At 39.5% G+C, this 60,948-nt stretch overlaps 1 protein-coding gene across 1 annotated transcript; it reads left to right on the top strand.

Moving 5' to 3' along the window:
• Positions 1 to 18,528: 18,528 nt before the first annotated feature.
• mlip (muscular LMNA-interacting protein) lies at positions 18,529 to 25,280 on the top strand (the record flags this gene model as incomplete). Its single annotated transcript, XM_062431012.1, has 9 exons — positions 18,529 to 18,627; positions 19,208 to 20,770; positions 21,521 to 21,592; positions 22,034 to 22,108; positions 22,195 to 22,278; positions 22,419 to 22,469; positions 23,923 to 23,967; positions 25,001 to 25,063; positions 25,194 to 25,280. Coding segments are annotated over exons 1-9 (2,139 nt in total), but the record flags the coding sequence as incomplete, so codon positions are not given.
• Between the last annotated feature and the right edge of the window lie 35,668 nt (positions 25,281 to 60,948).

The following is a 60,948-nucleotide window of genomic DNA, read 5'->3' as shown; positions in this document are numbered from 1 at the left end:
CATGAATGCTAGGGAGCTAGAGAGGTATTCCTCCTGCATTCCAGGGGAAGTTGGGACACATGGCATTCGACTGGATGTTCAGGACCTGAGTTGTAGAGGCGGCTGCTCAGAATTGTGTCCAGAAGGTCATAGGTGCCTGTCAGGGCAGTAACTCTAGAACCTGCTGGTGGACACCAGTGATGAAGGAAGCTGTCAAACTGAAGACGGAGGTCTTTTGGATCTGGCTGGCCCAGGGGTCTCCTGCAGCAGCAGATGGGTACCGAAGCATCAAAACTGCTGCAGCTTAGGTGGTTGCTGAAGCATAAATCTGGGTGTGGGAGGAGTTTTGGAGAAGTTCTGCCAAAACCGTCATGTGACTCAGGAAGGGGAAGCAGAGCACCAGACACACCTGGTGGATATCTACACTTTATTTAATGCACACAAGTTGATAATGGAGATGAACAAGTGAAACTGTAAGCAAATAAATACACCCTCACTCAGTTCAATATAACTGGGGTTTTATCATTACAGCCTTTATTAGTTTGGTATGAAAATTAGTTTATGGTGGCTTAAGTTAGTTTATTTAAGATTTCACCAACATGACTGAGTCATTCTTTTTGACTATAACTTTTATTTGATTGACCTTTTCAATAAACTTTGCTCCTAAACAATCATTGTCCAATTATAGAAATACAAACTTTTTGTTTGCCTTTCTGACCAAAACCAAAAGTTGGAATTGACAGCATGTCTGGCTAATTAGCTTACTACATGATAGCTTATGTGTGGAAACCTTAGATAGAAATTGCTAATCATAAGCTAATTCACATAACTGAGTCAGTCTGTTGTCTTTATGATTTTTTTTACTACTTTCACACTATACTATTCCATAGCATTTACCATTCATTAACCCTTGTTACAATGGTCACTGCTTGGAAAAAGTTTTTTACTTAAATTATCTGGCATCAAATCAAGTTTGTTTCATTCAATCAATTTTTGTCCCAACTAGTCTTTCATTAAATTAAAATCCATCTCTTCTTCTTGTGGAACATCACAGTTTGCAAACACTGGAGAAAAGCTGCGAGAAAACAACTTTTTTTAAAGATATCATTAAATTAGCTATTTGTTTGATCCAAATCATTAGTTCTATTTGATGCTGTAGAAGACTCACATGTTCAAGTATGTTTATCTGCATCTCTGGAAACATTTTGTGCAACAAGTTGTTAGTTTAAAGCCACTTTTCCCAAACTTGTATTTAATGAGTTTCTTCCTGTGGGAGGATTTCTGCTGATATCTGACAAATAACTCATTACATAATGATAATACTGCACATTTGAACTCTGGTGGATCAAACCAAACAAATAATAATCATGGCTATTCTTCATTAATCCATGTATTGCCATAATGTAGCTCTGCTGGTGTTCACTAATGGGATGATACCAACATACATTTAGTGTTGCTTGAGGCTAAAAGGTAATCTTGTGCCATGAAATGGCATGCCAGAAATCAAAGCAAATATGTATATCAGCCATTTCCACATACTGTGGATATTAATCATTAAACAGGATTATATGACAAACATTTAATGGCTAAAGGCTATAATTTAGGACTCCTACAAGGCGGCTTAAATAAATAATTGTGATACTAATTTACATATTTACATGCCAGGCACTTTTAGGATGAAACACTCTCAATAAATTAAAATAAAGAACAATATTCTTACAAGAGAAGCAGGTGGTGCTGTTGGAGTTTAGTTTGTCTTATTGTTAATTTCTCTGTGTGCCGCTGCCACAGACAGGCAGGGGGAGGGTGACAGCAGGGTGGAAATTGACAAGAACAGCTGTGACAGGAATGAAGAATGTACTTAAAGGATTAGCATCCACTCCAGAGGTACGCTTTCACTCTCCGATAGGGTACAGTGACGTTGATGCAGCAAACAAGCAAATAAATGAATTTGTTTCAAGCCTGATAACTCATTATCTGGCACATGCTGAGATGCCACTGTCATCAATCTACAAGCTGGCAGGCTAAATGAAAATCTGACATTATTAATACACGTTTAAAAATAGTGTTATCTATCTTCTGCATTGGATATAATTCAAAATCTTTTTAAATCTGAGTTTTCTAATGCTGCCTAACACACAAAGCACTTAGTTCTGCAGTTGCAGGTTGACTGCTATGCTGTCAGGACCAAAGAGAGAGATGCCTTTATTCTGTTTTCCATTTTCTTCCATTAAAACAGCCTCAACATACAATTAAGCTCTTCACAGCAGACTTCTGTGAACAAAATGCGTTCATGAATGTTTAATATGATGACCCTAGTAAGGTTTTTTTCACAGCCTCCAGCAGGGAAACACAAATGTTTGACGAAATTTTTGTTCTCCATGGCAGCGCTTTCTTTTTTTTATTGTCCAAGCAATGTAATTATTTCCAGCTCTCTGTCTCTGATCTGAGCTCTGTCAGCATAGTAATTTGTCATGTTTTCTGCATGATGTCTGTCAAACATGACAGGCCCATGCTCGGGAAGCATAAACAACAACACAGAGCCATCTATGGAGTTAAAAGAATTGAGCATTTATTTGGGTTGCTGCAGAAAAAAAGGGGATGAAATTGAAGAATAAATTAAACAATTCTTTGCAGGGATACACACACAGCCATGTTGCCAGCAGTGCATAGTGTGAACATCGTTACTGGTGCCCTGTAGGCTGACTGCTGTCTGCAAGCTATTTGTGGCTATTATGTGTCTATAAAAGGAAGTCTGCATGGGGATACACACATCAACAGTAATACACATTGAACTTGAATGAGACAGACTGAAAAGTTTAATCAACACATGAAGTCTGGAGAGAAGTTCCCTGAAGGTTGGAAAATGAGCAAAACTTCCAGATGAAGAGGCATTTGAAGCAGAAATGGAGAGTTTGAATAAGAGTCTGGGGAAGGTAAGAGGGTTTGGAAATAGAAGTGACTTCTTTTCTTTTTTTTGGGAAAATGTGTACCAGATGGAGAGGCTCTTGTCGGTTATTTGCTGTGAGGCTGGAGTAGTATCACTGACCTGCCTTTACTTCTTCCTTTCTGACTTAAGATTCTGGTGTGAGAAAAAGATTTTACACCAAAGCTAAATCCTAGAGGAAAATGAAACTAGCTAAATCCATCAACAGTATTGTACCACCCATAGCCACCTTCCAGGCTGACACAAAAAAGCACTGAATATACTCAGACACAGCTACTGCATACTTCATGTCGCACCAAGATGAATACCAAACTGATACGGGTTGAATATAAATGTACAGAAAAGACTACAATTTACGAGATTTATATAAATATTTTATAAAAAGTGCATGTATTTAAGTACATCACAAGTCTAATTTAATTGCACTGGTATTTCCCCTGAAGATGTGTTCCCCTGAAGATGACAGATGCATTGATTGGAATATATGCATTTTTTTGGGTTTGTTTTTACCTTAGTATATGAGACTCATGGCATTTGTTTATAATCTACAGAGATAACCCAATGTGCTCTGTAGCTGTTTTCCTATCAGGGCAGCTGGCAGTAGGCTATATTTGCACGCCCTATCTACTCTGGAGGGAGGGGCTGTGTTTGTCTGTAATTAAACTCTTTACTTAGTGGCACACCCAACTGTTTATGCTTTTACTGTGGCACAATGTGAACCGCTAAGAATTTAACATGTGAGGATCTGAGGATTTCAATAATTTTGTTCTCAGGAAGAGCTAATGTGCTTAGTATGAATCTGCTTATGAATAAATATGTGAATAATTGATGTAGAACTTGCTGCCTTAAATTAAAACTTTTTGTACAGACTGCTGCTACAAATGAAGCATATAAGAACACAAGAAATTGAGCTAGATAACTGCAAATTGCGTAACATTTTTTAGATATAAGAACAAGACATATAATTTGCTGTAATGCATTTGTTTCCTCAAAGCATATTATTCACTTTCTGGTTGGTCACTGTTTATGAGTGTCTCTTTAAAGATCACCGTGTTGGGTGGTCTGCTTCAGGAAATGATTTAGTGCTGCTTGTATTCGGTCTTTGGGACATGTCCGACATGCCAAAAGAAATAACTGTGTGAGTAAGAGCATGCACACAGTGAGGTGACATGTGGCACAAAAAACCAATGCTGGTGGAAATGTGATCTATGGGGACGGTGTGACCTTGGCAGCACTCTCTGCATTTAAACATTCAAGAGGTAGGAAATGCTCACTTTAACCTTTCACAGTGTAAACTTACTCTGCTATGACTACAGAGGACATGAAAACAAGGAGGTTACATGGGTACACAAATATATAAACAAGTTTATAACATGGCACTTTATTATTACCACTGCATTTGTTGTCTTTTTATGCAGCTGATTATAGATAGGCTGGTGTCTCTCAGATGAATATTTGGGCCCTAAAAAGTATAACTGAACCTCAACAAGTAGGTGTCATGTCACAGAGTACATAGGTGACATTTTTTAAAGGATGGATTTACAACTTTTCAAGTTTTAAAAACAGTCAGGTACCTAAAGTGATGGGGTCCAAAATCCACAACCTTCCTGCTGCACAACAGTTATAAAAAGTATTTAACAGTTTATTTCTGTTTCTGTTTAGTGCTAAATTCCTTCTTTAAAAAAAAAAAACACTGTCAGCTAAGACACAAAGAGGGTGTTTTATACGAAAAAAGGCTCTAACTGTGGAAGATATCAACTTAATTTGACTTAATTTGACTTAATTTGACTAAGATGGTCGAAGGCAAATTATATTTTACGATTATCTTTTAAGCACATTTTTGCTCAAAAAGAACTGTGGATTTTATCTCCAATCACTTACATTGCAAGCAGAGAAGATCTTTTAATGGACAGTATAAACAAGCGGAATGATTACAATGGTCAAAACCTAGTCCAGGGGTCATATGGGCTCCTGACTATTGTTTTGAGGCAGATCTGAGAAACTGTGAGCCTATTCTTTAAGGGATGAAATCTGGATGAATGAGTCTATTGCATATTTCTCTGTTTAACCCTTGGTGTAGGAACCAGGAACGCCACGGAAAAAAGTCAGATAAGAGCTAAACTTGAATGTGAGATGTCTGTCCTCTGTTGTGTGTCTCTAATTTGTATTTGCTGGTTTTCAAACATGCGGACATGTTGATGTTGGAAGCCTGAATGATTTCCCTCCCTGTGTATTCTATATTTTCATGCTGACTGCCCTCTGGACTGACATGAAACACCTTTCCTGTACACGGTTGTACATGCATCAGTCAGAGGAACCCTGACTTTTATCTTATCTATATATCATCTATAATAAAAAAAAAAGACTGCAGCACAGTTATGAGTGTGCAGCTTTCCGCTCCTGTCTTTGATGTCTACCTGCAAGCCAGCACCTTGTTACAACAGTGTTTTTTCTTCTGCTATCCTGCAGATAACACCTCAATATCATGCTACTTTTTTATTACATATTCATGAATTGTTTCCTATCAGTTATGTAGCTGGTGCCTGCAATATATCTGAACAGAACCACACAACAATATTTAAAACACAAAATACACCATGCTAAAATGTGTGTGCCAGCGTGGACCACCACAAAGGAAATCATGCAGAAATGCTCTTTCCTCAGATGAACTTCCGTACGTGAGTAGATGCCAATATAACTCATGGATTGAACTTAAGTCATCTTCAAGTGCAGTCAATTTGGAAGACCAGCATGGGGTGATCTTACAAGATGCACAAAATGAAGAAAAAAAACGCTTTGAAAACCTCTTTGAGATAGTCCCAGCAATATGTCATTCAAATACTGGTATATTTTGAGATGATCTTCTGAGAAGTCTTGATAATGTAAACATCTCAGTAATCATTTTGTTTTGGAGTTGCCTTTTATCTACTTCCCATATTCAACCTGCCACACACTGTTACTATAACTGGGCTGGCTGGTTGAACTTGTGTCTTTGCTGAAATTGTGAGATGAAAGGTGAAGCAGAACCTAATATGCTAATTCTCCGACTGTGTCTACATCAATGTGTAGAGGAAGTGTGATCCATTTTTAATAGAACCTCAACTATCTACTACAATAACCTCCTCTAATTAGTGAAAAAGACAATTCGGTGCCCTTACCTTCCAGTTTGCATTTTGCAGACGACCCAACAACACTGTGGCGAGAAGAAGTGTGATTAGTAAGCAGCACAAGTGCTTTTGATTGGTTTGTGCTTTTATTACTGCAGTGGGAATAAACAGAAAATGTTTTCACACATCCAGACCATGAAATGCTGTTGAACCCAAACTGTGTCACCACCTTAACAAATTGAAGCCCTTGTGTTGTTCACATTTATGGATAACCTATAGAGAGGCTTAACACGTTTGTCTGAAGAGATGCAATATTTTTGCAACTTAATGTGAGCATGGTTGGAAACATACTGCAGCTCCCCTCAAATGTGAAAAATGTTGCTGTCGTTGTTACATGAGATGGAAGCTTTTACTCACCACAATTTGCACCTCTTTGCACATTTTTAGCATGGATGACCTTGGTGAGAATCCACCCATTATCACTGATAGTGTGAATGCTTTGCTGTAGTCACTGAGCTGTACAGGCTGGGACAAAGCTGAGTGAGTTAGGCAGAGCTGGATGTACTGCATCTGTACTCTCTAGCACAGCAAAGAGCTTTCTCATTATGAACCTGTAGGGACTGTTTCATTCTGTCAGCGCTGAAGTGGAGAAAGCCCCTAACCAATCCATTTTACAGAGGACACAAAGGGGCTGGCTTATTTACTAAGATCCAAAACAAAGGGTATTAAATTGTGTGTGCAGTGCAACAGATTGCAAGTTTAATTTACTAAGAATTACTAAATTCTACTAAGAATAACTGCTCAAATGACAACAGGTGCAGACAGCAGTATTTAAATGAGGGTTTTACGTGTCTTATTGGAGAGTTTGGACAAACAGAAAACCTGCAAGCGCACAATGAAATTTGATCCCATGGAATTAGAGGTTCTAGTGGAAGAGGTTAACAAACATATTGAGTTCACATGGGTGGAAAAAAATCAATTCCCTGCGTATTCTGTCATTGTGCCTCCGTCTCCTCCTCTTCACAGTGACAGCAGTCATCTGTGCACAGTGCACAGCCAGTTAATACCTGTACTTCAAAGGTATTATTTATAGACGCAGTTACCGTCACCAAATTTACCTTTACCATTACCGATTTTTGTAAACACAATGCAATGCTAAATAACATAGCCTACTTGCATTTTCTCCTCCCTGAATTTTTTAGACTGGGGTTAAAACGCCCATATTGCATATTCATTATGGCAAATGTACTGAATGGACAGCACTTATTAACGTGCACATTTGAAAGACGCAAACCTCAATGCACTGCTTTAGTAGATCAGCTTGCACATTTTTTGCAGGTGATGTCAAGTTTGCACACATTTTTACACATGCAAACCTTTATTAAGTCAGGCCCAAAATGTCTGGCAAAAACAGTACTAATTATGAATAACTGGGATAAAATGTTTGATGGGAACAGTTTAGATTATACATTGTATGTTTAGGTAATAATGCAATAAGCTCCCAGGCATACACTATGTTGTATTTTGTATACATGCCAGCCGTTTCAATTAGTTACCCTGTTATGGGTTGTGATCATTGGAAATTGGTAAAAGCCAGCCATGAAGCAAACAAAACTATAAAAGCCTTTCTGTGAAGCTGTTATTCTACACTAACAGAAGTATCCAGATTCAAACAGTGGGATAGCAAAGTCCTTGCTGTGTCCCCTCTGCAAGAGCTGTTGCATTGATAACATACTGTAATACCCACCGCCTCACTGGCCTTGCTTACTCTGGCATTAACATGCGTGTCAGGTGATCCGATCACAAATGGACAGTCACTACACATTGTTGTTAACACCTGTCTCTATTTTGTGTCTTGAGCTGACCACTTGTGTCCAGATTTCGTTGCTGCCTACATCACCTCTGCTAAAATGTTAAAGGGCCCTGCACACACTTATTATGTCAGACAAGCACCATATTTGTTTTTAGTATGAGCTAAAGAGCTAATCAGCTAAGAGCAAATTAAAATTGTATAAAGACTAATATACATGTATGCCAGCCATGTACAACTGTTGTCATGCTTTTACCAAAACAACTGCCACATCCTGCATTGATGATGTATTTTCCTGTTAATGTCCTTGCTTAGGATGCATCAGGATGCATTAGCATTTACACTACAAAAGATATGTGGTCAAATGCATCCCAGACCACCTCAGCAAGAGTTGAGTGATCTGATCACAATGCGTCTTGGTGGTTGTTTACACTTGTATTCAGCAATGTCCCACTTATGATCGGATCACCTGAGATGCATGTTAATGCCAGGTGTAAAAAGGCAAGGCAAGGCAAGGCAAGGCAGTTTTATTTACATAGCGCATTTCATACACAGTGGCAACTCAATGTGCTTTACATAAAACAAACATTTAACAGAAAAAAACAGAAATAAAAATACAACCCAATCATAGTAAACACGTACATACCCCCCCCCCCCCCCCCACACACACACACACTAATAATAAAAACAAAGTACAGAAACATAGAAAGAGAGAGAAATAAAATACTATAATAGAGCATTAAGATTGCAGCATAAAATAATGATTTGCTTTAAAATCATTAAAAGGACAGAGTGCAAATGAAAGATTAAAATTTAAAGTGCTTTGAAAGAGCTCAATCATAAGCACAGGAGAAGAGAAGTGTTTTTAACCTGGATTTAAAAATATTCACAGTTGGGGCTGATTTCAGTTCTGCTGGTAGTTTGTTCCAGTTGTGTGCAGCATAACAGCTAAAAGCTGCTTCACCATGTTTAGTCTGAACTCTGGGCTCCACTATCTGACCTGAGTCAGTAGATCTCAGAGCTCTACTGGGTTTATATTCTACTAACATGTCATTCATGTATTCTGGACCTAAACCATTCAGTGATTTGTAGACCAGTAGCAGAACTTTAAAATCTATTCTATAGCTGACTGGGAGCCAGTGTAAAGACTTTAGAACTGGAGTAATGTGCTCTGATCTCTTTGTTCTGGTCAAAACTCGGGCTGCAGCGTTCTGAATGAGCTGCAGTTGTTTAATGCTTTTTTGTGGGAGTCCAGTCAGAAGATCGTTACAGTAGTCGAGTCTACTGGAGATGAAAGCATGAATCAACTTCTCCTGGTCTGTTTGAGACATAAAACCCTTCACTCTGGATATGTTCTTAAGCTGATAGAAGGCTGTTTTGGTGATTAATTTGATATGACTGCTGAAGGTCAGATCTGAGTCTATCAGCACGCCAAGGTTTCGGACTTGGTCGCTAGTTTTTAGAGAGAGTGACTCGAGATGTTTACTGATAGCAATCCTCTTCTCTTTATTGCCAAAAACAATTACCTCAGTTTTGTCCTGATTTAATTGAAGGAAATTTTGGTTCATTCAATTTGTTACTTGCTCTAAACAGTGACACAATGACTGTATTGGACTGTAGTCATCCGGGGACAGTGCTAGGTATATCTGCGTGTCATCTGCATAACTGTGATAGTCTACATTAGAGTTCTGCAGAATTTGACCCAAAGGCAGCATATATAGACTGAACAGAAGGGGTCCAAGAACTGACCCCTGAGGAACTCCATATGTCATAGCCACTCGATCGGATTCATAACTTCCAATGGTCACAAAATAACTCCGCTCCTCCGAGTAGGACCTGAACCATTCTAGGACTGTTCCGCTGAGTCCTGCCCAAGTTTCCAACCTGTTCAACAGTATACTGTGATCCACAGTGTCAAACGCAGCACTGAGATCCAACAGGACCAGAACTGACACCTTGCCTGAGTCAGTGTTTAACCTTATGTCATTTAACACTCTAATAAGAGCTGTTTCTGTAATGTGGTGAGGTCGGAAGCCTGATTGAAATTTGTCAAAAAGGCCACTGGAGTTCAAGAAATTGCTGAGTTGATTAAAAACCACTTTCTCAATGATCTTGGCTATAAAAGGAAGTTTTGAGATAGGTCTGTAGTTGGTTAACATGGAAGCATCCAGCGTTCTCTTTTTTAAGAGCGGCTTAATGGCAGCTACTTTTAGGGGTTTAGGAAATGTGCCTGATTGAAGTGAGCTATTTATTATTTGTCGCAAATCTGTTTGGACAGAGTTCACAATAGTTTTAAAAAAGTCTGATGGCATTGTGTCAAGACAGCATGTTGATGGTTTTAGATGCTGAACTGTTTCCTCTATGGTTTTTTGGTCAACTGTTTTAAATTCTGACATCGCAGTTTAGTTATTCCTGGGAGGTCTTAGGGATTGCGTCTTTTTATTGTTTTGTTGATTTGTGTTGATATTTAACCTTATGGACTGTATTTTTTCACTGAAAAAGCAAGCAAATTCATTGCATTTATCTGTGGAAAGGAGTTCTGGAGCTATCTGTTTAGGGGGGTTTGTAAGCTTATCAACCATAGCAAACAGAGTGCGAGTGTTGTTGATGTTCTTATTAATAATTTCAGAAAAGTGTCGCTGTCTAGCTTTGAGTAACTCATAGTTAAAATGACAAAGACTTTGTTTGTAGAGGTCAAGGTGAATTTGAAGTTTACTTTTTCTCCACTTACGCTCTGCTTTTCTGCATTCTGTTTTCAAAGCCTTTACCATCATATTGTTCCTCCACGGTGTTTTCTTTCTGATCAAGGTCGTCTTAGTTTTAGTTTTAATAGGTGCAACAGCATCCATGACATTTGAGATTTTCCAGTTAAAATTATCCAGGAGTTCATCTACTGACTCTGCACTCACAGTTGGTGACATAGCTATAGCCTCCATAAACTTTGCACTGGTATTCTCATTTATGTACCTTCTCCTAACAGGGCCTTTATCTATAACATATTCATGGCCTACTGTAGAAGTTGTGGCAAACAATCCAAAGTTACTTATCAAAGAAGGACATCTTTCAGCAATCATTCCAGCAGTACCATTACTGAATCCATGCTATTTAATGGTTGGTAGCCCAAAGCAGTGTAATCAGAAAATTAAATTTGCACATTGTGGTCCTAATCTTCTAATACGCGGATTTTTTAAACATTCCCCTGCACTGTTTAGCTGTGTGATGACACCCAAGTTTTGCCAGATGCTGAGAACATTTTTCATACCCCTTCTCATTTATTACAAATTCCAGCTCCTCTCCTCAAATACCAATGACTGCCTGAATAATGTTGTTTTGCACACTGGGGTTAAAACGCCCCACATTGCATATTCATTATGTCAAATGTACTAAATGGACAGCGCATATAATATCTTGCACAGTTGAAAGACGCAAGCCTCAGTGCGCTGCGTTAGTACATCAGCTTGCACATTTTTTGCGGGTGATGTCAAGTTTGCACACGTTTTTACACATGCAGACCTTTAATAAATCAGGCCCATAGTCTTGACCCGTCACAATCAACAATATTGCCAGTAGGTCGTACCTGGAACCTGCATTCAGTATCATCTCCGATGCAATGTCAGTTAAGCTCCAAGACCAAGTCCCCAAATCAGGTGGTTAGGGTTAGGGTAAGGGTTAGAAGAAATGCAGAATTCCTACAGTGAAAAAAAGCCTTTAGATTTAAAAACTGCTAAAATTTTAGTCACACTGTTTAACACAGAAAAACATATTTGGATTACTCATGCTAAATTGTAGGTGTGTACCTTCAGCATTTTCTCCAAACTAACATGTAAAACACATGTGCATATGTGAACATGAGCAGATTTAATTGCAAATCAAATGCAAATCGTATTTTTGGACTGCATCTCACATTTATTTACAAAAAGAAAAGCAAGGAAAACATCAACCTGTGGAATGATGTGTATCTTTAGTCAGTGATGGATCTTTCTTAAGAATAAAGTGGATGATAGAGAAACTTAGTTAAACTGTCCTGGTTGTGTGATCGGGTTTGGGTTATTTAATCCCTGTGCTGGCTAATTAAGGGAGTGCTCTTTATTTTATGTCCTTGTCTTGGCTTTTCTTCTCCACCCTGGCAAGGATATGAAGAATTGTCTGGTTGAAGTCATCTGATTAGTTGGCAAAAACATGATGGTGTTCTGCGTGTTCAGGTAGTAGATGTCATCAGATACAATGTAGTCGTCAAACACAGTCAGTCTGAGTCTAGACAGGAGGTTGAAGGAGGAGGATGGAGCTGTGGTTGGGGTTCTCTGGATGAGCTGAGAATCCCCATGGCAACAAATGTTTTACCCTGTGTATTTGAGAGTGCAGGAAGAAGACAGGGATTTTCAGAGTTTGTGTCACAGCAGCACAATTTTCTCCAGTCCCACCTGAATGAGTGCTTTAGCCAAATCCCAGCAGGTCTAGAGCATGGGCCGGATGTGTATTCAGAGGAGGTGTGGGTCAGGCCTGGAGTTCTGGGTCAGATGGGCAGCATGGTCCAAACTAAGGTCCAGAGATAGTTGCTACTGGATATCTGGATTTGCTGCCTGGTAAAAGGTTGCTTTACACTCTTGAGTATTATTTCTTCTGCTATCTCATCTGAGAGGGAGACGTGGGGCACCAAGAGGGAAGCCAACTTAATATCCAGCAGCTCTGCTTTTTGGCAGGTTGAATCTCCTCCACCATCCTCCGCATGATGTATCGCAACTCATTACTCTTCTTTACTGAGTCTGGGTGTGTCAAAGATTTGAGCTGCAGGGTGTTAAATTGCCTAATCTGTGTGTGCATGTGATGATGGATGATTAGAAGCTGGGTATGGTTACACAACTCTGTGAAGCAGAAAGACATACGATATTCCAAATCTTAAGTTCAGTGCATTCAGCTATGAGAAGACATTTGAGGGTGACTGAATTTTATGGAGACCATAAAAACATCCCATGAACTAAATTTGATAGAGAATAAATCCCATTATGCTTGACTTGTTAATAACTGTAACTAATCTCTAAACATACTTGTTCTTACAAAGCCTTTGTACTTGACAGAGAAACTATAATTATAACCCAGAGCCTGTAACATGCAGACAATGTGTTCTTCTCTGTTTCACAGGTTTCAATAGGAGTGCCATGTCAGTCTTCTGTCATCATGTTTGTGCCAGTGGTGCAGAGATTACCAATTAAGAACATTATTACTAAGGAGGAGAAATCTGAAGCTCTGACTGGAAAACCAAATCAGGTACATCGCCTAGAAGATTAAAAATAGATATTATCGCCTATTTGTAACATAATTACTGCTTTTATGACATGGCTTTTATCAACAATGCATGTTGTTCATTTAGCTAATTGGCTTTCCTTTGTATTAACATTGTGCTTTCTGCATGTTATGTTATTTAACATCACTCTCTGTTTGCATTTGGTATCGACAAACGTTCTCATATTTTACATTTTTGGAATATTCGTCTGACTCATCGAATCAAAACTCTAATCATATATGTCTGAACACTTCCAACAGTAGAAAAACGTGTATGTAAGATAATAGACCATGTGTGAGATCCTTTAAATTATAACTTCTTTTGGACAGAAAGTAAAATTAAAGGGGGTCCATGAGCCAGAAAATGTTTTGTATTTTTTAGAATGACTCTTGTTTCAAGTGATCTCATTCAATCAATCATTATTCAATCAATCATGTCAGTGGCGTGATGACCCATACCTGAGGACATACCTTAGCTTCTGAGGAGGAATCAATCTCTTTATTATATGCAGCATTTTAGCAATTATATTAATGACTTCCTCGTTCCTCCCCAGCCATCAGAATGACTCAACTTCAGGGGGAGATAGGCCAAATATTTTGACTAGTGTTATTGTTAAAGCAAATATTTCTTAATTTGTGGATATAAATCAGCAATCATAAAAAAATGTGTCAAATGCTTTGAACTGCTAATAAATCGTGCTTGTATCGTTTCCACATGGGTTTTTTTTATGTTGTAGTGGGAATGAGCATCACTGATTAATATGATCTTACATCATCCAATTATTTTCTGTATTCTAGGCATCAGGCTCCCACAGCACACATCCATACATCATGTTTCAAGATGTGTATATCAATATCAAACATAATCCTCAGCAACTTCAGGGATCGAATACGATGCTTGCTGCCTTTAAAGATTCCATTTTTCATACATGCGATTTTTAGCCGGTGATACCAGATACTAAATACAAATGATTCTGCTGTTAATCAGTTTTCTTGTCTCATGTTATAGAAATGACAATTTATAACATTTATACTTTAGATAATTTATAATTGATTGAAAAACAAACAACAACAATTGAGCTGCAAATGTGAGCTGAAACAGATCTTGATATCGAACAATTTTTGTATTTTTCCACAGCAGGCTATATTTATTCGTTTGGCATACAGAAGCTTTTAACATTTTTATGACCTTGGACACAACTTTATGTAAGAATTGCAGTGCTGTGTAAAAAATGTAGGCACTAAAAGTAAAGTGAGCATGCTGTCAAAAACGTCATGGATAATTTTTATTTATGAGTCAACTTCATATCAGGACTCTGAAGGCCTTACCATCTGCTGCAGGACTCCTTGTGCTTCTTGCGTCTGAGGATAGTTCTTTATGACTCTGGCTGTATGTTTGGGGTCGATATCATGCTGCAGAATAAATTTGGGACCGATCATGCTCCTCTCTGATGGCATTGCTTTATGGATAAGAATCTAAACATCTAAAGGTTATAAAACTTTTGCACAGTGCTGCACTTTAGCTGAGACAAACTACAAATATTCAACCGCTACTGAAAGCAACCATCCTGCAAGCTGATGTGGACCCCCAGCAGTGACGATAGCTACAGGGGTTAATGCGCTATTACATGTTTAGAATCACAGCAGCACCACAGCTCTGTGTGCCTCTGAATAGCTAACTGCTTCTGCTGCCTGAAGCCAGTTTGCTTGGCTGCCTGCTTGAGACTTCAAAGGTCCTCTCACTGTGTGTGTGTGTGTGTGTGTGTGTGTGTGTGTGGGGGGGGGGGGGGGGGGGGGGGGACACTGCATCTCTCCATCTCCATACAGTGTTTCTCTGTCAGTTTTAGTTATTTTAAAAATAACAAAGCAGTAGCATAGATTTTAAAATTCAATGTTGGTTTTGGTTATTCACTGCTGCTAGTAAGTTTTTCCCAATCAAAAGCACAAAGGCATATGTATTCCCTCTGAAAGGTAGTGGTGTAGAAGTATAAAGTGACATAAATACCTCAAATGTGTACTTAAGTACAATATTTGAAAACAATGTGTAACTTTTCTTCTTTGATAGGACTCAACTATTAGATGATATTGATGGTTAAGTCTCATCAAACATCTTTGGAACTTAGACTCCAAAGGGAGATTTTAAATCAGGGCACATCAGTCCTGAGCAGCAGTAACATAAATCACCCCATGAAGTCCAGACACTGGTGGTGGTGGTGGCTGATGACTTCAACTGAAACTGATAAAGCTGATGAGGTTGATGAAGTGATGCGCTGATGAATCAGGGAAGATTGGTGGTGTGGTGTGCCAGAAGGCAACATGAAAGCACTAAGGTAGAGAGGGAAGAACATATTTAAAAAGACAGCCACCAGATGATAGGCTGACAGAGAAGGTGTGCCACTGTCCTATTAGTTCAATGTGAACAGCTGACGTCTCAATTGACACTCCAGGCAATGACAGCAGGGAAATTATGAGTGAGCATGCACGAAGGATAGGAATAACAGATGGTTATGTGCATGTCATGTTATAGTTATGGTTACTATAGACACGAGCATGCAAAAGATAGCTCCATGTCTTATTATAGCCTATCATGCTTGTGTGAGGCACACAGAAACCAAAAGACATACAGGAGAACTGATTCATAGCTTATCAGCTAACTGTTGGCAAAAAAGTGTTGAAAAAACCCATATTATGAAAAATGTCAAACTATTATAACATGATATTAATCTTTATACTCTACTTACCAATTCCAGATCTCTCTCTGTATAAAAGTGTATTTATAACTGCCAGATTTGAGAACTTCCATCTGTTTTTTGTCTGTTTGCAGCCCCATAGTGAAGTATGTTTGTAAAGCTGTAAACCCTTTCAGAATTAAGTTACAGAAATATCATTTTATTGTACAGAGTATTTTTATCTCCCAGCTTTGATAGTTAAGTTGCCATAAACAGAGCAGCTTCATGTTCATCTGACGCTACTGCCGGTCAAACCAGGTGACAACACTTATTTAGTCTATTAATATAACACTTCTCAGAGTGTGAGAAAAAAAAAATCTTTCCAGTAAAACTACACAGTCTCCTTATCAGGAAGGATTCTGTTAAATAATTTTAAAGAGAGCGAAATTGGTATGACAGTAATCCAAAATGTATATAACAGCTGTTAGCAGTTTTAAGAGTGAGTGACACCTCGTTGTATTTACACATGACTGATTAGTATTTCTTCCTGTAGTGAGACAGCTTCTGTATGAGATATCAATGGGCAGCACATGAAGGATTACCTGTGAGACACTCCACAACTCATTAATCCACCACTGTGTTAAAAAAGCAGCCTGTGTTTCTAAAAATGTCCCTTTCAAAAGAAATTGCAAATGTACCTCTTTGCAACATTTCAAATCAGTGAGCACAACCTCAAGTGATCATTATCAGTTTGTATTCTCAGTGACCAGCATTGCTTCAAAATATGAGACAATACGACACAGTCCTCAGCGCTTTCTCGCCTAATTATCATCTCTTCAAATGAGAGGGATGTACTGTTCCTCAGTACAATTATTCTAAGAAATATGCTCCAGCCTTGCTCCAGAAGGAATTCAGTTTTAATTAAATAAAGTAATCAGAATAAATTAAGTAAATGTGTTAAACTCAATTTGTCAAAAGCTTTGCCTCAAGCCAGAAACACACCAAATGTGATAAATTAAAGTACCGATGTTGTATTTATACCAGAACAATTAAACTTTATGACCTATAAATACTGTAATATCAAGTACTTTTATGACAAAAAGATCATTTTTTAAAAAGTCCAGCCAGTCATTCCAGCCAGCACAGTACAACATAGTATCATACTATATATAATCTTATATATGTCAGTTGATTTATATGTGACAAACTCACAGTGACTATTTCTGCACTTCATGTAAGTTCTAAATATATCTACTTTTGACACACAGTGTGCAATAATAATACTGACATAAGCTGCTATTTGTGTTGATTAGAGTCCCAGAAATAAAACCATTAAGTAATAAGTCATTCTGGCAGCATTTCATTTGTTTGATTACTGCTTATCTACACTCATGTAAAAGGACAGCACCAAGAGACTGATTTAATTGCTTTGGAAAACTGAAGGCTATCATTATAAAATGGTATTATATGTATATTTTTAGGATAATAAATGTGGGAGTTCATGTCAGTAGTAATGCATGTCATTACCCTTTTAGCTCCACTTACTGTAAATGTCACACTTATTTTCTCAGAATATTCCTTTAAATAGTTCATTAATTTCAGATTCATAGCACATTTCACATCAGAATGTGACAACCTTAATTAATTTGTCAAACATGGGAACCATGCAAATCTAGATAGTCTTGATTTAAGTTTTTTGGTTGTTATTTATCTGGGGGGCATTCTCAATAAAGTTTATTCCCAACAGAGGTAGTTGATAGAATATTGACTGAAAGTAAACTGGTGAGAAAATATGTTCAGCAAGCAAAATCCATTTCTTCCCACACTACCCTAGTATTTAATTTCATTCAATTTACATACTGCAAATCACATGCTTGTACATCACCATGCAGAAAACTATATATTTTTTTTACCTTTAATCCCTTGTGTTCATTGGTATTGGGGCATGAGCCACTTTTTAATTGATTTGTTTAATGAATCTAAGAGAGCAAATGTCCAATTAGTGTATTACTCAGCTGGGAAGGCACCTATTAACGAAACTGGAGTACAACATACCTGAATAATTTTTGCATTAAATGAGATACATGCTCTAATGATACATGCTCTAATTAGATTGTCCTCACCAGAAAAGGGATAAAAAAGGTGTGGTTTCAAACATGACTTATGTTTTACTGACAGTTTGTGATCACGTGAAGAATCTATTTAAGAAGCAAAGGTGGAATAGGGTCAGTGTTATTATAGCCTTTTACAAGTAACCAGAAACATTTTAGGGACAAGATCAGATGGATGTTTAGCTGTATATATTGAACATTTCCAACAATCAGTGTTGGTTTAGTTTAACCTTGACCACAGTTTCTCCCTTTACTTTACCCAAGTAGTACATGTTGGCTGTAGCAGCATTTCACTAATAAAATCCACCTGTGTGTAAGATTTGAAAATGTTACTTTTACTGGTATCATCCAAAAGATACATATTTATAGTACTTTTTGTGATGTAAAAATACTTCAAAGTTGTGTGTAGACAGACATGTGGGACACAGTCAGCAGGACATGTGTGTGTACAAGTGAATTATATGTGTGGGGCATGTGGTGTGGTGAAACCAAGCACACCCCTACGCATAGGGGGCTCGTTGAAGTTCATCTCCGGTTTCACTTTGCTCAGTTCCTCCTAAACGTTTGCTTCATCTTTTCCTGTCAGAACTTAGCTGTGTCCCATGAGAACACAACCACGGGGAGCATGTCGGATCCAAAGATTTTCAAAGCTGAGATAGTCTTTATAAAGGACTCGGTGGAGGGAGGAGCAGGAAACATGATCCAAGCGGAGACAAAGCTTGAAGTAAGTACAACAGCAGTAGCTCTTTCAATGTCATGTGGGGACTGTGACAGAAAGATTTGTGCTGAACATCCTATATACCTGTGTTTTGTATGTATGAATGTGTGTGAAATATAACTGTGTACTTGCAGTGTGTCTAATTTAAAACATATATTTTTGAAGTTGACATGTATTGAAACCAGGAGATCAATTAAAAAACAATATAACTGTCCAAGGTGGAAATGTATTGCCTCTTAAACTTGACAGTTTAATTATATTCTAAGAATAAGTTAATATTTGAAAGGTTCAAAAAAGTTAAAAGGCTCTGCTTTATAATAGGGTTTATTACAGGTCAACTTTTATGATGTGTCAGACAGCGGCTCCATCAAAGTACTTTCTCCTTCGCACAAATTAGATCTAATGGGCAGAAACTTGTTGCAAACTTTCATTTGCAAGTCCAACATTTTTCAGAATTTGAGGCGAAAGACATTTTTCAGTAAAGATGTGGGTTTTCAGATTGACAAGCCAAAACAAAAAAAACAAATCACATCAGTTGTAGCCAATTAACATAAATAAGAAACACTTTCTCTTTCTTGTTTTTCAGCCTCCTCTGGACTACATGAACCTCTCTCAAACCTCGACTCCAGTCGGTGCTCAGTCTGAAAATACACCGAAACACGTCGCCGACTGGACGGCTTCCATGGAAACAGCTGTTGATAAACATGGGGGTATTTCCCAATGGCCGTGTCAGGGTACCTCTGGACGTACTGAGGTTAGCTCGGGTTTCTTTTCTAACACAGCATCTGTGTATGAAGACAGAATAAGTCCCACAAACTCTGCAGACCTGTTCCCTACCCCGGCTTCATCTAGAGAGTCCATCCTCTCTGAGGGCTGGGACAAAGAGAAGAGCTGGTCTGCTGCTTCCCCTTGCTCCTCTGTCCGCTCTGGTGTCTTCTCCCCTGCTGTGATTCAGGTCAAACAGCACTTTCTCGCTCCCGGCTCTAGTCTGGTTAACATCCCTCAAACCTGTTTCTCATCCTGTGAGAGCCTGTCCTCCTCTGTCTGTCCCCAGTACCCTCCTCCCCGGCACCGGCCTCCTCTTACCAGACTCTCCCTCCTCACGGCAATCCTGAGAAAAGGTCGCCTTCCTGTTCTGTCCCCTTCTCTGCAGAGGCCCTACACGCCCTGCTGGCCTGTTAACCCTGTGACCCTGTCTTTCTGTAACGCCTGCTCAGCAGCCTCCAGTGTGGCCTCAATTCCCCTGGAGTATTCTTCCAGGTTCTCCTCATCAGCATCTATAGATAGTCAGAACCATGTTCACAGGGAGCCCAGTAGATGCATCACTGCTCCTCCAACTGTGCGGCCAAATGACCACAGCAGAACCTGTCCTGTGACAAGATGCTCAGATCAGATTCACTCAAACAGTTTGCAGAGAGTGGAGCGGGTGAAGAGCTACATACTACCCCGAGTTCCACTGCCTCTGCTTTGCTCAAAACTTTCACCAAACCATGAAAAGGAAATATCTGATTGTGCAACTTTCAAAAAAGTGCAACACTCTCACATGTCAGTTTCCAAGCCAGAGTCCCCTGAGCTGAAGCCCAGCAACTCTCACATGTACCTCAAGGGCCATATGGATAATAACTTTAAAAAACTCATATCGCCATCCTCTAAACCTGTAAATGACCAAGAGACCTCTGTGCCCCAGAAAGGGAGTCGCTCACCAAATTCATCTCTATCAAAGCTTCACTGGCTTTCTCAACAGCTACGATCACCCTCTCCCTGCCCTACTCCGCTTCGGCCTTCTAAATCACGCTCCCTCACTCCCACAGTATTCCCCGTGCGCACAGACACAGCATCACCTCTCCCTCCTTTACAAAATGCCACAGGCAGGTGTGAGTCAGAGAGGAGTCACTACGATTCCCAGAGAAGTGACACAACGTCATCACAGGCTTTTCACAAGGCTCACTGTCTGTCTCCTTCCCGCTACACACCCATCACTTTTCCTGGATGGTCGTCCCCCATCACCACCCCCACACCTATGTCCTCTCCAGCTTTGCCATTCAGAGACTTCACCCCATCCCCTTCTCTCTCCCTGCGCTCCACGCCCTCTCCAAGGCCGGGGGGTGGAATATCAGACTACAGTGACAGGGAGGGTAAAAAAAGAAAGGTAGCTGCTCTGCTTGCCATGTATGCATGACTTGTTTAAAGTGAGGATATTATTTAATGTTCTGTGACAGACTGTTCTTTGAGTCGCCCACGCTATGTAGTTAAAAACAGAGTTCACTCACTTGATATTTGGATATCAAGTCCTGTCCCCTGTGTGAGGCTGTTTTTAGATTTCTGTTTATCTGTTTGTCTCTGCCACATCATTCACAGATAGATACTTGCCCTGCAGATTAGCTGTTCATTGCCATATTTTGAAGCAAAGAGGAAATACATCATCATAAAAATCAATGCAGCAGCTTTTTAAAACAAAATTTTTGGTGAGATCAGATATTCAGCTTGAAGTTAAGTAACAGCATGAAACTTTTAGCGTCAACTATCAAGAATCCAGTTTGTTTCATACAGTCATCCTGTGTTCTTGCCTGTCAGTGTGGTAAACTTGGCTGCAACTGTATTTTCTGGTGACATTTCCAGTATGTTGAATCAGCCATCTTAGCCGCATCAAGGTGATGTAGTTTCCAGCGCTGTGAAAGCAGTCGACACACTTTAGTATTGTTCTTGATGTTGGGCGACTGTGCCATGTCTGTTTTGCATGAGGACGAGTAGCTTGCAGCAGAGTGAAAGCCTGCCAAAATAAATGTAAAACACATATTGTGAAATTCTGCAGAAATTCTATTTGCAGAAAAAACAGTGACATTTGAATGGCAAATTCATTTATATTCATTGTCTGTTGTTCTCTCTCTATAAACTTCAGCCACACAAGATTAAGTTAAGCTACAAATCCCTCGCTGCCATTCCCACAAACACCCTTCTGTTGGATCAGCAGGTGAGTTCACTTATATGCCTCTAATCCCACTAATGCAGCTTGTTATCCTGTTGAATATCCAGCAATATGAAGTTCTGATGGGAGTTTTATGCAGGCACTTTAAGCAAATGTTGCTATCTGGAGAGCTATGCAAAGAAAGTAAAATGGGAATAAACTTCTAAGCTATGACGTTTGCATAAAAAAGATTAATCTTATATAGACAAGTGTCCATTTTAAACCTTATTACAAGTAAATCAGGCTCAATAGGGACATAAAAACAAAACATAACACATTGGGGTCTTATTACCTCTGCAGTATGATATATTTAGAGAAGGAGGAGCTGTCTGCGAACAACAGAGTAGATGAATATGAATTGTCTGGAGGAGATGTTGCAATGCTGTCTGTCTGCTGTGTAATCACTCACATACAGCTGAATCTGTCCGCCCTCTTTTGAATTCATAGGCGATAGACGAGCAGGTGGAGAGAGAAGAGAGTCCGTGTGACCTACTGGACAGAGGTGTTGACACCCACGCTGAGGTATTACTGCACACATCACTGCTGGTTTTCACCGTTCAATTCACATGACAGACCACTAACATCACTTATTGTCTTGCTTTCAATAGATGTGCTCACCCGCTCAGCTCCGGCAACAGTCAGAGGAACTTTATGCGACTATTGATGAAATATTGGCAAATTCCATTCCAGCAGTGAGTTCAATTTATTATATCAATATTCATTCTGAATGAAACATGTGAGATCTTGGTTTGTGTTGTTAAAAGTAATTGATTATTATTGCATTTATTATTACTATCATTATTATTATTATTATTATTATTGCAACATTTAGAGCAAATCATCACCCCAGACCTCCAGATCATCGACACCTGCAGGTGTACAGGTAAAGTTTGTTCCCTTGTTTCTTGTTATCTCTCTATTGTCTGTAATGAAGGCATCAAAAATGTAGAGAAAACTGTACAACAATATCACATTATTATACATTAAAAAATGTATCTTCTCTAGAAATATAAAAGTTTGCATATATGTGGAAACTTTAGGCAAGTTTTACCCACTTGCACAAAATGAGCTTGTGATGATTAACCCACCGGTGGGTCCATCAGAGGTTTAGTGTAATAAAATGTCATCATAAAAGTACAATCTGATATTTTAAAGAATCACAAGAAAAAAATACCGTTTTTAAATGTAGATGGAAAAGCATTAACCATAGCCTGAATGTACACAAAAAGCTAAAAATGACTAAAATAGCCTAATGAATACAGTCAAACTAAATTAGTTCAGAAGCTGGCTTAAGGCTGAAAAACATACATTCTTTTGGTGAAAATATCATTAATACTATGATTTTGACTCGAATATGCCCAACAAAAGCTACAAGCAGTATCAGTAGCCAGAAGCCTTTCTTTGCAAAAAGTAATCTAGAAATGAATATGAGTGACATTCATGGCAGCGGTTTTCCTGACCTGGAGGTCCGCCAGCACCACCCAGCTAATTTGAATATTGAGATCAAATTAGCCAGGTGTAAATATGGCCTTTAAGTTATGTAAATATGAAATTGACTAATTGCATGCTGCTTTAGAGTGTTACTCTGTTACTTTAATAAATAAACAATGATAATGTAATATGTGTGACTCTGGATGCTCAATGTTGTACTTGTATTACAGAAAGCTTCCAGCTTTGATAAAATTGTAATTAAAAGACTTAATCATTAAAGTAAGATAAAATAGAAAACAGGAAATGCAAAACTGTAATAAGCTCTGAGTCATGGAGACAAGTGCTCTCCACTGTGCTTTACTGAAACACAAACTGGAAGTGAGATAAAAGTGAATTTTGACTGTGTAATCATGGGAACAAGGAATAGAAAGACATCTGTTCAATATTCATCAAAGGAGAACGCTTTTCGTGGGTTTCCAGAGGAAACGAGTGTGTGTATATGTATGGAAAAGAATACACTGTCGTCTTATGGATGCTGTGAATATAGATGCACGTGAGGATCAATACAGTTCAGAAAATGTATGCATTTCTATCACTGACCAAGAAAAGAGAAAGCAAAGCAACTCTGCTACAAGAAATAAGAGGAGTTAATGGGTCTGCTTATTAACATAACAAACACAGGGTGAAGATAGAAACTAAAAATTGAATTAGATTCACAACTCACTGTCTCTAATGTTAAGATACGCTCAGTTAGTCCATGAGCTGTGTCATCATCGTCCTTTCAGTCATTTTGCAGGAGTGAGTGTCACCAATTTGAAATGCTCGATAATTTTTTTGTAAAATGTTCCCATCGGGCGAGGCTTGTGTTTTGCTTCAGTTGATTCTTTCTTCCTTTGTTTCTGCAGAACCACTCATCATTTCCAAGATCCTTGGGACGTGAAACCAAATATGTGAGTATAATACATATGTGAGTTGGGTAGTTTTCTTTTCAAAAATTGCCCCAGATTTTTCTCAGGTTTTTACCCCATCAGGACCAACATACACACTTACTGTGTGTATGTTGAGTTTCAAATTTTCAGTTTTGGCCCCGAATTCACAAGTCAGAGGTGTCGTGACAAAGACACATTTCATGATTTATAAACTTGTATTATGAGCGACAGAGGGTCCTCAAACCTATAAAGAAATGATTTCCCATGTGGAACTTTACTGATTCAAAATATGTATACACACAGAGATTATTCAGACATCTTACCAGATGGCAAGTAATCAACTTCTTGACCTCCCTCCACTGCTGTTACCAACAGCAACAACACACAGCTGTCACGAAATGAGAACAAATCTGAATCACAAATTGCTGATGTTCCCCCAAAAAGAGTACATGAAGTTTGTCACATGAAAATAATGACTCTAACGGACAACTTCTTTTGTGTGTGTGTGTGTTATATCCAGTGTCAAAAAATTCTGTGGTGCTATGGATGAAATAATAATAACTACTGAACTTGCATGTCGAAAGATCCCTTTCCATGACAATCTTATTCCACTGATGATATGATACTATTTCATATGATTAACATCTCCAGAAAAAGATAGAAAGAGGACCTTGAATTGGTGTTGTTTTGTGTGTTTTGCCACTATTTAAATAAGACAAGGTTTACTTAAAACTTAACAGTAAGAAAAGGCCATTGGATGGATTGGACTGGAAGTTAATTGAATGTAGACTAATTAGAGCAGAGAGCAGATGTTCATGCACAGCTGGCACAAGAAAACTCACTGTTTATTTGTAGGGTAAGCTTTATTCTTGCATGCTGACAAAATGTGTTTTTCTCACTTGTCAAGCACTAGGTGTTTATTGTGGTTTATAGTATGATGCTTCAATGATTTCTATTTTTCTTTGAGATGAAGCTCATTTCACACTTCGCTGTTAATTTAAAAACTAGAGGACTTTGATTATATTAATGTTTGTTTTTCACATTGTTTAAACAGGCATCTTTATGCAGCTTGCAACCATCTGCTGGCATTGACAAAAAGCTGATGGATCATAAAAAGGTCAGACATTGAATTATCATTTTATCAATTTTAACCTCCTAGTGCAATCTTATTATGAAATAATGTCTCAGAAAGAAACCTTTGAAAAGGATTTCCTGTCTGCTGTCAAACACTGAATCCTTCTGTGTAGACAAAGCCCGGGGTTATTCGCCCGATGACAGCCATTCCAAGACTGAGAGTGGAAGATGAAGAAGAGTTTCATCCCAACCCCTTCAGGCAGTTTGTTGTCAACCAGACCTCAACTGACAACAAAAAGGTAGGCTGGTGTCACAAGTTCATAGTATAATGCAGGGATGTCAACATGGAAAAGATGAGAGACGACAAGATTGCATCATTATATCTTTTCAAATCCAAATAATAGCAGTTTTAGTTAATATGCGAATGGTATGCACCAAACTTATTTATAATAGAATATAGATTTTTATATTTAAAATAGACAAATAAGGATGTCACTTAGTATTTTTTTACAGTCAACAAATCTCACGTGTAGAGCCAAAACATCAATGAATTGATCCTACTTACAAATATTGTGTGTGTATCCAAAGTCTGATATATTGCATTTCTCTGTGTAGACCTTTAAAAACATGTCAATGAGCAACACCGCTGCGGTGCGTGACACGTTCCTTTGTCACAAAGATTATGGTCACATTAGTTTGTTTAGAAACGACCTCAAAGACTACTAACAACGATCATGTTTTGAGTCTCCAGAAAGTAGTTCCTTGTAAAGCAGAAATCATTGCATATGTTCAGGAAAGTGGTTCCATGTACAGAGCTTTGCAATCTTTTTGAACAACATATTAAAACCTTCTGACTTCAAACTCAAGAGGTGACAAATGTGAACTTAATATTCGTGCAGAAGAAACATGTGTTTGAATGAATGCAAATGGCTTTATACACACACACAATACGTGATTTTCTGACAGTAACAAAAATATAGAAACATAGAAAATTGCTATATCCTTTAAAGAATATTTAACTTTCAACCACATCCCACAGCCTTCTTCAGCAAAGGCACCCTGGGATATGGCCAAAAACCTGAACCATGACTTCAGAATATTTTAGCACAGATAATAAAATACAGTAAGTTGATCAATTGTTTGGTCTCTAAAATGTCAGAAACCTTTGAAATATGCCCATTACAGTCTCTGTGAGTCCAAGGTGATGACATCAAATGTCAAATTTTTTCCCACCAGGAGTCTAAAACCCCAAAATACTGAGTTTACTGTAATATAAGACAAAGGAAACTCAGCAAATTATCACATTTGAAAGGCTGGAACCATCAAATGTTCTGCATATTTGCTTGAAAACTGGCTCACACAAAAATAGTTGCTAGTTTTTTGGACCAATTTATAGTAATGTAGTGCAGCTCTGCCACAAAGCATGTTTTTGAGCCTGGGCATTTATCCCCCCCCCAAAAAAAAAAAAAAAAAAAAGCTCTGGTCGTAGCCTGTGCTACATTACCTCTGGCTGCTGAAAAGCATGCTTTCATCTGACTACAACCACATTTCAAAAATTTGAACACAACCTTCTCTTTTTGCCTGTGATAATTGAAGTAGAGCCCTTTGCCTTTTCTTCCTGTGCTATATTGGCATATCAACGACACTACATTAGTTATGACATAATGCTTCAATATAAAGGCACTTAATGGAGGGTTATGTTTAACTCAAAGCTACAATTTAACCGGAACTCAATGCCACTTAATTGGACTGCAGAGGGAATTGCAAACACAGCATGGAGCCAATCAAGAGAGACTGAAGCCATTTGAGTTTGTGCATTCAAAATCAATCATCCCCCACCTTCTTCACAACCCCTTCCCCCTTATTTTCTGTTCTATATTTTTTCGTTGAATGTGAGGGGACAGTAAAATGAAAAATTGCTCTGGGTTGTATCTGAACACAGGCTTCTGACGAGGTATGGTTTCTTGAAGTGAATCATCTCTGATCAAAGATGCTCTGATCTTTAAAAAAAACAAAACATTTCCACTCCTGGCAAAGTCACGGCACTCTGCGCTCCATGAACCACCACTCACACTTGGTGCAAGTCATGTGTGAGTGTGAGTCTTTTTGTGCATTGTGTGTGTGTGTGTGTGTGTGTGTGTGTGTGTGTGTGTGTGTGTGTGTGTATGTGTGTTTGTGAGAGTGTGTGTGTTGAAGTGTTAAAGACATATTCTGAGATCCAAAGGTAAACAAATTTATTATGTTCATAGCTTTAGTGGAAAAGACGGTGCTGAACCCCACTTTCACTTCTTAATTGAATCATGTGTCATAAAAGATAAGGCTGATAGAGAGTAATATAATACCCGTTCAATCAAAACTTGACAGCTATTGTCCTAAGGCCCCGCCCCGACCAATCAGATTGCGCGACGTCATCCCCCTTTCGTCCAATCAGCATGGAGTATTTTTTTGTAAGTCCCGCCTCCTTCGTCCAATCAGATTGCAATATGTCATGCGCAAGTCCCGCCTCCTTCGTCCAATCAGATTGCAATATGTCATGCGCAAGTCCCGCCTCCTTCGTCCAATCAGATTGCACTACGTCATGCGGAAGTCCCGCCTCCTTCGTCCAATCAGATTGCATTACGTCATTCCCGTCATGCGTGTGATGATGCTGGCGGTTGACCAATGATAGTGTATGGGTGTTTGTGTCGTCATAAGGTCCGTCCCCCGCGAGCTGATCTATTTAATTTAGGCCTTTTTCAGGGGATCACTGAACCGGTTTGTGACATTTTGGCCTTACTTTTTTAATACTTGCTTGGTATTTTGTTAAAAAAAAAAAAAAACATGACAAAAAGAAGTACTAGTGTGTGTGTGTGTGTGTGTGTGTGTGTGTGTGTGTGTGTGTGTGTGTGTGTGTGTGTGTGTGTGTGTGTGTTTGTGTCTGTGTGAGTGTGTGAGAGTGAGAGTGAGTGTCTGTGTGTGTGTGTGTGTGTGTGAGAGTGTGTGTGTGTGTGTGTGTGTGTGTGTGTGTGTGTGTGTGTGTGTGTGTGTGTGTGTGTGTGTGTGTGTGTGTGTGAGTGTCTGTGTGTTTGTGTGTGTGTGTGAGTGTCTGTGTGTTTGTGTGTGTGTGTGTGTGTGTGTGTGTGTGTGTGTGTGTGTGTGTGTGTGTGTGTGTGTGTGTGTGTGTGAGTGTGAGTGTCTGTGTGTTTGTGTGTGTGTGTGTGTGTGTGTGTGTGTGTGTGTGTGTGTGTGTGTGTGTGTGTGTGTGTGTGTGTGTGTGTGTGTCGCGGGGGTGGCTGGCCTGAGAAAGTTCACATTCCGATGTATTTTCATCAAGAGCGCTTGTCTTTTTTACAATTTCTATAAAGCGTGACAAAGGCCGTCTTCCGAAGGAATGTCATTGTCTTGTCAGAATTTCTACAAGGAGTTTTTATCTGAAGCACCTGATGCAAGAAAACCTGACAGATCCATGAGCATAAGAATACGTGAGAGAGAGAGGACCTTTTGCTGTGGTGACGTCATGTCATTCAGATATTAACGCTGGTGAGTGTGAACCTTACAAATTCCTCGTTTTAGCTAAGGGTTAATGACGGGTGAAAACAATAGTTTTTAAAAAACCAAAAACCTATTGTTATGATTAAGCAGTGCAGAAAATAAATAAGGAGCGTTCATACAAAACGTCTAGCTAGCTAAGTGATATTGATGGGGGTGAGAACAAAAGTTTTTTTAAAAACCAAAAACCTATTGTTATGATTAAGCAGTGCAGAAATTAAATAAGGAGCGGTATTTGGTTGAATAAAAGGTCAAAAAGCATACAAAAAGTAAAAAAAAGCCTATATAAGCGTTATACTGAGAACCATGTGAAGAAGAGTTAGACATTGCAGTTTGCAGTCTGCAGTTAACCCGAAAACAGGAGCACACAACTCTAAACATGGCTAACGGTAAGTGTGTTACCCTAAATTTAATTTTTTAATTTGACAAAATATTCTAAGAGTGTTTTATTCTCTCTCTTTTTTTAAAAAAGACTTATTTTTACAGGCGTTTACATCGATGGATTTAATACACAAGAGGACGTTGATTATATGAATGGTAAGTCTTTGTTTAATTTCATATACTTGATATATAATGTTATATAAAACAACAACAACTTAATAATTATTTCTCGCCCTCTCCTAGTCGATACATTGTACCCGGAGGACGCAGGCATCTTTGAAACACCTGCTGCTGCTGCTGCTGCTGCTGCTGCTGCTGCAGAAACAATAGATGATTTAGATCGTTTTTTCAACCAACCTATGCAATCATTTGTAAGTCAGGCTCCAGCGGTAACGGGAAACGCCGAGCCTGCCTTAGACACACAGACGGTTCCAGAGAGACCGTCTACGCTCCCAACCCCTGTGCCAACGGTGACGCAGACGACGGTCACAGCACCCTCAGCTCAACATCCGTTGAGACAGCTGCCGACGGTCCCCAGGGCTTCTTATGGAAAAAAGCATATTTTAAACAACCCCACCACCACCACCAACACCACCACCAGCAGCAGTAGTAGTAGTAGTAGTAGTAGTAGTAGTAGTAGTACCAGTAGTAGCAGTTCTGAGCATCGACGTAAACGTGGTAAGTTATTGTTTTAAAAATTAAAAATTAAAAAAAATTAAAAAAAACCCTATACATATTTTTAATTTTTTTTTCTCATTCAATCAGGGTATCAAGGTGGAAGACCCCGGCGCAGGAGGTTGAGGAGGTCGAGGAGGAGCTGTTTCAGATGTGGAGAGTTTATAAGAGCAATTGAGGGGTTTATGGAGAATGTGAGAAGGATATGAGTTTTTTTTTCTTTCAGGGGTGGGGGGTGTAGGTAATTAAAAAAAAAAAAGCATGGAGCAGCCGACTCCGGCTGACCCCTTGACAGCTATAAATCTTGCGTTAGACGAGTTGAATCAACCTCAGTCCATCCTAAATAGTCTAAATCATTTCCATACGTTATTGGATACTTTCAGCAGTGAAAATGCTCTTTCAAACGAAGCCGCTGTCACTCCTCTTTACCTCCCTCCTACTACTGCTCAGAGCACGTCTTTAACCGGTGTTTCACACACAGACCGTCTCAATGCCTTAGACACTGCATTGCTGTTTTTAGAAAATGATACGAATGCCCAGACGGGGGGAAACATAACCCCTGAGAATGCCGGTACAGGCCCGCAGGCCGGTTCATCAAATTCCGATGGCTCACCCACGATGCGGGAAATTTCACGGTCTAGATTTAACAACATTGAGATAAGGCAAATTTTGCAATTTCCAATGCCGGCAGGCGTACCGGATTATGGTGAGTTTTACGGCGGCGTTATGGGGGCTGCTCACGAGTTGTGTGACAAGGTATTTTCACAGGCGCACGATCACGACGTCATACAGATGGAGTTACGCTCAGACTGTTTTACAAAAAGCGTTTCAAGCATAGTGAGACCCTCTCAGGATGACAGCGGGGGTCTAGTCACTTTTCAGAATCTTCTGGACGAACTTGTGCAGTCTAATATGGCTCTCATGACTGATGGGGGCCTAGAGTTAGTGGTGCAGTTGATAAGAAACCCCCGCGGAGGCAGTAAACGCAGGCTGGACTCTATGATAGACAGCGAAGTGGTTAAAAAGAGACGAAAGTTTCTGTATGTGGTCGAGAATCCCGACAACCGTTTGTGTTTCGCCATTAATTTAGCTCTCCTGCTGAACCCTTACATCACCGATGGAGAGGCTGAAAGAAAGGGGCGTGAAATTCAGAGAGCTGTAGGATTATCTGAACAGACGGATGTGGGTTTCACGGACGTGTCTCTGTTTGAAAACTATTTAGACTGTAAAATTGTTGTGTTTTACAGAAGTGAAGGCAAGCGCTCCCTCTGCAAATTTCTGACAGCGACCCCCCGCAAAGATAAAACTGTGTTTTTGTTTCTACACCAGAATCATTACTATGGTATAAAAAATCTAAAGTCTTTCCTAGGCACTGCTTACCTATGTGATTTTTGTTACACAGGGTACACTAGCGTCTGTAATCATCGCTGCAACGGTCATTGCTCCGTGTGTCTAGACCCCTTGTGTTGTAAACTATACTTTTCCCCCCTGCTGTGCAAAGATTGTAACAGGACGTGCAGGTCGACGCATTGTATGTCTAAGCACAAAGAGCGTGTACAGAGAGCCGCGGGAGCAGACGTGTTGGCCAGTCAATGCGATCTGTATAAGCAGTGTGGCAAATGTTTTAAATTATGGTATACAGGGGTGACAGGAGGGTGTAAGCCTCACGTGTGTCTAAAACTAAAATGTAAGATTTGCGGCACTGAAAATCTCCCAGATAATGGGGCGCGACACCTGTGTTACATACAACCGTTAAAAGTTGACACAACGCACACTAGCAAAATTGTTTTTTACGATTTTGAGACTTATGCAGACAGGAGTGGTCTTCATGTGCCCTTTTTAGTGTGTACCAAAACACTCGAGGGGGTCAGGTGGAAAGCGAAGGGGGAGTCCTGCGCGCGTCAGTTTATCAAGCATTTCAGGTCACCCGCCTATGCCAGAGCGGTGTTTATAGCTCATAACTCGAGAGGTTTTGACAGCTATCTGATTCTCAACGCCATGTTAGAACTAGGTATAAAGCCATCACTTATCATGCAAGGTAGCAAAGTAATTTGTTTTACAGAACCCGATTACGCGCAAAGATATATAGATTCATTGAGTTTTTTGACTATGCCTCTCGCTACGTTGCCACAAGCGCTCGGTTTTGAAGATAAAATCAAAGGCTATTTCCCTCACGCATTTAGCTCACAGGCTACTCTGAAATACAAAGGTTGTTATCCTCCGTCAGAGGCATATTGCGTAAACCGCATGACGTCGGAGGGAAAGCGTAAATTTGAATGTTGGTACGAGACAGTGTCTGGTGGCGTGTTTGACTTTGAGAAGGAAGCCCTGCGTTATTGTCAGAATGACGTGGATATTCTGTCTAAAGCCTGCACGCTTTTCAGAAACGGCTTTTTAGAGGAGACAGGCGTAGATCCGTTTAGCCGTGCCACGATCGCTTCAGCGTGCATGAAGGTTTTCTGCACTCGTTTCCTTGTGCCTGAAACACTGGCGTTACCCCCTGCCGATCATTACAGACGTCAATTCAAATCATTTTCGCACTGTAGCATTCAATGGCTTGAATGGTTAGCGCAGAGCAAAGGCGTATTTATTCGGCACGCGTTAAACGCAGGGGAAAAACAGCTGGGCCCGTACTTTGTTGACGGTTACTCCGAGCATGCCGGTGATAAATGTGTTTATGAATTCTTGGGCTGTTTTTACCACGGTTGCGCCGAGTGCTTTCAGCCTGCTGACGAATGTCCTTTAACACATCGTACGTTTGAGGATCTTCACTCGTCCACGATGAAGAGATTAGAGGCTCTACAGTCTTTATTTGGGGTGCGTGTCGTTGTGATGAGGGAACACACCTGGAGAGATTTGAAGCGGAATAACGCCGAGGTTCGTAGCTTCCTTGAACGGTACGATGCGCCTAGAGCCCTGGCTCCCCGAGAAGCATTGTACGGTGGCAGAACGTGCGCCTTTAAACTAAGGCACACAGCTCGCGAAAGGGAGACTGTCCACTATGTCGACGTCACCTCTCTGTATCCTTATGTTAACTGTGTTAACGCTTACCCCTTGGGTCACCCTACAATAATCCACAAGGATTTTAAAGATCCGCGGGAGTACTTTGGGTTAATCAGAGCCCGTGTTTTTCCGCCGCGAGGACTATACTTTCCTCTTTTACCATACAGAACCACGGGGGGCAAACTAGTGTTTACACTTTGTCGCGCATGCGCAGAGTTGAATTTCCAGGGCGACGCGTGTACACACGACGAGGAAGCCCGGGCCTTAACGGGTGTGTGGGTTACGCCTGAATTTAACAAGGCTCTGACTCTAGGTTACCGCGTAGCCAAAATCACAGAGGTGTGGCATTTTGAGCGCCAGGATGACACAATATTCCTAAAATACATGCAGACATTTCTCAAGGGTAAACAGGAGGCGTCCGGGTATCCGGCTGAGGCTGTAGATCGTGAGAGCAAGGAAAAATACATTAGGGAATATCAGACTCATCAGGGAATTCTGTTGGATCCAGACAAAATCAAACCTAATCCGGCAAAAAGACAGGTGTCTAAACTGTGTCTCAACAGCTTCTGGGGTAAGTTTGCTCAGCGCAGCAATCTGAGTCAGACGGTGCTCGTCACAGAGCCCGAAGAGTTTTTTTCATACATGTTTTCAGAGAAGCATCGCATCAAATACTTTTCCTTCCTGAACGAGAATGTCGCGCTCATACAGTGGGTGTACGGTGATCTCTACATAGCCCCGCCCAACAAGGTGGACAATGTCTTCATTGCAGCTTTCACAACAGCATACGGTCGTCTGAAACTGTATAGTTATTTAGAGCAGATGCAGGACAGGGTTCTTTATTGCGACACGGACAGCATCATTTACACAGTGAGAGAGGGCGAGAATTCCCTACAATTAGGACATTACCTGGGAGATCTTACAGACGAGTTAAATGGTGACACCATCCAGGAGTTTGTGGCTGCTGGTCCTAAAAGTTATGCTTATCAGACTAGAAACAACAGAGTGGTGTTGAAAGTCAAGGGCATTACCCAAACCCACGAGTGCTGTGAAAGAATTAATTTTGATAGCGTCAAAAAGCTGGTGGAGGGGTTTGTGAAACGCGCGTGTAGAAAGCACCAAAGCACAAGCGGTGAGCAGGAGGGGGAGGAGGAGGAGGAGGAGGAGGAGAACAAAAAAGTGGGGGTTCTCTCAACTCCGCAGCACACCATTATACGTGATAAAAAGGGCTTCTTTCTAAAAAACTCTTTATTTCAGAAAAGGTTTCGTGTAGTGTTTGACAAGAGACGTTTGCTGCCTACGGGTCATACTTTACCGTTTGGTTATTGAGAAGAGAGAAAAAAAAAAAGAAAAAAAAAAAAAAATGTCGCACCATGCTGAAGAAATTGACTTTGATCCTAGACTGTGTGTACCTTTCTCATGTCAAATTGTGGGTCCTAGCGGATGTGGAAAAACTTTTTTTGTAAAGAATGTACTGGAAAACTGTGAACATGTGATGCAACAAGTGCCTCAGAATATTGTCTGGATTTATACTTCATATCAACCCATGTACGATGAACTGCAAAAGAAGAATAAAAATATAAAATTTATCGAAGGAGTGCCTGATTCTTTTGAAGATCCGGAATTGTTTCCACCACACCTGACTCATCTCATAATACTGGACGATGTAATGTTACAGGCGGCTGATCACCCCGAGGTGGTGCGCATCTTTACACAGTACAGGCATCACAAGAATATGAGCGTGTTACTGCTAACCCAGAATGTTTTCTACAAAGGTAAATACAGTCGCACCATCAGCTTAAACAGTAATTACCTGGTGCTGTTTAAAAACCCCAGAGACAAACTGCAGCTCAGTGTATTAGCTCAACAGATATACCCCGGCCAAAAACAATACTTTCTTCAGAGTTTTGAAGACGCTACCCAGGATCCATTTTCATATTTAATTGTGGACCTAACACCAGCCTGTCCAGAACGATACCGACTCCGCACGGGAATACTGCCTCATCAGTGGCCCGCCGTTTATTTGTCTAAAACCAAGTAAATAAAAAATAAAAATATGTCGGAGCGCATAAAAAGGCACGCGCCTCTGCTCAGAGCTTTGAGTCATTCTACGCCGCGGGGACGTAAAGATATTCTGAAACATTGTTCTTCCGACTTTCTCCAGTGTCTCTGCGAGATCTGTTTAAACTTGTTAAAAGGAAACATCCCTCTGAGCACCTGTCAATATAAAAAATTGAAAAAGCAGAAAAAAATCATCAGACTGTTGGCCAACAACAAAACGGCTCTGAAAAACAAACACAAGGCTCTAATAAAACAGTCTGGAGGCTTCCTTTTGCCACTACTTTCAGCCGTAGTGCCCATGGTCGGTCAGCTTCTAGGAGGCTTGATAAATAGAGGATAATTGAGTAAAATAAATAATTTTTAAAAAAAAAATTTAAAAAAAAAAAAAATGGCTCAACCTAAAGCCAGTCATAAGATGTATTTACTCAGCCCCCAACAAATGGCCCTTCTGAAAAACTCACACCCCGTGCCTGCCTTGGTTGTGACCGGAACCGGGGGTGAAACGCAAATGATGAGACGCACGGCCGAAACAGACTTGGATGAAAAAATGAGGGGTGTACTGAACGAACCGGGGAAAAACCCTTATGTAAAAATTAGAAAATACAACGCTTTGCTACAGAGATATCTCAACTTTGTCAAACAAGGTGTTAAAGAGGAGGACGGTCGCATTAACCACCCTAAAATCTCTGAAGAAGAGAAAGCCGCAGATGACAAAGGTGACAGAGATGGAGGAGGAGGAGGAGGAGGAGACGTCCCGCTGCGGGCGTCTTTATTGGATGAAACAGGTGAAGAAGTATTGCTTCAGATGGCTCCTCGGGATCGAAAAAATGCATCTTATATATTGAAAAAGATAAACGAAAGCGAGGGAGGCTGGACACAAAAGGGTGAATTTGTTTACAAGGGAAAAGCAGTGAAAGGTTCTCATATGCTAGATCTGATTAAACATTTGTCGGCGCCTTACAAGAAAACCCCTCGGTCCACACCCACGGGCTGGTTGGGTTTTTTACATACACTACACTCCCTCAACATACCGGTGACCACCTTGCATAACCCACAAGTTAGGGAGCAATACCGTCAACTCAGGCTGAACGAGGGGAAGGAGGGGTTTGGGGGAGTGCAGCGAGCCTCAAAGAGGAATATTGTCTTATCCCCGCGTTGGAGTAGAGCGCTAGAGGGAGGGGTAGCGCGAGAAACACTAGAAGAAGAAGAAGAAGAAGTAGTAGAAGAAGAAGAGCCAACTCTCTACCAAAAAAACAGACAGAGAACGTCAAAAAGAAAAAGTCCATCATCTCTGGCTTTCCGGTGGACTTCACCATCACCAGCGCCACCACAGGAAAAGACTAAAATTACCAAAACAAAACGTAAAAAGCCGAAAACTCCTTGGATAAACATTTCCTCGTAAAATTAACAAACTAAAAACTAGTAATAAAAACGCCTGAAACAAAGTTACAGTGTTTTTTGTCTTTTTTATTTTTTTCACAAGTTGTAACAATCTTTAAACATTTGTAGAGAACAGACTGTGTGATGAAAAGTTTCAGCACTTTGTCGCTTCAAGCAGTTTTGATATTTTTCCACAAAACGACTAACAGTATCGTCGTTTTTAAACTCATCCTCATGGTACAAAGATAAAACATTTTCAAAAGTTAATCCACTGGCTCTATGACATAAATAATAAACACAATGTTGACCACAGGTGGTAGACAGGATATGCTGTAGCTGTCTGTTGTGATATAAAACAGTGTCACAACGTTTTTCCAAAAATTGTAGAATTTGTTTGGGATAGTGTATGAAATTAGGAGAAAATCCAAATGAATCATAAAAAGTACCCGTGCCACTTTCTTCCAAAGTCAGAGCCAGCCAGTGTTCCCCTGGCATATGGGAGGGGTGTGTGTTTACAATCATGTACGTAGGTCTCTTGAAGTTACACTTGAGCAGAGGTAGCTGATCAGCGGCCCACACACCGCAAAAAGCCTCGCCCAGTAAACGATGCATGAGAGTTTCTAGTTCAAGGCTATTCATTTTTTTTTTTTTTTTTTTTTCCCCCCTGTGTTTTCTTCTCCTTCTCCTTCTTTAGTAATAATCCACCAGCACCTGTCGTTTAGAGTTGATCTCTAAAATAGACTCGTAGCAAGCGTACACGATAAGTGTAGTTGTGTGTGGCAGAGGAGTCCTAAATCTCATTTCTAGTCGTAAATTACCGCTGGTTACGGGGGATAAAGCATCAGCATCTTCTCCTGCCTTGAGATTGAAGACAAACAAAGAGTAGCCCTGTTCAAACTCCCTTCTGTTGATGCTCAGAGGTAAATCTTTCAAGTGTCTCCCTGTAGCCGTGAACATGTTGTAAAACTCTCTGACAGACACCCCGTGGTTAAATTGAGGCTGGAATGCTTTTGCTGGCACCTGTCGGCCATCTTGACATAGGGCCAGATACTCGACATTGTTGTGAATAAAATTGAAAGGAGACAGATCCCTTTTCCCCGTAAAAGCCTCATGGTGCACCATGCCCAGCACAATGTATTTGGGCATGGTGCCTAGAAAGAGATTCTCTTGGTTGCATATTCGCGAGTTCTCTGGTATGGAGTACGTTTTGACATTCACCCGTGACAAGGGGTAGAGAGCGTTGCCCCTCATTAAGGCCGACGCGTGACCTAAACGTACGGCGGGGGACACCGTAGCTTTTTTGACAAACAGAGAAGCCCCCTGTATTCTCAGTCGAAAGGTGGCATTAGCCGCTGACATGAGACAGAAATCATCGCCGGCCCTAGTCAGCTTGATTCTCAAATCCACCGAGTTCAAAAGAAGCCTCTCGCAGAAAAAGATGTCGGCGTGGAGAGGCCCCATCAGATGTAGTTCTTTGGATCTGGCTGTAAACCACGCCCTCTCTCTCAGACCTCGGTTAGGACCATCAGCGATGACCACAGAGTCCATTGACCCGGCCGTGTCTTTGTAAAACAGACCGGCGCTGAACTGTGTGCTTAAGCTTTCTTGTGAAAAGTTGAGCAACGTTTCTATGATGGCCCTGTAAGGATGTGTCGCGCTTGACTGGGAAATTAAGCGATCCCCTAGAATAACGTCGCATTGACTAAAAAGTGTATTCAGAGGATAATTGATCAAGCCTACAGCGGCATCTGCTGCCAAGTCAGTGCCATCGGCGTTGGAAATTTTCACCCTGAGGTGCAGCAAGGTGTCGTTCAAATCTAGATATTTGTCACCGTCTCCGGGTATAAAAAACTCTATCGGTCCATTATCTGTAATAGCGGACAAAGGTAGAACTTCTGTGTAGAGTTTTTCGTCGATAGACAGCTGAGTCATGGGAGCTGAAAATAAATCCAGCTCTGCCATACTACACTCTGGTGATTTGTGATGTAATAAAGCCATCTTGATTCCTAATTTTTTTTTTAATAAACTTTTTATTTATTTATTTTTTTTTTTTTTGAAAAAGGATGTATCTAAAGAAATATATCTCTGGAGCTGAGGTCCCCGCTGGTAGACCTCCTTCCTGTAGGACGTTTCCTGCCGACTGATTTGTTTTTTGCAGTGCGTCTAGGGTTTTTAGAAACCGTCGCTGAAACACGCTTTCCGGGTGGTCTCTTACGGGCTCGTCTGGCGAGCATCATAATTCCTCCAGAGCCCTCTTGTGTGGATAATTTACTCATGGCATGGGTCACGGCCTGTGAAGCAATGTTCTTAGCGGCTGTCTGTAGATGAGGTTTAGCCAGAGCAAAACCTCTCTTCATCAGAGGTGATACAAAGCGGAATAGCCTTGAAAATATAGAGCCTATTCCTCGCCCGTACATGACAGGGGAGCCATAAAAACCAGGGAGAGTGCCTCCTACCTGATTTTCATAATAAGATATAAAACGCTGAGGGTCATGCCTCTGCTGCTGGTACTGCATCATTGTTTTTTGTTGTTTTTTCACTGAGGAGAGGGTCTAAAATGTAATTTCACCACCGTCTTGCCAAGGGTGAAAACGATGGGAAGGTTTTGATCCGTTTTAATCTCTATGCGAATGTTTTCAATGTGATTCTTTGCCACAGGTAGATAGTAGGCCGGGTTGAAATATTTGGTGATCACATCCCCGTAGGTGCCTTGCACCTCAACGATTCTCAGTAGAGGAGCGTAAGCGTCACCCACCACCTGATGACGTACCACGTCTGTGTAACAAAAGAGGTGGTAGAACCCCGCCTTTATATCAGCCGGATAGGGGGCCATCCTCGTATCAAACACAATCCATTCTCCGGGTACTACGCCCAAAATGTATGCGATGGGTGCCGAAAACCGTAGGTGATACTGACCCCCGGCTTGATATTCAAATCTCTTTTGAATGGCGCTAAATATTAGGTGCACGTCAGCTCCAATTTTTTTAAGAAAAGCGTTCATCTCATTTGTGAAATGAGTTAGGCTGTTGTAATAGCCGCCTCTAATCTGTTGGCGTTTAACCACGGGTGGGGGCTCCCCCTCGCGGGGTTTCCTTCTCCACTCAAAGTACCCCTTTTCTATAGGTACGTTAAACCATGTGTGAGGGTAAGATATTTCCGTCAAGGCTACCTGCCAGGGTCCCTCTAAATCAATGTGTTGGGCCAAATCCACCTGGAAACTTGCGGCTGTGTTATTTTTAAACACGTTGAGGCTAGCGTTAGAGGGTAGGGTGATGTAAAAACCCTCCTTTGCCCTCTGATCCATGATGCTGATGTTGTAGCGACGCAGACACTAGGGCAGAAATGGCGGATGTAGCTAGGCCGAGGTTTGTTTTTATGCATTCTCCAGATCCTTGACCTTGACCCAACTGTTGAATTTCGCGGGCCAATTTTTCCAGCGTACCAGCGCTTCTCTCTCGCCTCGCACTACCCTCCTGTCTAGGATTTCTTGCACTTGATAGACCTTGCCAGGGGCCGTCTTTACTTTTTGCAACTCTGCCTCGTAAAAAGTCCCCTCTATAGGCTCCCCGTCGTAATCTTTGAGTGTGTACACCGGGGGTAGACGGGGTATGCACCCGGCCACCGTGAATAGCTCGTCAGAAAAACTCTGTTCGTACTTTTTGTCAAACACTCCTCTCAGTTTAGATATTCTCACCAGGTCGCCTTGTTTGAAATTAAGCTTAAACTTGTCCTTGTAGCGGAGAGGGAAAGAACCAAACAGGTTCTGAAAAACTTGAGGAGTATTCTCCTCGGTCACCTGCAGGGGGGTCATTTTTATACTCTTGTGGTAGCTGTGGTTGTAACTTTTCAACAAATCCTGCAAAACATCCAGGTACCTGCGTGTGTTTTTAGCCGTAAAATACCTCCACATTCTTGTTTTTAAGGTACGGTTAAATCTCTCCACCACCGAGGCTTTTAGATCGCTGCCGGTGGCAAAATGTTTAATGTTGTGCTTCTTCATAAGGCTCCTAAAATTCCTGTTAAAGAACTCTTTACCAGAGTCTGTTTGTAACTTTTCGGGGGTCTGGCTCTCTTTGAAAACAGATTCAAAACCCCTGACCACCTCAGAGGCTGATTTTCTCTTTAAAACACTGACGTAAGCCTTTTTTGAAAATACATCTATCACGGTCAAGAGATACTTGTAGCCGTCGTTGTGTTCAGACAAGGCCTGCATGTCGCAGAGGTCAGCCTGAAATTGAACAAGAGGGCGCGGTACAAACACTCTATTGCGCGGGAAATGTACTCTGGCCGGTTTATGTAGTGTATAAGTATCCTGCTCTGACAGGAATTCTTTGACTCTTTCAACATTTACTTTTTTACCCAATTCATCCTGCACACCTCGGCAAAGTCTATCCACTCCTCCAAAACTCCCCGGGTGCGATGGGTTATAATACACTTTTTTCATAACACGTTTCTCTGCCATGTTTCCCCACCTCTCGTCTCCAGAGTTTATGACAAAGGACAAGAAAATTTTGACTTTTTATACTTTTTATTATCTTCACAACAATCTACACATCATCATCATCATCATACAATATCTACAAAATCTACACAAATCCAAAAATCCAATAAAAAAATCTACACAAATCCAAAAATCCAATAAAAAATCCAATAAAAAATCTAATAAAAAATCTACACAAAAAAATCTACACAAAAAAATCTACACAGTAGGTAAAACAACTAAGGCACTACGTTTCATTTTTTTTTTTCCTCAAGTGTAAGCAAAGCACTCCTCAGCACAGCCGTGCCAAGGGTGGTTCTAAGTACATTGTGTATTTCCCACAATTCAGTCAAGATGTCTGTCGGTACGTTGTTTTGTACATGACGGTCTACAACATCTACAATCAAAGCATACAGGGTAAATAGATTACTCAAACTATCAACATTCATCTGTCCGATGATTCTGTGAAATGTAAAAGACAATAAACGTTGGTCGGCTAGCAGCAGCAGCAAGGTTGTGTCTACAATCGTCTCCCAGGGTGTGTATACAGCATGTGCTCGAACCATGTCCAGAATCTTTTCCATTTGAACAACTTCAAAGTCCTTGGTAACATAGTTTGTTTTGTTTTTAATAACCCGATCCAATATAGAGATTAACCGTCCTATGATCATGTACTCCTCTAAACATGTAACCATTCTTTGACAGTAATTCCCCATTTCTTTTTCTTTTTAATCTTCTTCTTCCACACCCCACAGGTCATGGGCGCGATTTATGATGGCTAGCTTGGTCTTCTCTCCCCTTATGAGCTTCTCGTACAGTTGGGTGATTTTGTCGTGAATACGCCGGGCGTATCTCAGTTCATCCAGAAAGGTTTCCACCACTCCGGTGATCCTATCTTCAGACACGTACAGAGAGTGCTCTGCCAGGATCGTCTTGAGGGTAGGAATAAGTCGTGGCGTCCACAGTCTAAGGGTGACCGCTCCAAAGTGAGTCATGTAGAAGTAGTCGGGCAAAGCCAAGAGGCATGCGTGTTGACGTTGGCTGGGGTGATTCACCATGCAACCGTTGCAGATATCCGTTTGAAATGTGCGTAGAACGTCGTCCAGCAAACTGACCAGCACAACTTTCACTGTGTTTAAAAGGAGGGCATTAAACCGTCCATGTGTCCCTTCATCAACCAGTGCTTCAGCTGGTGGTGGTGGTGGTGGTGTTTCAGCTGCTGCTGGTGGTGGTGGCGGTGGTGGTGTACGCGATCTGATATCCGGCAAGGACATCGAACGGGTCAAGTTCATGCTAGACTCAGGTTGTTGTTCACGAGGGTTAGCACTAACCTCGTCCGGAGTAGAAGCGGGGGTCTGCGTTGTCACATCCGAGGAGGTGGAGGACGAGGGGGATGAGGAGGAGGAGGAGATGTAGGAGTTTGATGGAGAACCAGGAGGAGTACAAGGAGAACCAGGAGGAGTACAAGGAGGAGTACAAAGAGTACAATCAGGCAGCGTAGATGGGGTAAAGTCTTCAAGACCCATGGCTTCTTTCCTCGTTGTCTTTGTCTTTGTCTTTGTCTTTGTCTTTGTCTTTTTCTTCTCCAGAGATACACGACAGAGTAAATTCCCCATCGCTGTCTTTTGCTTAAATAACTATGATACGGAGGAGGGGCTGTAACAGTGTCTTTAATTGGATGATGTCGGGGAGGGCTGGGTCTTACGTAGCCTATAGACGAGTAGGAGGAGGAGTCTTAAATTACAACATTCTCCTCACCATCATTATGTCTTTGTAACTCTGGCTGCTCACAAACAGCCCTTTAACTTTCTCTGCTAGATCGCTCATCACGTGCGCCCAGTGGTCGAGAGGAAGGCGCAGCGTCGACTGCAAAACACCGCACTCGCCGTTGAAATAATCCAAAACAAACTCGCTCACCACACCCGTGTCAGTTTCCTTCGTCTGATGGCTGGCTCTGAAGTACCAGCGGCCGGACCCCGTTCTTTTCGTCTCCCACACCATGCTGGACACAAGTTTCCAATTTTTCTCACCGTCCTCAGACATCGGCTCATCCGGGTCCACTAGGGGGTCGTTCTCTCTCGAGCCATAGGTGCTCAGTGTACACAACACAGACCAGTCCGTGGAGGTCAGGTTGGCCTTTAGACCCAAAGGACTGAAATACTCTCCTTTTTCCAGCTGGTATATGCACATCTCGTGCCCGCTGTAGTTGAACACATAGCCCCACGAACCACCGTCTTCCAACCGCCATTCTCTATGGAGAAGCTCACTTGGCGGGAGCTGCACCCTGCACAAGTGGGTCACACGCTTCTTAGGAGCTCCCCACACATCACGATAACATGTCACCGGTGTTTCGCTCACCACCATCGTCTGGGTAGAGCGTTTTGCTAGCTCCATCTTCCAACGAAATGTAGCAGCCTCTTTGCTGCTAGAGTCACACACAGCATTTGCACCACCAACAGCATCATCAGCGTCTATGCTTCTTTTTGTCATGTTTTTTTTTTTTTAACAAAATACCAAGCAAGTATTAAAAAAGTAAGGCCAAAATGTCACAAACCGGTTCAGTGATCCCCTGAAAAAGGCCTAAATTAAATAGATCAGCTCGCGGGGGACGGACCTTATGACGACACAAACACCCATACACTATCATTGGTCAACCGCCAGCATCATCACACGCATGACGGGAATGACGTAATGCAATCTGATTGGACGAAGGAGGCGGGACTTCCGCATGACGTAGTGCAATCTGATTGGACGAAGGAGGCGGGACTTGCGCATGACATATTGCAATCTGATTGGACGAAGGAGGCGGGACTTGCGCATGACATATTGCAATCTGATTGGACGAAGGAGGCGGGACTTACAAAAAAATACTCCATGCTGATTGGACGAAAGGGGGATGACGTCGCGCAATCTGATTGGTCGGGGCGGGGCCTTAGGACAATAGCTGTCAAGTTTTGATTGAACGGGTATTATATTACTCTCTGCTGATGATTGATTGATTGATTGATTGATTGATTGATTATCATCTTTCTCTAATAGTCAACAAATCTCATATGTGGAGCCAAACCAGCAATAAATGGATCTACTTACAAGCAATGTGTGTGTGTGTGTGTGCGTGTGTGTGTGTGTGTGTGTGTATCAAAAGCCTGATATGTTTTACTCTCTTGCTGTTGTCCTTCAATTGTTAAAACACATCTTTAAACCACACTGTTGCTCTGGGTGACATATTCATCCCTCATGAATATTTATGGTCATGGCAGTTTGTTTAGAAGGGTCTCCAAAGACTAATAACAGCAATCATGTTTTAGTTATTATGTCTAAGGCAGAGTACTACATTAAAAATGTCTCTTTTTAACTTCACTACCAAGTAGAACGGTTGTGATATGTTGGACAACAAGCTAGTGTATCTATGTAAATATCACAGCATAACTGAATGTTTGCTCTGGTGTCTGCTATGCAAGGAACTACTCTCTGCAGACTAAAACATAATTGCTGTTATAAGTCTTTGGAGCCATTTTTCAATCAAACTGCCATGACCGTAAATATTTATAATGAGGAACATGTCACCCAAATCAGCGGTGTGGCTCAAAGATATGTTTTAGAGGTCTATGGCACAGAGGAATAAGATATATCAGGCTTTGGATACACACACAATGCATGTAAGAGGGATCATTTCATTGTTGGTTTGGCTCCAAACACGAGATTTGTTGACAATGAAATCACCACCATCACATTTCAATATTTTTGATACAGTGATTACTATGTTAAATATTGTCTTATGTTTTGCATTTCCATTTCTGCTGCATGTGTTCCATTTGCCATAGAAAGTTTTTGTCCTTGTTATTCTACTTTTCTGAATTTATTACACAGTGCATAATATTGTAGTTTAGTATGATAACCAAGGGGTCAATTCCAATTTTAAAGCCTCTATATTTTGAATGTTTTTATTATTATGAATTATTGTGATGACATACACTTTTGTTTGTAACAAGACAAATTAGACAATTTCAGTGTCCAAAGTATGAAAAGGGGAGGTGATCTCAACAAAGATGGCTGTCTCCTGTATTTTTTTTTTTTGAGCTTTTGAAATAAAAAAAAAAGCCATCCATCCTCCAGCCATCTTTTCAATTGAAGTCACAAAATCAATGGGATATTTATCTTTAATCCTAAAGCTGCTACCACTGTTTTATTTCAGTGGAATAGACTCCTGTTTTGTATATCTTATAAATTGTGCTTTGGGGTTCATCCCTTACCCGTTTGGCAGGACATTTTACCCTCTTTTCTCCTCTTAATCAATTTTTCAGCACATCACCTATGTTGTCAAATCCTCTGAGAAGAGGACTATAAGTAAAAAAAAAATAAAAAATTTAAATATTAGTAAAAAGGATAAATAGGCATCGAAAAGTAAGTGAGGCATTTTGAGTATCACGCGCGTGCATTGGTTACAGTCTTAGGTGTCTCAGGTTGTTAGACTGAGCATAGGTCCTTGTATGTGTGTAGAGTAACTTTAAAACACTATGAGATCACTAAACAGTTTAGTGTAAGAAATAAGCATTAGCAGCAAATTAAGTAAAGTAAGTAAATCTGTGGTGTTTTGTCAGATTGGTTCAGGAGATTTATTGCTCTGGGGTAGAAACTGTTCCTGTTCCTGGCAGTGTGGGCACCAATGAACCTATAGCGCCGACTGGAGGGCAGGAAAGTGGCAGGTGGCAGCCGGGCGCCGATGGCCCTCTGGTGCAGCTGGTGTACTGTGTTGAGATGCCATATGTGAGGATGCTTTCAATGTTGCAGTGGTAGAAGGTGACAAGCAGATCTTTGTTCAGCAGAGATTACATTAAAGAATAACAAGAAAACAGCACACACACTCCTCCTCGCCTTAATATTCACTCTGCTGTAGAAGAATAGGTCAAATTTTCCTGCTGAAGAGGGAAAGCAAGTTTGGAGGGCTGTCAGGAGAATAGATGAGTGTGTGGTAATTTATCAGCCAAACCGATGATAAAATAAGCATCTTCTGATTGCAGAAAAAAACAACAACAGGAGATCTGTCTGGACTGCACAAAAGGGAATAATGTTTTACAACAAGTGCAATGCAACAACCACAGATGAAATTGCAGCCTGTGGTGCAATAATTAACTTTCTAGCTGCATTATTTTCTACAGGGCTTAGACAAAAGTCATTGGTTCCAAATCAAAAGATTGCCAGCCTGCCACAAAACATGCCAGTTTTCACTTCCCAGTTTTTTTTGTAATACTTGTTGACAGGAAATGATTAGAGTTTATTAAAAGTAACATGTTCTTCAAAAGACTGCTTCTGGAAACTAACCAATCAGAACAAAGTGAGCCTATTGGAAGTAGCGTCTGAAAGAGATGGGAGCTAAAATGGTCTGTTTCAGACAAAGCCGAACTGAATTGCTTTGTAAAGGGTCAGTATATGATAAATACGTTTTTTGATCAGATTAAAGATATAGACATGGAAAAGTGCATAACATGTCCAATTTTAATACCAGAAAAAATCTGTAAATCATTACTGCAATTATGGAATTATTATGAAATCTTTATTAAAAAAGCTACCACTGAGTAAAGAATTAACAAGTCAAGCTCCTTGTGTGATACTGAATTGTGGGCAAAATTGCACTCAGAACCTTGTTCATTTGTTGAATATGTGACAGTGAAACACTTCACCCCCACTCATTAAATGTGAAAGTCAGCACACCAACTGACAGTTGAAGAAAAGATGAATCTATCAACACTTAAATCTGAACTGTGTCAGTGAGTGCATGCTTTCAGAAATCTTCCACAGCAGAGAGGTTTCTAACACGTCAATGCTCTTGACATGTTTGATGCTAAACACTGTTTTCCATCTCAAAGTCAAGCATTAACTTTCTGAGACCATCATTCGCTTATTCTCAAGGCTATCTCAGTAGAATATTTAGCTTTGTAATGGGTTTGTTGCTATGTTGCACATAATAGTATGTAGAGTGTTAGACGCTGTGACCTCCATCGTTTATATTCACAAAGTGATATTCACCGTTGATATTTAACCCTCAGATCTTTGATTAATTACAGAAGACACTGTGCAGTGAGGTAATCATTTATTCATTTCAGTTCATGTTAGCTGAATTCACAGTGATGGAATTTTAATTTCAGTTTGTGAACATTAACAGAATAGTTTAAGAGAGACATGAAAAGAGAAGAAGTAGTTAAAGGTTCTGAGAATGATTATAGAATGCTCTGTTCGGCTGCCCCAATCTGCATTTGTCACTGTTTTGTTGCTATTTTTCTGTCTCTGGCACAGAGAGTTGGCACTTCTTATATTTTCATCTGCATATATAATGTAAGCAGTGATTACATTTCTTCTCCACAACATAATTGGCAAAACAAATAGAGACAGGGATGCAGCTTGATGGAGCGCTTCAAAAACTTTACTTTATTGTAGTCTTTTGTATAGCTTTACAGTAATTGGATAATTACTTGCAGGTTCTTATTTCTGTAGTTTGTAATTATTATACAATAATGTCCCTCCTGTAACCCTAACCCTGTTTGGAATCCACACATGTTTAGTCACAGCAGGTGAAACACAGCGTTATATGAAATACAATAACCCTGCAAGGAAATGGATTTATTTTATTTCACTGCTGAATTTCTTTCTATGTTTGTGGAGAAATTAAATTAAGTGGCAACGAAGAACCAACACGACATGGAAATAATCATCTATGGATAATTGTGAGCTAATATTGTCCTCATGAGCACAAATTTATTAAAAAATTAAGATGAATAACAAGCAACATGGGCATTGTTGTGTGTAGGAAATCTGAGAATGAATCTTTAAATGGCTGCTTTTAGGAATAAAACAAAGGTCAGGATCTTTCATCAGAAAATCTTGTTGCCTATAAGAAAAGATGTGTTGACAAAATGTGAAGGAATAATCATGTGGGCAGAAATCATTAGTGTTAGTTACTCTTATGTCAAAACTTTAATTAACTTGCAGTGAGGTTGCAGACCTGTTTGACCTGAACACTTTCGTTATTCCCTTCAGTCTCTTCAAACCTCAAACAAGTTGGTCATTAACATGTTTTTCTGTCTTTTATAAATGGATTAAGGCAATATATTTTCTATTAATTTGTTCATAGATGTATTTTGAGTTGTCCCGTAGAAAGCATTGATCTTATTGCACTCACACTGAATTTTGGCAATTGAAACATTACTAATAGGGCCATTAATGTAATAGTAATGATTATTTTCATTATAGATTAACCTGTTGATTATTTTCTCAATGATCAAAGAGTTGTTTGGTCTATACAATGTTGGAAAATGGTGACAAATGTTGATCAGTGTTTCCTAAAACCCAAGGTGCAACCCAAAATGTCTTGTTTTTTCCCATTCAAATGGTCTATAACCCAAAGATATTCAGTTTACTGTCACAGAGGACTAAATAAACCAGAAAATATTTACAATTAAGGAGCTGTAATGAGGTTTTGTTTGTATTTTTTATTAAATGACTCAAAATGATTAATAGTTGACGATTCATTTTCTATCAATTGGCTATCTTGTCAATTAATTGACTAATGGTTGTAGCTCAACTTTTCTCTATTGTGCCATCCTTAATGACTCCAAAGTACAAACTGTTGTAAGGTTTACAGCCTTTTTCTGCAAATGCTCATGTTACTCCTCTGATATTAAAAATCCAGACCAGGATCTGTAAACCTCACATTGTACAATGGAGTGTGATGCTCATCAGAGGGTTTAAGTAATGCATGCCAGAAGCTGATCAGTGTCAGCTGATGCTTACAATTACAACCCTATTGTAACAAGCCATTAAGGGCATCTATGCAATCTGCATAATCTGACAACTGACACACTCACTCTGCTGTTCATTCAGGCTTTTTGCTGCCTTCACTGGTTATCCTGATTTCATTTTCCACCCATGTCTCTGTCCTGATCTGAACTCTTTCCTATTCTTAATTGTACCAGCATCCATGTCCTTACTTCAGCTTCACTGTGTGTATATTTAATATCTCAGTGATATGTGTCCTCTGAGTTTATCTTTGTGATGCACCTCGAGGGCAAAATACAACAATATAAACTTATAAATGGTTCTGCCTGATTTGTAAGGTAATTCAATGAACCCATCACAACCCAACAAGTCTGTGTCAAAGTATAACATTTACATTTTAATGACTTGGCTGCAACAAACCTTAGACCTTCTTAGATCACCATCATCACAAGCCGCAGATGGAATATCTCTCTATGCACATTTGTATGTAATGCCACACTTCAGAATGTGTTTCAATTAGGGGTTATAGACGTAGGAGTCATGGGGAAGATTATTTGATGAGGTATCTGTTGCAGGCAGAGATGGAAAGCAGATGTGATGTCAAATAGGTCAGTCAATTCATTTGTGAGAGAAAGAGAATTTAAAAAAAAACTCTCCCACAGAGATAATCTAATCTAAATCAAACAGATTTTAATAGAACCTGATTCGCTTTGTATTTCCATTGTTGGTAACAGGTCACCGTTCTTTGGTCAGGGACTATTTGATAGACTTTTGATTGACCAAATAAAAAGGACTGCATATGGATGCATTGGAGTGGTTTAAACTGGGATGTGTCAATTGTGCTGGCTATACCTGTCTTGGCAGATACAATGTGAACCATTGTTGAGCGTGAAAACAAAACAAAACATAACAAAACAAAATGCTGTGTTTGATCAAGGCAATTATGTTTGGCATTGGTATGCAGAAATGCGGATGGATAGGTGCATCCTTAATTTAAAAAAAAAAAAAAAAAAACTATCTATTGATAAAACCACAAGGGTGTTGTAAGGTTTGAGAATTTGGTCACTTTTTGGTTTTGTTTTTCAAACTATTTTAAACATTTTTGTGCTCATGCTTTAGAACACATATTTCCATCTCAAACTCAGGTGGATATTTAAAGCAATATAAAGACAATTTTCCGTCACAGTGGGAGATGAGAAACAGATTAAATTTAACATCGTTCCTATAGAAAGTATATAAATTAGAGAAGAGAAATTAATTAGTCCAGGCCATGGTTAGTCTCACTCATAGCAAGAGACTGGGGGAAAGTAATAGAGGAAAAACTTACATCTTTCAACATCAAAGCCAACAATGTGAATTGTGAATACATGTGCTGCACTCACTAGGCCCACCTTTTAAGTTTGCGCTTGTACCCAGCTCACATGTCTAAAATATAAACTATAGATCATATAAAAAACACTTTGGAGTGGAATGGTGACTTTGATGATTTATTTTGCATTCAATGGTTGTGCTAACTAGGCAAAGCACATCTTGCATTTTCATCGAAGGCACAGCAATGAAAGAGATATTGATCTTTTCATCCAACTTCTGCTAGACTGCAAAATTGTTTCCAAAAATGTGTGAATATTTAAGTAATATTTAAGACAATGAATCAATACCTTTGAGGAGAATGTAGAAATGGTTTAATATGACAATTTTAATTAAAGTATGTGTCACTCTTTCACCTAAACAAATGTTACCACAGTTTGATGAAACACCATTTTACACAGATAAATAGTAGAAAATGTGTTTTTAACAAGATGGAAAATTTAATAAATGTTGTCAAACATTACATGGTAATGTCAAAACACCTTATGTTTAGACTTAAAGATTCAAAACTCTGCAAATTGACAGAAATACAGAGCAGGTGGTTATAGCCACCAGCCAATCTAGGAAGATAATAAGATAATTGTCAATTATAATCAAATACAAAATTAATATTAATTTCAGTGAAAACCCAAAGCAGCCTCAGGGAGAACTAATTTCAAGCAGTTCCATTCTGGGATGAAATTAGTTTCAGTGGGAAGCCTAAATGGAAACCAGCCATGAGTGATTGCTGGGTCATTATTGCTGCTCTGGCCTTTCTTATAAACTATTGTGTCCTTCTCTGTTTCAGGTGGAAAATATGAGTCTTCAAGAGACTGGGAAAAATTGTTACACAAGTTCAAAAGTTCAAACACTGAAAGAGGAGAGGAAGCCTGAGAGACGAACTACGTTCTCACTGTGTGACCTGCAGATTATAGAGCCTGACGACCTTAACAGTCACCCTGTTAAAGATGTTTCAACATGCTTCAATCCCACTAAGGGGCGGATGGAAGCTTTTGAGACTCATATCTAAAACATTAACACCAAGGATAAACTTTTATTGTATATCATAAAAACCTCAGTTATATTTTTTCAAATGGAAAATATTTTCCAAGATATGTTCAGTATTCAAGATCATTTTACGTCTAAATGAGGAATGGCAAATGAATTGCACCTAAGACTTACTGAATAAATGCATCTCCAAATATAGCTGTTTACAGCTGTTGACAGCAAGGATTTAATAGCCTTTCAGATGATAAAAATGCAGGCAATTTACCACTAGTTAAGCCCCATCCATCTTAGTTACTGTTGCTGCAGCTTTCCGTTCAACATACATGCAGTTTCAAATAAAAACAGCTGAAAATGTCATTGTATTTTTTTAAACAATGGGTGCAAAAAGCCAGCTCCTCATTCCTTGCCAAATGACTATTTTGTCTTCAGAGCATATTTTATCAGCTGCAGCAAGCTAGCTAGCTAATTAAGCTAACATTAGCTCCATGAATTGCTGTATTGGCTGTGTTTATCTTTTAACTTTTCAGCTATTTTGCTTTAAAATGAGAATTTTGATGGCTACATACATGATGTTGTGCAAAAATACTGAAGCTAAAGATGCATGTTGTCACCAGTTGATGTTCTTGTATTGCATTGTAGTTTGATGTTACTCTATGCTTCATTGTTCATATTTTCTTTTAGGATGAGGACAATGTGTCTGGCAAATGTAATGGTGTGTCAGAAAATGAATTTGGCTATTGAGTTCCTCTTGTGTTAAATCCTCCAAATCCAACAACAGGACATAGCCACTAAGGTTTAATCTGATGCACCAGATAGTTTGTTACACAGACCAGGAGAAGTCGTCCTTGGAAACTGTTGGAAAAGAGCAGGCAGTTTAAAAAATAGGTGATTGGATGAATTATCTGTTTATCACCATCTTACCTTGCAAGAAACACAGGATTTGTGATATCACAAGATCATGTGAGAATCCTCATAGGATGTGTATTGGGGTACAATCAGATGTAATTTGAAGCCTGACAGGATGAATTCTTTGTGAGTCCAGTCTTGCAAGGTAAGCTAACATTACCCTAAACTCTAATGTAGTAACATCCAGGACCACATTCCAGTGGATATGCATTCATGAAAAGGGCTTTTAAAAGTGACATAATTCTCCAAACTCTAAACTTTAAGCCCTGTACACTTCTGCATGTGAAAAAGGAAGAAATCCAAAGTCTGACAGGCCTAATTACCATTGCTATGCTATGGCTGTCCAATCGCTCAGAGAGTTTAGCGAAGACAATTGGTGCAAAACATCTTGTAGTAAAGAGAAAAAGTTAAACTGTTATTCTTTTTCAATAAAGCACGTGGAAAGAAAAAATCAAGGTGTTACAGGCAGTTAAACATTGTTACATTATGCAAATAATGTAAGTCATTCATCTCTAACAAAAATAATATTCCAATGTTATCAGTTTATATGAAGGAAAACTGTACAATGTAATAAAATACTTTCCAATTCATAGCTCTGAGTTCTGCATCCTTCTGCTGCCTGCTGCTTATATTTCCATATTAACAAAGAAAACTACTTGAAACTGCAGATTAATGACTTGAAAGTGTGATTGATAAAAAGTAGAAATAATACAGTATAGAAAAAACGGTCTCTTATTCATGGGCAGGATACCAAAGAGAACATAGTAAGTGTTTTCATTTGCAGAGCAGGAGCCTTACAGGCCAATCATTTGATCTCATCTTTTGGATATTCCTACACCTGATTAGAAATCCTCAAAGAAAGCCCACTTAATCTAAGAGGGGTTCTTAGGGAACCAGGAGGTAAAATGGTGCAGGTGATTGCTCTACTCACAGCATCCACTGTGGACTTAGCAGCGATGCAGTAGTTCAATAGCAAATGTGTCCCCATAATCAAAGCCAAGACTGTTGAATCAGTGGTATAAACATATCTTGAATGGCAACTAATGACATGACCTTGAGTTCAACAGCTATGATTTTGTTGTGGGATATTTATAAGCTTCATTTACAATAAAGATAATTTAATTTATAATTTATTTGCATTTAAACATGGATTGTTTTGGTCAAAGGTTTTAGTTTTGGTTTACTTCTGCAGAAGAAAACATGCATTTTCAGGCTGTGTATAAGTGTAACTATATATAGGATAATTTACATGGAAGTCTGTGATACCAACTTTAAACCAGGAAATAATAAAACAACAACAACAACAGCAACAACAACAGCAACAACAGCAACAACAGCAGCAACAACAACAACAACAACAACAACAATACTAGTACTAAATATTCTTCTAATCTCATCTAAACAACTCTTTTAAGTATCCAAATCCATCCACTAATGTTCCAAACAACATTACTGTGATGGTGGTGTCCATGGCAACAAGGGGGTCAATCACTTTTCACTCTTTTCATGCTTTCTTGCATCCCTCTACCTTAAACACATATGCACACATGCATTTTGAGTAGCACCATCACCAAGCACACAAATGACAGTCTACAGTCATCCATATTGAGTAACTCTCAGTTATGTGTAAATCAGAGCATTGATATCAGCATAAATGTTTGAGGGTGGTGTGTAGCCTGTAATTTAAACTTTATAGCTCAAACATACACAAATCATTTTAATAAATATCCTGTAAATAAAAACTTGGAATCAATAAATACATTACTGCTGCAATTTGAAAACATTTGTTTTCACCTCCACTCTTGGATGACATGTTATTTGATATCTTATATTTCTACACTTGATTTCCACTAGATTAAATTGATGTGACATGGCACTCAGCACCTAGGGACAAATCTGACCAGTTGCCCTAGGCAACTGTTAGCTATGTTCACATCATACATAATATTACTGTTATTATCATTTTCTGAATTGCAGAAAACATTCACATTCAAGTGATAACAGCCATGTGGTGAAAATAAGAATGGAAATTTTGTATTTTTTCTTGCAGTTCCACTTGATGTTAAATAATGCGGAAAGGTCTGAAAAGGTAAACACATGTACCTCATGTCAGCCAAACTACTGTTAAAGGTGAAAGTAACTCTACACAGTGTCATGCCTTATTGACCACACTCACATTGTCTTTTACTCCTATATACTGCAATCAACTTTGCCTATCCACATTCAAAAGATATTCATGATTCACTGAAGCTTAACATACTTGTACTGATGTACTTTTACAAATTGCAGCTGACATTTGTATCTACCTTTCAATTTTTTTAGTGTTTGTTTATGCCAGTGTTTGCCCTATTTTGGGATAAATCATACATACATTTTGCTAGGCACCGGAAGAACGGTGCAGAAATAAAAGTCTTGGTCAGTTTGTGTGTAGTAGAGGGAGAAATGACTAAAGACCACAGCTAATGATGAAATTTTAAATGTTATTTTGTCACACACTGATATTGATGTACCCTGAGATTCAAATACATGTTTTAGATAGAATGACATTGTGTAATATCTTAAGCTTGATATGTAACTGAACATTTCAGGTTGTGGATTTATATTTACCTAGGTGTCTTACCTGTCCTCACAGGGCTTCATGAGCAGGGGATTCACAGGGAGAGTCAGGCTAAGGAAATTAATAAAGAATCTCCTGAGTTCCAGTCTGACACCCACTTTGCCCTCTTGTGATGTGTTCACAGTAGTGCTGACTCTGTGCCTGATAGATGCTGCTGTATTTGGGGTCAGACTGAGGTGACCTACTGAAATCCTCAGTGAAAAGCTGAACAGCAAAATCAAATAGCAGGAAGACAAAAGGAGGTTTTTGTGATTGGACTTTACATTTAAAATGATAAGTTCAGTTTAGTCCAAGGAAATGCCTAACACTTGAAAGTGCATTAAAGAAAGTCAGTGACAACAACAAAAGTCCTTTCAAATTTCAACTCCATGAGATGAATAGGCTTCCTAGTGACTGTGATATAACATTCCCTATCCTGACTACAGCTGATACAGACAACATGAGGTGGTTTGAGATACCAGAAGGACATGTGAACCCAGTGGCGCCTCCAGCTTCCTCCCACAGCCCAAATATTCCAGCTGTGCCAGCCAGCTGCCCTCGCAGGCGTAAGTGATTGGTCACAGTAAACAACCTGCTCCTCCAATTTTTGAGAAAATGTGAGGAAGCAAGGCAAAAAAAAACCCAAAGAAAGAAAGAAACAAACAAACAAAAAAAACAAGAAGAAGTAGATACTCTCCTAGATGGTCTTATGCGAAAAACCTTTTGAGAAACTGATCACAGTATTGACTTGTTAGAGTGGCCTGTCTTTGTAATTGTCACTAAACGATGTTTAGACATTTACAAGTGAAAGGGTTGCACTAAGACCACCTATTCAATAATTTTATCCTAAAAAGAAGGAATAAATGCTTATTGATTTAGAGCAACTACTGAAAACTCCAGAATATACAGAACATCCAACATGGTGTTTAGACCTAGATCTATTTTTATTAGTTTTTTCTTTAAGGTGGGTAGTAATGTTTCAGCAACCACACAGACAAATTCACTCTAGGGCACAAAGTGAAAATTCTCATGCTTATAGTCTTTCATGATTCATGTGTGCTGAGAAAATCAATACAGTAGATTTCTGTAAATAGGGTACAATTCTTTGGCTGAACTTTGCTTCACATGAAATGGCTTTCATATAAGATTTTAAAACAAGGAATCTCCCCCTTAACACACAAAGACAAGAGGGAAAAGGAAGATGTTTTTATGGTGACTAAATATTTCAGTTTCAGAGGTGGAGTTGACCACAAAGAAAAATAAAACTTCAACTTGATGATGGTGGGTGATGAAAAGACACCACCAGTGTGGCTAAAAACGTGGGTGTTAAAATTTAGAGGGACGAGATGGCGGGGAGTAAGTAATGAGCAAATATTTTATGTGTAGATACAAAATCCATTCCTAAAAACAGACATGCACCCAGTGTGAGTGATATGAGGGAAGAGAATCAGTAAAAATCCTGTGTGTCCTGTGGTGAGCTACCATGTAATATATATGGAAAACCTTCAGCCCCACAATGGCAAAGTATGGCCAAACTAAAGTTGGGAATAGTTTAATATCTTGCGGCAAATTGCGGCAAGAGAAAACTTGCAGCTAGTCAATGCACAATGTTCTCTGATATGTCAACTTATGTTTCAAATAAGTTCTTCCCTCCCAAAACACATTAACTATGGAGGATAACTGATTGTAGCTGTTTCATTTACAGTCACTCACTTAAGAAAAATTGTGAGCCATTCAGCCAGTAGTTGGTGTCCTGCTTGCCAATATGCGGTTTGACCCCTCGCCAACAGATCATCAAACTGAGCGATGCCAAGCCTGAAGTATTTTGTCCTCCTCAAGTACACCAGGGCAACAGCTAGAGTGATGTTTCTCTCCATGTTGCAAAAAATCTCAAGGAGCTAGACTATTTAACTTCCCTTTGCTGCAAAACATATAGTTTAGGGGATGACATCTCATCGGCAATGCATCTTACTTCCAAGAACATGGCCTCAACTATATCAACAATTTGTCAACAATGTTTTTGGTTCACATTATTATGATATTATTGCGGCACACAGAATGATAGACATAGAAGGACACAACCCATGGCTATGGAAAAATGCAATTTTTGTGGCATTTTGGTGTGGTTTCAGTATTAGGCATTAGTTTAGGAGTAAACAGTTAGACAGAAAGCCATTAGCATCCTGGCAACACACATGAAGAAAGTAGGCTGCAACTGGCAGCTTTTGAAAGAGCAGAAAACTCTAACTGGAATTAGATGAAGAAAAAAAAAACAAGCTAGGATAGCATTCTGTGTATAGAGACTACTGTAAAGCCATTTAAATGTAAATGCAAAAGCTTCATTGGCCTCAATGCCTCATTGCCTGCTGCCTGTATGAAAGCAAACCAGTTGTATTAAAAGAAAGGACTCCTGCATTTCAGATTTTAGTGAGTTTCAGTTTTCTGGCCTCCTTATGCAGAGGGAAAATATGACTTTAGTGGTGTAGAGTAGAGAACCAATTTCACACTTAACCCTGTTCAGCCTGATTGACTAAAAGTCTAAAAGCTACCAAACTTTTTTGGTCAGACCATCATGATTTAGCAACTACTATACTGATATAAGGGACTATAAGACCACAAGAAAAAAAGTGGAGTGTTCTCCAAATAGCCTAAATGTAGCCTTTAGTGTTCTTTATTTATTTTGAACACGTTAACGTAACAACATAAAACTATATCCAGCAAAACAAAACAAATAGAAATAACTGCAAACTTTAGGTAAACAACAAAATCATTCAATGTTCAAAAGTGGCGTAGGATGAATTATAGAACTTTTCCTACACCTTTTTATACTCTATCAATCAAATTAAAGCCAAAAACATTCCAAACAACACAACATAATAAAGACAACTAGTATAGAAACAAAAACAACATATACAACACGTCAAAATGACACACTGTGCCAAATCATAGTATTAAACTACACAAGATTTGAAAAGGACAAGTATACCAGTCAAAAGCCTGAATCTCTTTCCATTCAGCAGCATGATGATCTTTAGAAGGAAAAATGGTAACAAATGTCCTGCCACCATTTGTGGACGCACTCCTGAACATCTGGGTTAAACATTTCAATAAGCATTGTGCAAAATAATTGGAAACACTACATTTTAAAAAATGCCCCCAACAAGTTGCCAAAAGTTAAATCCACTGCAGTTTGTATATATGTTAGGGAAGGAAAGGGGCTCAGTATTAATCCTGGACTCTGTCTGTAGTTACCTTGAGAAACCCTTTTTCTCTGCCTTCAACACTTTTCCACACCACATCCTGGCCCATTTGCTTCTGAACTCTTTTTATTTGGATCATCAGTCAGTCATACTGTATGGATCATGGATTTTCTCATCAACAGGTCATAAAGGGTTCAGGTCAACAACTTTTTTCCAGATCCACTGGTTGGATGGAAGATGGAGACATTTCAGTCAGTAAGGAACAGAAGGTCACTGAACAACCTGATCTCCATCATGAACAATTCTTCTCACCCCCTCCACAACACACTACAGGGATAGAAGAGCCCATTTTCCACCAGACTCATTCAGTCAATAAATAGGAGGAAGACAGTGTTCATGCCTAAGGCCATCTGTAATTGAATTTTCTCTCCTCCCCTGAAGAAATCTTTTTATTTCCACATCTTCACAGCTGATTGATGTACTAAGCACGTAGCACTTTTGTTACTAGAGGAACTCTGTTAATATGCACTTATTATTATTTTATACTGTGTTTTATGGTGATATGTGTGTTTGTGTGTTTTTAATTGACCTGTTGGGGGAGAGTGAAGCTCCATGAACAAACCAGGCAAACCAGCATGCTTAACAAAGAAATCAGACTTCATGTGATACACAATGACAAATAGCAAAATCTTTCACCAAATGCTCAACTCAACAATATTTTTTACTGTTTATATTATCCATTAATGACAACAATAACAAGTCACTAGGAAGTATGCTGTGCACTTTTTCATGTGATACCAAACACTACAACTTGATTGGTAAAACAAACAGGTTGCTGCTATGAGTTAGAGACACCAAAAATTACCAATAAATATGTCAGTGGTGTATTAAAATTAATTCAACTCAAATTTCATTTGTATAGCACCATCTCATACAAAAGCAGTTTAAAGTTTTCAACATAAGAAAAAAATAAAACAACAGACATTGTGCTTGTAAACAGAAATGTCTATGCATACAGGTACATATATATACACATAAATACAAACATACATACTGTACAAATATGGTGTGTTTATTTAGGACAATGGAAGGTCTTTAGAGGGTCTTTAGTTTGTGTAAAAGAACCCAGTGTTGGAGCAAGTTGAAGTTCAACAGATAAACTGTTCTACTCTTTAGATCCATAAATACTGAATGTTATGTCACCAGACTTTGAAAATGCTCTAGGCATATGGAGAAGATTTCCACCTTGTGACCTGAGAGATCTGATGGGATTGTAAACCGCATGTCTGAAATGTACTGTGGAGCCAGACGTACATTGTAAACCAAGTGGAGGATTTTGAGTTGTATTCTGAAAACAGCAGGGAGTCACTGAAGGTATCAAAGGGACTGGAGTTATGTGGTCTGATTTGTTTGTCCTGGTTAGAACTTGTGCAGCTGAGTTCTGGATAAGTTGTAATCTTTGGATTGTTTTGTTTGGATCATGAGTAAGTTAAATGATCCATCAGTCACAAATGGACATTCAATTGATACTTAATTTTCCTGATGTGTGTTTGACGGTGGGAAAGTAACATTGCACTAAAGAGAGTCTGAAGGCACATGACGGCCTTGTCCAGGATTTTCCTGATGAAAATCAAGAGAGCTGCAAAGAAGATTCTGGTTGGCTGTGAATAGGTTTGTAAAACATTGTTATTAATGGAACACAGCTCTGAAATAATCACTTCATGTTGCTTCTCCTCTTTGTAGCCTTTGGCCATTTGTTGAAGTTTCTGTCTAAAATCTTGCTGAAGCTGCTGTGTTGAATTCATGCAGTTGATTGCAGAATACAGTTTTATTGTTGTGTTTTCTAAAAATGTTCCACTGCCTAGTGGTTACTGAATATCACGCATAACAGTAACATTTTAGGTCTGATGTCCAAATATTTGCACAAAAATGGTTCCCAACATGAAATACGTCAACACACTCGGGCACTGTTTGGCTCAGGTCTATTTGTTGACATTTTGAACAGAGGCTTTAAATAGATATGAAGCAAAATCAAAAACAGCTCTTAACTTGCCTGCAAACGTCTGCACAATTAATCTAGTTTAGGAGTAATTCAGGCTATGAATGACAACATTAATTTTTAGTCAAGAGGTGTGATTCATCCTTTTGCAAACACTGTTCCTGGTCAGTCAAAGACATACAGTATTAAAGGTGCAGTATATAATATTTAGTGGCATCTAGCAGAAATGGAATCTAACATTCAGAGGTATGTTTTAATTACTGTATAATCACCTGAAAATAAAAATCATTGTGTTTTTGTTGCCTTAAAATGAGCCCTTCATATCGACATAGGGAGTGGATCCTCTTCCACGGAGACCACAGAGAATATTGATGCACTCCTTATCCGTAATATTTTATGACTTCTCAATTTCAGTCAGTTTAGGATGCTGAAAATTAATTAAGACTAACTGACTGACATCATCTTCTTCAAACAGACAGTGATAGAGTTTCATTCATCAAACCACTGAACGATTGCTCAGTCCTTGAAAGTATGATATTTTATTAAGGAAGTACAGAAAGTTCAGGACAACTTTATACCTTCAATAACTTTTATTGTGCAAATGAGACTCAGAGAGCAGTCTTCTTGGCAGACATCTGTTGAAAAAGGGTAATCAATGTCAGTGACCTTGAAAATATTGCATGTCCCTTCAATGACAACACCAGAGACACATGCTATAGCCATTCATGCTATTGGCTTGCAACATGCAGATCCAGTGTGAATTGTATGAGAACATAATAGGAATAATTCAGTGAGTGAGAAATTTCCAACATGGTCAAGCTCAACCACCAGCCAATCATTCCTGCACAATCTGAGGCATGGTTTGCTTCATGGGGCCATATTTCTTTGTCCTTTTAAGATAAGGTTACTTAGATGATCATTATAAATATATTTTAATTCTGTGTTGAACTTTTGAAAAAATGTCAAGTTATGAGTACATCCACAAGCTGTTTTGGGTGCTTAACGCACACAAAACATCAAATCCAATCAGAAAAACAGAAAAAAGGTCTCCATATGGTGCCGTTACACCCACTAATGTGTTTGGTTGTGTGCCACATGACTGTGAGATGGAGGAGCTCCAGCCATCATGAAAGAACCTGGTGTGGGCACAGTATCATTTCGGATGTACTTAACAACAGTGTAGTTTACCACAGCATGACAGCATCTGTGTGAGAAGATACAATATTTATTTGGGTTCTCTATTAAATATTTAGTTGACATAAGTAGATTATTAATCATAATGAAAACGTTTGATTGTTATAAGGAGTATGATTGTAAGACATATACTTAGATAATTAATTGACAGCACTCACACAAAAACATTTTTCTTTGAAGTAAGTACTAAATGTGTTAATTAACTCAACAATTATAGATATTATAGATAGAGATAGATATAGATAGATAGATAGATAGATAGATAGATAGATAGATAGATAGATAGATAGATAGATAGATAGATAGATAGATAGATAGATAGATAGATAGATAGATAGATAGATAGATAGATAGATAGATAGATAGATAGATAGATAGATGGCCTCAATCTTTACATCAT

Source organism: Scomber scombrus, chromosome 12 (assembly GCF_963691925.1).
Source record: "Scomber scombrus chromosome 12, fScoSco1.1, whole genome shotgun sequence".
Taxonomy (NCBI): domain Eukaryota; kingdom Metazoa; phylum Chordata; class Actinopteri; order Scombriformes; family Scombridae; genus Scomber; species Scomber scombrus.
The sequence above is the reverse complement of the archived record's forward strand: the minus strand, read 5'-3'. Positions and strand labels throughout refer to the sequence as shown.